We start from the raw sequence: 72089 nt of genomic DNA on the forward strand, positions 1-72089 counted from the left end.
GCGCTGTCCTCTCCCTCCCCCCTGCTCTCCGCTCTCACACACAGGCTCCAGGAAGCTGGTGAGTCATCTGTTTGTCTCATCTCTACAGCACAGAGCGCTGCTGTCTTCTCTGCTGCATGCACACCTTAGTCCTTTTAAGGCAAGGTGCATTGCGTGTTCAGCAGCATTAACCCCTTCTGACCATCATCAGAAAACCTTTTTTGTGCAGTGCTGGGGTAGCTTTTCTCCCTCTAAGGAGAAGCTTTAACCCTTCAGTGCTTTGTAAATTGTTTTGTGGGAACAGGCTGTGATAGCAGGATCTCACTTCCCCGGTTACTGTGCTCTTGAAAGGGGTTATTACTGCTCTTTCCGCGACGCTCGCTACTGAGTAGGGGGCATGTCGGATCAGGGTCCAGGCGGCGCGGACCTCTCTCCCGGCCCGCTTCAGGATTGGTCACGCGTATCTGATATGCCGGGGTTGACGGCATCAGGTTCGTCTCTGGTCAGGGGCCTCAGTGATGTTAAAGCGCTCACTCGCTCCATTGACAGTCTGTCTGACCTCCTGGGTCACTGGGTATCAGCTAAGTCCCTACCGGCGCGGGGCAAGAAGCGCCACAGGCCTGTGGTGGCGCTGTCTCCTCCGCGCAGCGCATCAGAGGCTTCGGATTCACCGACAAGCTCTGCTGGTGAGATCTCCGATTCTGATGAAGAGGATCGGCAGGGTCGCCCGGCTTCGCTTTCAGGCCGCGTGGATGCTCTTATTGGAGCCATGCGGGAAGTGTTACAGCTGTCTGAAGAGGTGACGAGACCGGGCAAGTCGGCCCGTCTGTATCAGGAGTCGCGTCGGGCTCGTTCGACACTGCCGGCGCACGATGAACTTAACGAGGCGGTGGAGAAAGAATGCCTGTGTCCGGATAAACACTTCCAAGGGATGCGGTTTTTTGATGCCCTGTATCCCTGCTCCACAGTGACGATCGCTAATTGGGTCCCCTCTCCTGAAGTGGACGTGCCATTGTCTCAGCTGAGCAAATCTTCTTTGCTTCCGGTTAAAGGGAAGGCGAGTCTACAGGATCCGCTGGACAGAAGGACGGAGTTAGCGGCGAAGTCCATCTACGAGGCCGCGGGTCATGGATTCCGAGCGGCCTTGGGGGCCATATGGGGACAGCCTGTACATCTAGTGCACTAGTTAGGCGTTGGGCCAGATGGTGATGCTGAGCAGTGTCTGCCCCGGCTGGACCAGAATGGGAGATCACAGAATCCACAGATGATTCTGACCCAATTTCATGCCCAGCACATGCCTGAAACCTAACATTATACTGGTGAGGCTTCCCTGAGATGGTTGGATCAGCTGCGGTCGGCATGGCAAGATGGGACTCCGCTGTCTGACGTGGAAAGGTTCTTCCAGCTGTTGGAAGAGGCGGCCCGATATAGCAGAGACGCTGTGCTGGATACTACTTCGGTTCTGTCCAGGGCTCAAGCCTCGGCCGTCACAGTCAGGAGAGCACTGTGGCTCAAACAGTGGACTGGAGACGCAGTATCCAAACAAGGTTTGCTTACTCTGGCGTACAAGGGCGGTCAGCTTTTTGGTTCGGACCTCACGGAGCTGATTGCTAAGGCCAAGGATGTGGCTTTGCCACAGCGGAAAGCAGCAGCATCTACGTCTGACAGGTCAAGTGCCGGTAGTGGTCGTCGGTCCTTTCGACCCAGGGGATGATTCGATCAGCCCTCTTGGAGATCGGGTCGTCCCTCGTCTTCCGGTAAGAAGTCCACCCAGAAATCCCGTACTCCCTGGAAACAGCATTTCCGTCGGGACAAAAGGGAGGTTGACAAAAAGCCCGCTAAGGCGGACTGACGCCAGGATCCCTCTCGAGGGCTCTCGGGTGGGAGGTCGGCTGCTACAATTCCGGTCGGTTTGGGCGTCCCACGTATCGGACGCCTGGGTGATGCGGGTTGTGTCAGCGGGCTATTTCATAGAGTTTCACTCTCTACCCCCGGACAGGTTTCGTCAGTCTCGCATCCCGTCCGTGCCCAAGCTGGCTGCCGCTCTGCTGCGGGAGCTCGACTCTCTTCTGCAGCAGGGTGTAGTGGTTCCGGTTCCGCCGGAGGATCGGGGAAGGGGGTTTTTACTCCAACCTTTTTGTGGTCCCCAAAAAAGGAGGACAAGTTTCGTCCCAGTCTGGACCTCAAGGATTTGAATCTTCATGTCCGAATCCGGAAATTCCGTATGGAGTCTCTTCGCTCCGTCGTGGCGGCCTTGTCGCAGTACGATTTTTTGGTGTCGATCGACATCCGCGACGCCTATTTGCATGTCCCTGTCGGCGGGGCTCACTAGCGCTTTCTGCGTTTCACCGTAGGGCAGGCCCATTACCAATTTGTGGCCCTACCATTCGGGTTGGTCTCGGCGCCCAGGGTTTTTACAAAGGTTCTGGCGCCGCTCATGGCGCTCCTTCGAAAGCAAGGAGTTACGATTCTCCCCTACCTGGACGACCTGTTAATTGTGGCGCCCACAGCGGAGGAGGCAGTGACAGCTCGCGATCTCTCCCTTCAGCACCTGGAGGACTTCGGGTGGCTGGTCAATTAGAAGAAGTCGTCATTGGAGCCGTCGCAGTCAATCCTGTTCTTGGGGATGCATTTCGACACCGTACGGGCAGTGGTGTCCCTCCCTCTGGACAAACAAGTGAACCTTCATCACCACGTCCAGGCTATGAGGTCGGTGAGGGCGATGTCCCTTCGGAAGTGCATGCGCCTTCTGGGTCTGATGGTGGCGGCAATGGAAGCGGTGCCGTTTGCACAATTTCATTCCCGGGATCTCCAAGATCTTATTCTGACCCGTTGGGACCGATCGCCGACTTCGCTGGATCGCTGTGTCGTCATCTCCCGCAGGGTGCGAGAGTCTCTTGGATGGTGGTTACGTCTGGAGGCTCTATCCCTGGGGAAATCCCTTCTTCTCCCACGGTGGTCGGTGATTACCACCGATGCCAGCCTGACTGGCTGGGGGGGGGTTTGGAATGACCTCTGGGTTCAGGGGGTCTGGTCGTCAGAGGAGTCGTCTCTGCCAATCAACATTCTGGAGTTGAGAGCAATATTTCTCTGCCTCCGACATGGACGGTCCCTTTGAGTGGTCTGCCGGTCCGGATTCAGACGGACAATGCGACAGCTGTCGCGTATATCAACCATCAGGGTGGGACGAGGAGTTCCAGACTCATGATGGAGGTCTCTCGGATCCTGGTTTGGGCCGAGTCCAGGGTTCCAGTCATCTCCGCGTTTCACATCCCGGGTGTGCTGAATATCTCGGCGGACTTCCTCAGTCCCGAGCGGGTAGATCCCGGAGAATGGAGTCTTCATCCGGAGGTTTTCACTCTGCTGTGCTCCCGTTGGGGGACTCCCCAAGTGGACTTGATGGCATCCAGGCTGAACGCCAGGATTCCGACATTCATGTCCAGGTACAGGGACCCGGAGGCTGTGGCGGTAGATGCTCTAGTGGCCCCGTGGGACCAGTTCGAGCTGATCTATGTGTTTCCGCCGGTATCCTTACTTCCTCTGATGATCAGGCGGATCAATCTCGAACGAGTATCGTCAATTTTGGTGGCGCCGGATTGGCCGCGGAGGGTGTGGTATTCAACGCTGGTGTCTCTTCTGGCGGCGCCTCTGTTTCCACTGCCTCTTCGCCCGGACCTGTTAACCCAAGGGCCCATTCGTCATCCAGACCTGAAGTCACTTCGTTTGACGGCGTGGCTCTTGAGACCGAAATCTTGACCCGTCGTGGGTTTTCGGCCGAGGTCATTGCCACCTTGCGGGCGGCCAGAGGTCCAGCTACGACTAGGATTTATCACAGAACTTGGGAGGCCTTCTATTCATGGTGTTCTGGATCGTCAAGGAACCCGAGGGTTTTTTCCATTCCCAACTTCTTGGCCTTTCTGCAATGTGGTCTGGTCAAGGGTCTAGCAGTTAGTACCTTGCGGGGTCAGGTCTCTGCACTATTCGGGCTTTTTCGGAAGGCTATTGCCTCACGCAGAGATGTGCGTTCATTTTTTCGCGGGGTTGCACGTCAGTTTACGCCTCGGAGGGCGGTTGTGGTTCTTTGGCGGCTCAATTTAGTTTTGGAGGCTCTTCAGCATGGGCCGTTTGAGCCTATGGATTCAGCTACGCTTTACTTGCTTTCTTGGAAGGTGGCCTTCCTGGTGGCGGTCACCTCTTTAAGAAGGGTTTCGGAGTTGGGGGCACTGTCTAGCTCGCCCCCTTTTCTGGAATTCCACCCGGATCGTGTGGCGCTTCGTACCCGTGGACATTTTTTACCTAAAGTGGTGTCGCGTTTTCCATCTCAATCAGGACATCCTGTTGCCTTCCCTCTGTCCGAAACCAAAGAGTCCGAAGGAGCGGGCCTTGCACTCGTTGGATTTGGTGCGGGCATTGAAGTTCTATCTTTCAATCACGCAAGGGTTTCGAAAATCGGATTCTCTGTTTGTGATTCCTGCTGGTCGTCGCCGTGGTCAGCGGGCTTCCAAGGATACTATAGCTCGGTGGATATGTTCGGCTACCCTGGAGGCGTACCGGCTCAAGGGCGAGCCTTGTCCGGTTAAGGTTCAAGCTCATTCCACGAGAGCTGTTGGTTCGTCGTGGGCTTTTCGTCAGGGGGCTTCGGCAGCGCAGCTCTGCCGGGCGGCTAACTGGTGCTCCGTTCACACTTTTACTAAATTTTATAAAGTGGACGTGAGTGCTTCCGTCAATGCTGCCTTGGGACGCAAGGTCCTGCAGGCGGCGGTGGTTTAGGTTATCTCTTTATTTTTTGTTCGGCGCATGTTGCGCACTTGCCTAAGTTGTTGGGGTGTTGGCGATTCTGCCACTGTTTCCCACCCTTGAGTTTTGGACTGCTTTGGGACGTCCCACTAGTAATGGATCTGTGTCTCCCTTCCTTCCCTTCTGCTGCTGAAAGACGGATTTTGGTAAGACCTTACCTGTAAAATCCTTTTCAGCGAAGGAAGGAAGGGAGACACAGCACCCTCCCATGGCAGAAGTGTATTATGGTTTTTCTAGATGCGGCGCGACTCCCTCCTGATGGCGGTCATCTGGTCTGGGGTTGGCGCACTAGGGCTCTGTTCCAGCATTGCCAGCTCATCGCAGTTGTCAGGTCCAGTAAGTAGTGCCTGGGACTGTGTGTTTTCATGCTGTTATATACATAACCTGTTCTCTCACATTTCTGAATTTTCAGAAGGGGTTGTGTTGTTCCCCTGGTGTTGTCTGCTCTTCCTTAGCTTGTGTACGGACTGGAGAACATGGGAGTAGGAGGAGCCTAAGCTGGAGGGGCCGGTCGTCACTTTTTCTAAATCTGAGGTGAACTATCCTGTGGGGCTCCGCCTGCCCCCACTAGTGATGGATCTGTGTCTCCCTTCCTTCCTTCGCTGAAAAGGATTTTACAGGTAAGGTCTTACCAAAATCCGTCTTTTTCTCGTTTTACCCTATAGCCTATTTACACTCCACTTCTCAGCAGCTCTCGTTTATAATCTTTCAGTGTAAATGCATATTAAGTCTCAGCATTGGCTTACCCTGCCTGTTCTGTAGAGATTCTCAGCAGCCATCTTATTATCATCACAGACAGGATTAAAATAAAAGGTAACATCTTGTTATATAGATAATACAGGATCCACCATTCACAAAAGGTGATGGTCTCAGCTGACCTTCTCCCCCCTCTCTGCACAATGACCTCTGCACAGGTCAGAGAGCATGCCTATAACCCAGTGAACATCCACAGTCTAAAGTGGTCCATATATCCACTGTAAGGCTCATCAGCTCAGGTAATATTGCCGCCTGATCATTTACAGAGAATACAATTAGAAAAATCTTGACAATCAGAAATTAAAAACCTATTGATAAAAAAGAATATAAATGTCTGGTTTTAATAATTACAGAAATTTCTAGCTGATATATTCCTTAACATGATCAACACTCGTATAAGACGTAGATAGTACTCGGACCTCACAAGTGACCGCGGTCAGATAGTATTTAATCTAAATCACAATTAGTCAGGAAGCAGGAAACCACTAGAATAAAATTCCGCAAGTACAACAACCGTGATTGTATATTATCATTAGGCTATATTCAGTAGCTTTACCGAGAATTCTATAATAAAGGCTCAGTGGTCAATGTTCTCGTGTATAAAACCTTCACATAACATAAAAATAAGTAACAATGCAGAACACTGACGTGGTAAATCTAAAGCTTCCTCCTAAAAGGAAAACCCCACGCGGGGAGAGGACCACATCTGAAGACTCGACAATGACACATTATGATGGAATGATCATCTCGGAGCTTCTCCTGCTGAGCCTTCACCTCTTTCCAGGACATCGAGGGAAAAAAGAAAATACCTGACTATTCAAGGAACCATTCCTGAATAATTCTTAGTATTCTGGGATATTTGGCTGCATCCGTTCTTTATGGAAATAAGGATCTACAAAAGCCAAACTGTTGTAAAATGCAGCAAATGTTCTATTGTGTGGTATACTGGGATCTACGGGGGCTTCAAACTCTGGGGTGACCATTATAAAGCAGCACAGAGCCCATTGTATAAACTCTACTGGTATATTTAGCTGTATTAGAACCAAAATATCTAACTGAAGGCCCACCATACATATTAGACTAATGTTGACCTATCCCACCGATATTGACAGATTCAGCTGAAACTCAAATGTGTATGGGGGCCCAGACAACTGATTGTTGGGGAAGTTAAAGGGGTATTCCTATCTCCAAGATCCTATCCCAATATGTAGTAGGTGTAATAATAATATTAGCAAATACCTCCAATTAGAAATGTAGTATAGTCCTTCTGATTAGCAATGTTGCTTACCCCATGTGCAAGGCATTGCAGTAGCTTAGGCATCCATGGTTACGACCACACATAGTTACGCTTAGTGGTCGTAACAATGAATACCTAAGCTACTGCAATGCCCTGCACATGGGGTAAGTGACATAGCTAATCAGAAGAACTATCCTACATTTATAATTGTAGGTATTTGCTAATATTATTACACCTACTACATATTGGGATAGGATTTTGGAGATGAGAATACCTCTAAAGTGTCCGACATGTCCGATTTTGAACTATTGATCCTTCTCTTTCCCTGGAGATAACTTATCACCAAAGATGTAGGACTGCGGTTCTCTTATAGAGAACACAGAGACACTCGGCTGAAGTACTCTTGTGTATGGGACAACGCTTTACTGTTGGAATTGCTGTGGCATATGAGAGGAGACTGACTATGAGCATCACTATCACGGTGAAAATATTTAGGATTTTTAAAGTCCTAATTTTAGGAGGTCCAAGTCCTAAAAAAATATTATTAACCAGGAACAATGTATTATTTAGAAAAAGACTCATCCATCGCCTGATTGGATTGTTTATAGTCATCTCATCTGCCCATGTAAACAGGACGTGCTGCCGACAATAAGCAACCATCTTGGTACACTTTGTATCGGCCCTTTTGAAAAGGCTTTATATGAGCACCGGTGGACTTGTTAGTGGGGCTGTGGCCTGACGCTGATGACTGGCCACACTATCTATCAGCATTCGGTCAGTATTTTTTCTCAGGAGTGGGAGCCAAAACCAGGTGAGGAACAATCAGAGAAATGGTCTAATAGAAACAAGTCACCAATTCTGCATTTATCACCCACTCCAGGTTTTGGCTCCCACTCCTGAGAAAAAATACTGACCGAATACTGATAGTGGGGCCGTGGCCTCAGTCCACAAGTCCACAGTGCATGACCGTGCTCATTCATGTGTATTTGTACATGTGAGATCTGAAATGAACGTGAACGACTGTGACCTGTTTGGTGAGATAAAGGTTACTGACGCACTTGATCTAAACTTAGTCCCGCAGTCCGGCTTCACCAATTTTTTTCCTACAGATCATATTACCTGAACTTATCATGTGTCTTCCCAGGCTGTAAACAGAGAGGAGGCAGTACATTGTAAAGACGAGGCCTACAGCGTCCAAAGCCCAAACCCGAGAAGCCAACAACTAATCTGTCCGGTGTACAAATACATTCCACCCCTCTGTTATCCTGATCAGACAAGGAGCTCACATGGATCATTACAGGACGGGACAGAAGTTCTCTTAAAGTGATCTACACCTCCGACATTAAATGTGACGATACGTTTCTAATGTCTAGACGGAGTGAGCCGTCTTTCTTTTTGACGAAGAAGAAGCCTGCTCCCGCCGGGGAGGTAGATTTCCGGATAAATCCCCGGGCCAGATTCTCCTCAATATATTCAGACATGGACCGGGTCTCAGCAGCGGACAAAGGGTAAATACGCCCACGGGGAGGAGTAGCGCCGGGTATCAGGTCGATTGGGCAATCGTATGGTCTATGAGGGGGTAATGTCTCTGCTTCTCTTTATTAAAGACATCCGCATAAGACCAATAGGGAAACTGTAGGCCGGGTAGATTGGCTGGGGTAGGAGAAGGACGGGCAGGAAGAATGGGAACTAAACAAGTCTTATGGCAGTCCTCTCCCCAGCGAAGGACTTCTCCGGTCTGCCAATCAAGCACGGGTGCATGTTTCTGGAGCCAAGGTAGGCCTTGCAAGAGGGCGTGAGAGAGTCCAGGCAGAACATGGAAGAAGATGCTCTCAGAGTGCAGCATTCCCACCTGCAGAGTTATGGATTCGGTGATGAGTTGAATGGGATGCGGTAAGAGACCCCCATCCACGGAGGCGACAGATAAGGGTACAGCCAGGGGTTTGGTGGGAATGTGGTGGGAATGTGGTATTTCTCTACCAGGGATAGAGAAATGAGATTTCCGGCAGCTCCAGAGTCAAGTTGAGCTAGTTCACAGAAACTGTTCTCCCCGCAGATGATAGAGACCGACAGCATCAGAGATGGAGAGGGTTTACTCTTGTCTAGGACGACCTCTCTGAGCGATCCTAGATACAGGCGTTTCCCGACCTCTCCGGGCAGGAACGGATCCGGTGCTCCTTACTGCCACAGTAGAAGCAGCTCCCCTCGGCACGGCGTAATTCTTGACGGGTTTTGACCATCTTGGTCTGGTCGACCTGCATAGGCTCGGGTGAGTGCGCCTGAGGAGTAACGGAGGAACGGAGGGAGTGACGGGTTTCTGAAAGGTAGGGGCAAGGCGTGGAAACCTCCTCTCACGGGTGACCTCTTTGGTGCACTCCTCGAACCGGATGTCAATCCAGGTGGCGAGTGTTATTAAGTCGTCAAGAGTGGTAGGAATGTCCCGACCGGCGAGTTCATCTTTAATACGGCCGGACAGACCCTCCCAGAAGACGGACACCAGGGCGTCGTTATCCCAGGCAAGCTCCGAAGCAAGGGTACGGAACCGTATGGCATATTGGCCCACGGTGAGACTTCCTTGACGGAGGCGTAGCAGAGATGAGGCGGATGAGGTTCGTCGAAGACTTTCCGGAAAGCCGTGAGAAAGGCTGGCAGGTTGGACACCAGGGAATCTCCTCTCTCCCATAGAGGATTTAGCCAAGCCAGCGCCTCCCCCGTGAGATGGAACATGATGAAGGTTACTTTGGCTCGGTCGGTGGAAAACTGGTGTGCCAAAAGTTCGAAGTGCAGAGTGCACTGGTTAGTGATGCCTGACCGGGATCTCCGCCAAAACGAGGCGGGGCGGAGAGAAGGGGACCGGGAAGGGATGCTATGGTATTGATGGGCAGCGGCGGTGCCGGGGTAGTAAGTGTGCGAGTGGAAGCAGCTCCCGATGAGACAGTCAGTGTGTCCAGGCGAGAGTTAACACTACGCAGGTGACTCAGGATGGACTCCTGTTGGGACCTCTGACGGGAAAGTTCATGACATAGGTCCAAGAGCGAGGGAGCTTGGGTGCCACCGGGTTCCATGGCCCGAGCAAACTGTAACGGGTCTGGGAGGTGGAACCTCTGAGTTACTATACAAAGGGCAGTCCTTGTAAGGAAGCGGGTGGCTCCCAGGGAAGGCGGGTAGGTAGACACCGCAAGTGACAAGGACAGTCTCAGGGTAGAAGAGCAGGTCGGTCACAGCAAGTGACGGGGACAGTCTCTTGACAGGCGGGTGGTCACGGCAAGTGACGGGGACAGTCTCTTGACAGGCGGGTGGTCACGGCAAGTGACAACAGGGTAAGAGTCTCTGGGCAGGTAGGGGGTCACGGCAAGTGACGGCAGAGCCTCCAGGTAGGCTAGCAGGCAGGTAGCAGGTGAGCGAGTAAGAGTCTCTGGACAGGCAGGTAGTCACAGCAAGTGACGGATAAGCCTCCAGGTAGGCTAGCAGGCAGGTAGCAGGTGAGCGCTCCCAGGTGAGCGAGTAAGAGTCTCTGGACAGGCAGGTGGTCACAGCAAGTGACTGCTAAGCCTCCAGGTAGGCTAGCAGGCAGGTAGCAGGAGAGCGCTCCCAGGTGAGCGGGTGAGAGTCTCTGGACAGGCAGGTGGTCACAGCAAGTGACTGCTAAGCCTCCAGGTAGGCTAGCAGGCGGGTAGCAGGTGAGCGCTCCCAGATGAGCGCTCCCAGGTGAGCGGGTAAGAGTCTCTGGACAGGCAGGCAGGTATCTGGCAGGTAGTTCCTGGTCCGCAGGCGGACTGATCCATAGACAGACTGGCAGGTGCTGGTAGGTAGACTGTTGGACCACAGGATTGCAAGCAGGTAGACAGAAATCAGGCAGATATCAGGCAGGTATCAGGCAGGTATCAGGCAACGGAACCTGAGGGCTGAAGCAGAGTTGAAAGGCTTTGCAACAACAGAGCTCGGGCACCTCCATTTTGGAGGAGGTGCCTTATATATGGTGAGGTCCTCCGGCCATTGGCCGGGGACTCCTTAGGACTGCGCGCGCGGCCCCTTTAAGAGAGAGGGAGCGCGCGCGCGCCCTAAGCACATTGACCACGAAGCAGCGTGCGGTGCCAGCAGAGTGGGAGGAAGACGCCGGGCACGGAGCGGAGAGGTGAGGGGAACGGCGTCCCTGCCTAGCAGGAGGCAGGGACGCCGACGCTACAGTCGTCACGTGATTGTAGCAGCCGTCACGTGATTATGGCAGCCGTCATGTGATTGTGGCAGCCGTCACGTGATTGTGGCAGCCGTCACGTGCTGGTATAACACGCTGCAATTAGAAATGGAAATCGGCACAGGAGTCACAATATAAAGTCAGTGCTGGTAGTAACACAAGAATCCAACAAGCCGAGCGTCCACACGTCGTCCAACAGCCCAACATGGATGATGAGAAGCTGTGGGACGTCACATAATCCGCGATATTCAGGCAGAGAACACAAACCGCAATGTGCTGCCACCGACATCTTCATCAGCTCAGGAGGAGGCGACTGTGTAAGAACATCACCGTTTTGTTTTCCCCCCTGAATATCGTGGATTATTAGATGACTGATGTTCTGCTACTTTTTCTTTTTGAAGTTGTCTACACACATAATGGCTGCAGAGGACTGAGAGAAAGTCCACAGGGAACAAAACAGAAGTCGGGAACCGAAGGGGAGACGAGGGCTGAGCCACTTACACAGACAGAAAGCTGAGGAGGACATGTTATTACTTCAGGATCTGCTCCATTCATTCCCTATGTGGCATCCAAGCGCTGAGCTCGGCTTTTTCCAGAGCCCCATAGAGAATGAATGGAGCTGCAGTTGTTCCCTGACTTTCCGTTCCTTCCCGATCAGACGATGGTTCGCAGTGGTCAGACCCCACGATCAGTAAGTCTGTGGATAAGTGATAACTAAAGTTGACAAATCCACAGGCCCGGATGGGATACACCCGCGAGTACTGCAGGAATTAAGTAACGTCATAGATAGACCATTATTTTTAATCTTTAAAGATTCCATAATAACAGAGTCTGTACCACAGGACTGGCGTATAGCAAATGTGGTGCCAATATTCAAAAAGGGGACAAAAACTGAACTTGGAAATTATAGGCCGGTAAGCTTAACCTCTACTGTGGGTAAAATCCTGGAGGGTTTCCTAAGAGATGCTATAATAGAGTATCTGAAGAAGAATAACCTCATGACCCAATATCAACATGGGTTTACAAGGGACCGTTCCTGTCAGACTAATCTGATCAGTTTTTATGAGGAGGCAAGTTCTGGACTGGACCAAGGAAATGCAGTGGATGTTGTGTATATGGACTTTTCAAAAGCTTTTGATACTGTTCCACACAAAAGGTTGATACATAAAATGAGAACAATGGGGATAGGGGAAAATATATGTATGTGGGTTAAGAATTGGCTCAGTGATAGGAAACAAAGGGTGGTTATTAATGGAAAACACTCACACTGGGTCTCAGTTAACAGTGGGGTACCACAGGGGTCAGTATTGGGCCACCTTCTTTTTAACATATTTATTAATGACCTTGTAGGGGGCATACAGAGTAATATTTCAATATTTGCAGATGACACTAAACTCTGCAGGGTAATCAATACAGAGGAGGACAATTTTATATTACAGGAGGATCTATGTAAACTAGAAGCTTGGGCTGATAAATGGCAAATGAGCTTTAATGGGGATAAATGTATAATTATATGCTTAATTGTAAAACACTGGATAAATCTGTCACTGAAAAAGACCTGGGTGTATTGGTGGACGACAAGCTCATGTTTAGTGGCCAGTGTCAGGCAGCTGCTGCAAAGGCAAATAAAATAATGGGATGCGTTAAAAGAGGCATAGATGCTCATGAGGAGAAGATAATTTTACCTCTATACAAGTCATTAGTGCGACCACACTTAGAATACTGTGTACAGTTCTGGTCTCCGGTGTATAAGAAAGACATAGCTGAACTAGAGCGGGTGCAGAGAAGAGCGACCAAGGTTATTAGAGGACTGGGGGGTCTGCAATACCAAGACAGGTTATTACACTTGGGGTTATTTACTGTGGAAAAACGAAGGCTTAGGGGTGATCTTATTACTATGTACAAGTATATGAGGGGACAGTACAAAGACCTTTCTACTGATCTTTCTACTCTGAGGCCTGAGACGGGGACAAGGGGGCATCTTCTACGTCTGGAGGAAAGAAGGTTTAATCATAATCACAGACGGGGATTCTTTACTGTAAGAGCAGTGAGACTATGGAGCTCTCTGCCGCATGATGTTGTAATGAGTGATTCACTGTTAAAATTTAATAAGGGCATGGATGCCTTTCTTGAAAAGTATAATATTACAGGTTACAAAAACTAGATTCCATGATAGGGCGTTGATCCAGGGAACTAGTCTGATTGTCGTATGGAGTCAGGAAGGAATTTTTTCCCCAATGTGGAGCTTAGTGTTGCCACATGGTTTTTTTTGCCTTCCTCTGGATCAACATGTTAGGCTATGGGTTGAACTAGATGGACTTAGTCTTCCTTCAACCTTAAAAACTAGGTTACTATGTATGTAACTTGTTATCTTCAGACATCCCCTCTAAGCAATGGCGCACGCCAGCAGTGAAGGCGGGAGGAGGCGCTGGGTACAGGGAAGACTTTACCTCTGGGGGCCACATATAGGGCATGTGAGGGGTGGACACTTCCCGTATTCACCATTACTGAGCCCCCTCTCTGTACCGCTCTTATCTGAGTGCAGGAGACACAGCAGTCACTAATCAGCCACTCTCCGGCACTTGCAGCTGTCCGAGCTCTGCTGTGCCTGTTGGGGGTGAAGTTCGGGTCCTAGGAGGCAGTGACTATGCAGCCTGCAAAGCAGATCACAGCCCGGGTACCGCGTCTCCGGATAAATCTCCACCTTGTGAGCTGCTTCTTGTGCAGCAGCCCCATGCAAGTCGCTCCGCTCTCCTCAGCCAGCTCCTGCTGAAGACTGAGCTCCTCTGCCCAATCTAGGAGCCCAATAGCCCTGATCACACCAGTGGTAGCCCAGTGCTGCTGGCGGGGGGGCAGGGCTAGATCCAATTTACAGATAGCAAACTAATCAGCCCTAGATATTTCTAATAGCTGCAGAGCAGGCGACATAACTCTGACCGGTGTCCTCATAGACCTCTCCTCAGCCGGGGTCTAATAAGAGCAGTAAGATGGCCGTCATGGGGTCCATTGTTAGATCTCGGCTGCCATAGAAACTCATCGGCACCATGATCGCGCCTCCCTCTCCGGTCTTAAGTGCCTAAATGCTGTGAAAGCCACTGACTGTGTCATATAAGGGGTTAAGCTGCCAGGATCAGGGTTGGCTCCACTGCTGGCGCCTGAGGCAGGAGGGGGACTGTGTTATACTGCCACACGACTGCCGCAAATCTTGTAAGAGCCCTGACTGCACCTGCCTGATGATAATGTGTCCTATAACGCGGGTCCTGGTACCAGACTGCCCTTTACATATTAATCACTAGCTGGGAACCAGTTACTTACAGGTTCTAGTTTCTGATGTGTTTCCAGGACCTGTAGTTATCAACATTTTACCCTTAAGGCCCAGTTATAATATTACTGCAACACTCTCACTACATATGAGCGTCCTGTACCTGTATACCTGCCCTGTGTGTGGCACAAAAGTATATAACAAAATGTGTGTACACAAATACCTATCTCCTGAATGGTATTACTGCTAGATCTCCTGTACATAGAAATATGAGGTTCTTAGCGCACACTTTGAGCAAATTGTGCGAGCCCATCTGCCAACGTCAAGGCGACCTCTTCAGATGGGTCCCTACACTAACACTACACTAACTTACTAACTGGGACCACCATTTTTAATGTTTATTATTACTGTACTAATGCAATCAATTGTACCTGTTATAATTCATTTTTTTAATTAGTTTTATCATTTTTTATTACTCTTGTGTTTATGATAATGGTATTACTAAAATCCCTATACTTAGTGTTTATCCAGAAGAAGGCAAAAACCCCAGGACACCTTCAGCCAATTTGTGTCACAGGGGAAAAATTCCTTCTTGACCCCGAGAAAAGGCGATCAGTCCTAGGACCCTGGATCAAATCTAATAATGTTATTACTAGTTATTAATAATTCTTATTAATATTACACAACTAATTGTACTGCTACTGTAGTTATTAGTATTTTAATTTAGTTTTTTGTACTTTTTATAGATTATATATTATTTATGTCCTGCTATCTTATTACTTTGCTATTCTAACTTTTCTATAACTACTTAAAATAATCAAAACACTATAATTATTTTTATATTCTTACTATTATTAACATCCTGCTATCTTATTACAGTATTATTCTACTTTCCTATCACTACTAATACTACCCTATACCTAGAGTGTTGATCCAGAAGAAGGCAAAAACCCCAGGACACCTTCAGCCAATTTGTGTCACTGGGGAAAAATTCCTTCTTGACCCCGAGAAAAGGCGATCAGTCCTAGGACCCTGGATCACACTGCTATTCTACCTACTACTATTACTACTGTTATTTTATTACTATTTTATTTATTTCTTACTATTATCACTAGTATTATTACTCTTATTACACTAATACTGATACACTACCACTATATTACACTATCCTGCTGTTATTTGGTGGTCTGATACTTATCAGCCGGTATTGCCGTATGTGATGTTATCGGCAGAGAGGTTCCAGCAGGATGGTCCACATGATGTTCCTCTTTCCTCTCAAATACCGGTTGATGTACTGGCGGAAGTTGGTTTGGTTCTCCTTCTTCCTTCTTGCTGTTGGGATCGGTTGTCTTCTTTTCTGGCCTTTGGCCGTCACTTCCCCCCTAGGGATCTTGATGTGGAGTTTCATCTTCTTTGCTTTCTCTTCTTTCTCTTCTTTCTCTTCTTCCTCTTCTTCCTCTTCATCCAGGTAGGCGCACAGTTCTTTTAGTGTCTTCTGTCTTAAATCCATGATGTCCAGCTTTATCTTCTTTGCTGCTTTCTCCTCTTCTTCCTTCTCTTCTTCCTCGTCTTCCTCTTCATCCAGGTACTTGCGCCGTTCTTTTAGTTCCTTGCGCCTTTCTTCCCTCTTCCTTTTCTCCCTGGCTTTATACTCTTCGATGCATCTTCTTTGGGCAATGGGGTTGGTCGGCATAAGGCGCTGGAAGAGAAGAGATGAAGTTAGGAGGCTACAAGGAAGATCCGAATACACAGCTACCTTATAGAAGAGGCCGTAGCGTTGCCCTGAGTCGTCTCACTGACCTCCTTCTTGTAGAGGGGAGAAGGGAGAAACTTCACACAATATGCCAGTCTCCTCAGCTGTTCCTCCGGACTGATGTAATCTGCAGAAAACACAACCAGATATTAGGAGCAATCCTCACCGTACAAAGAGGACGTATGTATGTGAAGACTGTCAGAAGGAGCTCACTGATGGATTCTCAGTTAACTAGTTCTGCAGCCAGCAATAGACAGTACAGCACAGAGGGTACAGGAGGCAAACTGTGCACAATTTTCAATAAAACTCAGAAAAATATTTACCACCAAGTATATGTGTGGCACCCCAGGGGTCTGGTTTCCACAGTGACAGCGATGTTATGTCTGAGAGCAGGTGGGAGGTCTCTTGGTCAGGAATCCTATGCATGCCACACCTCCTGCCCAGTCCTGGGAGGGGAAGAACTTCCCCTATATAAACCTGGGGCTGAGGCAGGGTTAGGGAGTTCAGAGAGAGAGTACAGCCAGGAGGGCTGACAGGGAGCTGTGGCTCCGGCTGGGCCCAGCTCCTGGGCCCTGCCCGAAGTAGAGACAGAGAAGAGAAGCAGCTATGGGAAGAAACATCAGGAGCTCTGTGGGAGCAGTGTTACAAGGAGTCAGGGGCTGGCAGCTGCAGAGCTCGCCCTGACTGAGAAGTATCACCGGACCCGGAGTCCGAGGCTGTGGGGACTAACTCCTATCCAGCAGCAGAAACCGACCGGCAGGGGATTGCAGGTCCTCTGGCCCAGAAACCCGAAGGCACGGTCACACGCGTGGGACCAGCACCGCCGTTGTGGAGCGGAAGCTACTAGAAGGCCCCGAGTCACCGGCCATACGGGTGAGCACCACACGGTACACTCAGGGACGTGGGCTACTTATACCCGCCTCTAGCAAGGTAGCCAGAAGAGTACAGTTAGTTTGGGAGGCCTACAACTCCGCCTGGCCAGGGGAGATCCCATCTGCTCAAGGACTGACCAGGCCCCAATCGCTAGCCAGTACTCCGGGAGGGTCTATCTTTGTCACCAGTAAAGACCCTGAACTACACAGTACCGTCTCCGAGTGGTTCCTGCTACCCCCATCATCCACGTCGGCTGCCCTGAGGCCATACCCCTCCCATTGGGGGTTATACTATCACGCTGCACAATCCTACCACCGGCCTCAGCGGTCTGCCCTGCAGCAGCAGCTCCCTGGCTGCACTCAACGGGTGGCGTAGTAGTCCAACATCAACCGCTGATACAGCGCCACTTAGTCTGACTCCCTGGGCACGGACCGGATCACCGCCACGAGACTACAACCCTCAACAGATCCGGCTCCGGGTAAGCTCCCGCGTGCGCAACGCTGCGCGACACAGGCCCAGGGGCGCGTCAACTTTTGGCGTAGTCGGCAGGATCTCGTGCCCGCAACCACCGGGTACTGCGTGCCTGATAAAGACTGTTCAAACTTACCTGTGGTGAAGATTCCCGCCATCCGGCGCCATCTTCCGCTTCCTTCCCGCCATCTGTGGAGTTTTCCCGCCATCCGGCGCCATCTTCAGCCTTCTTCCCGCCATACGTGGAGTTTTCCCGCCATTGGACGCCATCTTGAGGACGCCGTGCGGGAAGAAGAGGGGCGTGGACTCCGAAAGCGCGCGAGAACTGAAGCCCCGCCTCACGTCCGGACGTTGCGTAAGGTCCTGGAAGGAGCCCAGCAGACGCCGACGTCACAGGAGCGCGACGGAAGGTCCTCAACCCTGACGATCCACTGCGGAGCCGCGGCCTACGGAAGAGGATCATCGCAAGGTAGGCCACGGTCCACTAGGGGGGAGAAGGATGTCGGATACGGAAGGGAGCTTCACCGCTTTAACCCCCGCCAGCGCCACCGCTGTTGCGATCATGCCTTTCACCATGCCCTATATCCCGGGGGCAGCCTGGCTACCCCAGTACTCAGGGGAGTCACATACACTGCATGACTTTAGAGAAAAGCTGGATAGCCTCTTCCAGGTGTACCCCCTCACAGAAGAGCAAAAAGTGAGCATCCTGGTGGCCCAATTAACCGGGGTAGCCCAAAGGGAGGTAAAGTCCTGGCCACCTGGGAGGAGGACTGTCGCAGAGATACTAACCCAGCTAACCGAGGAGGAGCTGCAGTACTACCAATACGAGGAAAGCCAAGAGGACCCGGACGGGTCTGAGGACTACCCTCAGGAGAGAGCACAAAGAGGACATAGCTACTGAAGGGAAGTAGCGTGAATAAAGAGCTGTAAATAGTTACCCGTAAGGGTACAAGGACTGCTGCTAATTAAAATATGGTCCCCGTTGGGATTGGTGAATTGTTCCCCATGTGCCCCTATCTTAAAACAGGCTGAGGACTGTGAGCAGCCATTCCTTATTCCCACTGACTGAGGACTGAGAGCGGTCGTTCTTTCCCTCTACCTGGCCGAGGACTGAGAGCGGCCATATCCTGTAAATAATTATGTGTTTCTAGTAATTTATGGGAGTCTTTGGTGGATTTACCGGGAATCCCTTGTACAATTAGTTGGAGCGTAACCCAGGATGGACTAAAAGACTGATAAGGACTCGGGGCAGGACAGACCCCTACCTGGTTACGTCTCCCTGTTTTGGTGAAATGGACACCTTGCTTTTCTTCAAAGACTGCACCCGGTTACGGACATGCCGTGACCACCTTTATGTGTTTTTCTTATTGTATCATTATTGTTATACCTTGTTATGTTTTTCTAAAAATATGTTTAGTCCCGGAGTACTAAATTTCACTAGGGGGGAATGTGGCACCCCAGGGGTCTGGTTTCCACAGTGACAGCGATGTTATGTCTGAGAGCAGGTGGGAGGTCTCTTGGTCAGGAATCCTATGCATGCCACACCTCCTGCCCAGTCCTGGGAGGGGAAGAACTTCCCCTATATAAACCTGGGGCTGAGGCAGGGTTAGGGAGTTCAGAGGGAGAGTACAGCCAGGAGGGCTGACAGGGAGCTGTGGCTCCGGCTGGGCCCAGCTCCTGGGCCCTGCCCGAAGTAGAGACAGAGAAGAGAAGCAGCTATGGGAAGAAACATCAGGAGCTCTGTGGGAGCAGTGTTACAAGGAGTCAGGGGCTGGCAGCTGCAGAGCTCGCCCTGACTGAGAAGTATCACCGGACCCGGAGTCCGAGGCTGTGGGGACTAACTCCTATCCAGCAGCAGAAACCGACCGGCAGGGGATTGCAGGTCCTCTGGCCCAGAAACCCGAAGGCACGGTCACACGCGTGGGACCAGCACCGCCGTCGTGGAGCGGAAGCTACTAGAAGGCCCCGAGTCACCGGCCATACAGGTGAGCACCACACGGTACACTCAGGTACGTGGGCTACTTATACCCGCCTCTAGCAAGGTAGCCAGAAGAGTATCGTTAGTTTGGGAGGCCTACAACTCCGCCTGGACAGGGGAGATCCCATCTGCTCAAGGACTGACCAGGCCCCAATCGCTAGCCAGTACTCCGGGAGGGTCTATCTTTGTCACCAGTAAAGACCCTGAACTACACAGTACCGTCTCCGAGTGGTTCCTGCTACCCCCATCATCCACGTCGGCTGCCCTGAGGCCATACCCCTCCCGTTGGGGGTTATACTATCACGCTGCACAATCCTACCACCGGCCTCAGCGGTCTGCCCTGCAGCAGCAGCTCCCTGGCTGCACTCAACGGGTGGCGTAGTCGTCCAACATCAACCGCTGATACAGCGCCACTTAGTCTGACTCCCTGGGCACGGACCGGATCACCGCCACGAGACTACAACCCTCAACAGATCCAGCTCCGGGTAAGCTCCCGCGTGCGCCCAGGCCCAGGGGCGCGTCATATGCATTAAAGGAAAGAAAATGTCCCCACAGATGAGTCTGTTTAATGAAAGCCCCAGAAAGCCATGTAACAAGAGTATAGAGAACGGTGAGTGAGTGATGGATACTACCTGCTCCAACGCTGGCAGAATACTCCATCCCCATGGTGTCCGCTGATATCTTCTCTTGTAGAAATGTATCCACAATCTATAAAACCTCAGGAGGCGTCAGCAGAGGGTTTGGTGATGGCTGATATTTCTTTGGTCTTAGAAACATTGGCTATAAATAATTCGGGGGCTCTGCTGGGGAAAGGGCAAATTGGGAAATGTGTAGGATATTTACTGTTCTGTATCTGAGCTTCATTAAAGGGGAATTATCAGATGGAACAAGTCATCCCCTTATCCCTGGGCTCGGTGACGACTGATAGATCAGTGGGGTCCGACCGCGGGAAACTCCAGCAATCACCAAAAAAGGGCAGTGACCCCCATTAGAAGTGATGGCTGGATCCTTCCAGATGGGAGATGTGATGAGTGTGGCGCCCCCCACTGGTGTCTCAGCGTATCATGTGTTGGGGAATAATGACTTCTCCTCTGGTAAATGGGCTGATTCCTGTCAGTTGTGGTCGCTGAGTGCGTGTGATGGGATGTGGCTCCGTCCATTATATTATATCACGTCTTATACCTAGAATCTCTCGCTGATCGCAGGTGTCTGTCTTCACACTCAGATCAGATGGAACAAACTGACCACATAGGAGTTTTTTTTTTTTTTCAAATTCAAACCGAGCAATCCTATTGGCTGAGTATGACTGTCGTTACCATGGTGACAGAATTTTAAAGGGACAGAACATTAATAATGTATAATAGTGTATTTTATTACATATTTCACATAATAGTGGCTGATATATGGACCTGTACAGATAATACACTTATATAACTCCTCATATTTTTCATACAGCAATTTGGTGGTGCTGCAGAGATATTTTGGGCGTAATATAACTTGTGCTGGCAATTGATCATCTATAAAGTAGTCTGGTAATGTATGTAATGGTCCTAAGATTGTGGTTTTATGGTCAATACAAATCTAAATATTAATCAGACGTCACTCCCTGCTATTTGAAGGGTTTTTGTCCCTTTCCCTATGTCAGAGTAGTATCACATATAGCTCGGATACGCTGCAGCCTTCAGAACAATGAGGTCCGTTGTGGCTTTTCCCTGCACATTCGGCCATTATATAAGTGACGGCAGCTGCGTTGTGTCCCTGCACGGCTGATAGCGTCGCTGTGCAGGGATTCAGTATGGTGGAGCTGCGGCTCTTTTCTTTTATGGGTCGATACAAGTCTTGTTCAGACATATAAATATGCCTTGATTACATTGTAGAAAAGAAGGGTGACATTACAGGAGTTCCATCCATTCTCAGTGTAAGATCAGTGGGGTCGGACCCCCGGCACCAGGGAGTATACAGAAGGAGCTTGTGAATGTCTTACTTTAGTGGTCTTGTAAGCTCCTCATCCCACACTTTTCCTGTATAGGACATATAGCTTTTCTGTATACATAACTCTTATGTAAAAACAACATCCTCCATGCACATTTCTGTAGGTTGCCTGATGGTTCAGGTGTATTTACATCATTTTTTTCTACTGCCCGACCTAACAGCGTTAGCTTGCTCTTTTAGCAATCCAATTGTATTGTTTCACATTTGGGGCGATTGTGTCCGCAGCAGGTTTTATTGTGGCTTTATATAATGGGCACTATTTTTATAGGCTTATTTGGATATTAATGCCTTTGTGAATAGATACTTTGCTGCTACCTTGCTCTTTATTATATTGTGGTGGGCAGTCTGTAGTCATATATTGAGATTTTCTGTGACTAGTTGGGCATATATATGTGAGGATTAACCATATCAGTACCTTGCAATGGTTTTGTTATTCATTGGGGCAATTGTTGCTTTTTAGTGTTTTTTTTAACATGTCGTGTATGTTTAGTCTTTAATAAAATTCTATATTTTTGCTATTCCTTGGTGATCCCTGTCATTGCTTCCTTTCTTTCTCCTTGTTTCTTTGCATCTCTATTATGTAGCTGCAGGGTTAGGGACGGCCGGTTCCTTGCAGGAATAGTTATCAGGACGGGTGCGGTTTCTGCTGTAATAACTCATTCATGTGACCCATCAGTCATCACCCGATCAGCCGGGCAATGCTCAGCACAGGCCGCCGTCATCCCACTTCTCTACATCTATTATATAGACACTCCACAACTGCTCCTTCTCTTCAGAATTCAGAAAGATTTTTTTTTTTATTTATTTTTTTTTTATTTCCGCAGCCATGCAGTGACGCTAGGTAGGTGCAGAGCTGAAGGGAAACCCACCTCAGAAGAAAATTCTAGGGTCCTGATCACTAGAGATGAGAGCTTAAAGGGAATCTGTCACTAGGTTTTTGCCATATATTCCGAGAGCAGCATGATGTAGAGACAGAGACCCTGATTCCAGCGATGTGTCACTTTCTGGGCTGCTTGCTGGTGTTTTGATAAAATCTTTGTTTTATCAGTAGGAGGTTGTGACTAGAAGACTAGTAAACCTGCAACCAGGTATCCCTCATTTTTCAGGAGTGGTCCAAATTAAATAAAAAAGCGGTCTATAGGGCGCTAAAAGAATGAACACTAGAAGTGAAAAAAATTTTAGGACTAAAAAATAAATTTAATGAGCCCTTTCCACAAAGCGTTTCGATAGTGAACTATCTTCCTCAGGTGGTACATGGCGCGCTTTTTCTCCCTTTCTTTTTCTCATTTTTCACAAGGTTTGTATAGCAGCCTTCTGCCTATGCACAGTGTACACAGAAAACTGCCAATCAGTGGTGCAGCCGGTTATACGGAGCTCAGCATTCAGAGCACTGCTAGATCTGCAGTAGATAAAACTAAAATTTATCAAAACTGCAGCGAAATAAGGGACACATTTCTGGAATCAGGTTTCTGCCCTTACATCATACAGATGGGATAGCAAAACCTGGTGGCAGATTCCATTTTCGAGCCATCGGATATTACCTTGTGACCTCTCAAAGGGGAACTTGATGTCTAGGATGGTTATTATTTTATGTCATGTGTCTCTTGATGCGGGATAACTTGTATGTAATGTGTTGTATGTTAGGTCTATGAACAGTACAAGTCCTTCAGTACAGGGTTACCTGAGAAGCGTAGCCAGCATGAAGCAGGACTTGTATTATGTTTTGTCAGGGATGATTAATGTCTGAGTGCTTTATGCTGCGTTCTGCAGTCATCTCTCTGCCATCCTCCGTACACCCATCGCCGTCCTGTTCTCACACTTCTTTATTTGGCTTTTTTCTTGTGGTCGTAATATGGAGCATGTTGTATCCATAAAGCGGTCAGATTTGCCGGACCTCATGCTGTTCTGCCGAATCAGACCTAGATCATTATTGGGGGCTGGGGCACCTCCAATTCAAGACGGTAGACAAATCGTGTCTTGTGAGACTGCACGCTCCAGCACCCACAATACTGGAGCATCGGTTAGGTTTACACACATCCACCTGTTGTGTTTTCTTTTGGGACACAGCAGTTTGTAGAATTGTCATCATTAATGTTTTCTTTTTTTTTATCTTTCCAGTATTACTGAAATTCAGAAAGATGTGGAGTACAGACTGCCAATCACCTTTAAGAACTTCACCATCAGCATCAATATGTAAGTGACACGGGGTGCTATTGTCTTAGTTGAGAGATTACGTTGCATTTGTTGGGGTTATTAAATGTGAACCTAATGGGAATTAAAGGGATTGTCCTCTACTTTGATATTGATAACATCAGCATTGGGCATCAATATCAAATCGATGGGGTTCTGACAGCCCCCCAGAGAGGGAGCCGCATGCTCCTATTCACTTGTGAAGATGGCCCCCACTGATTCCATATTAACGACCTATCCAATGGGTAAGTGATCCATATCAAGGTAGTGGGCAACCCCTTAAAGAAAGCAGACCATATTAGGTACTTCTAGAATATCGTTGTCCCATGCTGTTGATAGACCCCACCGCGTGTAATCGGCACCCTACAATGACTTGTCATCCATAGTCATGTCTTGTAGCACTGGAGCCATTAAATGATGTTGCTTGGCGGCTCATGACGTCACTATAGATGATGTGTATTAATGCAAGTTGTTTAATTGCTACTAATAAGAAATCACTTTAAATCAATATGGAGGCTTATAGGGTCCTCTCAGCTTCCTTTTACATATGGAAGTAGTGGTAGAACAGTATCGTCGATTGTCCTTCCCCAGAAAAATTATCCTTTTTTTTTTTGCAGAGCTCCGATGTGCCAGTCAAAAGGAAATGGAGTGTCTGCAGATTGGTGTGGGAGTGCAGAGGGGCGTGTCCGTGCACTTGAAAGGAGCTGTCTAAGTGCAGTGATACGCCCCAGTGCACTTCCAGACGGATTTGCAGATGTTTTCCACACTAGATTTGTCATGATGGACTCATCAGATCTCTTATAACACCATTACGATCATATGTCAAGGTGCTGACGTCCCTTTATGCCTTACGCTACGTGCCACCTAAATGGATTTTCCATTGAGATGAGATGAGGCTGTTGGGTATTTTCCCCGGACCTGTCACGTTTCTGTAGGCTGCAGTCATGTATCCCGCGTCTTGCTCTAATACTTTGTTTTTATTGCAGTTTACTTCCGCCACAATTTCCTCAAGACAAACCTCTCATCACAGTCTTTCCACCGATAAGACATCACCTGGTGGACAAGCAAGGCCCCAATGTCACCTGTCCTTTACTACATAATGTAAGGAGACTTGGGAGATTTTGAGCACTGGACTTAGGAATGTTGTAATTTAACCTTTCAATGACTGAGGTGTTTTTGTTTTTATAAAGTGGATCTGTGTGGTCTCCTGACACATCTGTTTTAGTAATCTTATAAACCCTATAAAATCACAAATGTGCAGAATTTGTGTTTCAGACCACTGTGCAGTGCCTTTGAAGGCTATGTTCACACATTGCGTTTTTTTCAGCGTTTTTTTAATGCAAATTTTCAGCTGTGTTTTACAGTACAAGCAAAGTCTATGAGATTTCAGAAATCTCCTGCTCACACCCTGGTTTTTGTATGATCAGTATTTTGTGATTTGCATTGTTTTTTGCTGAATAGAGCAAGTCACTTCTTTCAGTGTATTTCACCCATTGAAAGTAATGTGTAGTGAAAAAACGCCTAGTGTGAACATAGCCTTACATCTAATTGACAATGGGGTGTTACCTTACTCCTTGTCCATGTCTAATCAGTTTGGACAGTAGGCATAATCACTACGACCAGGGGCCTGGCAGTGGCCAGTTGTCAATGTATCCACACATTTCCAGAAGATTGGCACAACGCAGAGGACCTGGGAAGAAGAGATGCCACGGTATTGTTACTTCATAGGGAATACACCTCTTTATTTTGGTAGATGAGGTCTTTGTCAAACACATCTTCAGCAAAGGAGAAGGAAATGAAAGGATTAATGTATGTGTTAATGACCCGGTTCTGCGTGTGCTCTACGTAAAATGTGGCTGCAGATGGCTGTGCTGCATCGACACCTGAGGTTTGGGAGCCCCCTTACATCTAATGGGTGGGGGTCTTACATTGAGGTCCCCACTTCAGACATTTCTGATATTTCCAGTGAATTTTCCAAGGAAGTTTCAGATAAAAATACCATAAGAAAATGTGGTCAACCTTGTTTTAGTTTTTTTTTTTAATATATAAGATTTTTAGTTATAGTCTTTGTTATGTTCACATAGAAGACCGGTGGGTTTTTTCTTTTTTAGTAACAAAGTATATACAGTGGGGAAAATAAGTATTGGATACACTGACGATTTTGCAAGTTTTCCCACCTACAAAGAATGGAGAGGGCTGTAATTTTTATCGTAGGTACACTTCACCTGTGAGAGACAGAATCTAAAAATAAAAAACAGAAAATAACATATTATAATTTTTACATACTTATTTCATGCAATTATGCAAATTAATTATTTGATACAATAGAAAAACTGATCTTAATATTTGGTACGGAAACCTTTGTTTGCAATTACAGAGGTCAGACGTTTCCTGTAGTTCTTGACCAAGTTTGCAGACACTGCAGCAGGAATTTTGGACCACTCCTCCATACAGATCTTCTCCAGATCTTTCAAGTTTCGGGACTGTTGCTGGGTGCAGTTGTCCTGTCCCCTTTGCAGAAAAGCACCCCCAAAGTATAAGGTTTCCCCCAGCATGCTTCTCAGTTGGGACGGTGTTCTTGGGGTTGTACTCATCCTTCTTCTTTCTCCAAACACGGCAAGTGGAGTTGATACCAAAAAGTCCTATTTTGGTCTCATCTGAGCACATGACCCTCTCCCATGCCTCCTCTGGATCACCCAGATGGTCATTGGCGAACTTCAAACGGGCCTGGACATGTGCTGGCGTGAGCAGGGGACCTTGCGTGCCCTGCAGGAGTTTAATCCATGACGGCATAGTGTGTTACTAATGGTAATGTTTGAGACTGTAGTCTCGGCTCTCTTCAGGTCATTGACCAGGTCCTCCTGTGTAGTTCTGGGCTGATTCCTGACCTTTCTCAGAATCATCCTTATCCCACGGGTCGAGATCTTGCATGGAGCCCCAGACCGAGGAAGATTGACAGTCATCTTGTGTTTCTTCCGTTTTCTAATAATTGTGCCAATGTGACGCCCTGCTGTGCATGGAGTCACAGACCAAAGGTGGGTGCATTTCAGGTTTTCTCCACAAGAGGCCCTCAGAGCATTCACACACCTCCACCCTACCTCAGAACCACCAGAGGGAGCCCTTTAGTGAATATATAAAGGAGGGTGGAGGCAGGAAGAGGGGAAGTTCAGTCAGTTGTCTAAGGAGTGAGTCCAGTCAGGAGTCTCTGCTGAGACACAGAAGGTTAGTGACTCAGCAGGTTTCTGCTGAGAGGAGTTGTTTGGAGTCTGCGGCAAGCAGCTCCGAGAGAGACAGCTAGGAGCGTTGCCGACGCTCTAAAGAGCGGCAGAAGAGGCAGCCAGCTTACTGCCAGTGTGTATAGCCTAGTGAGGGCCCAGAGTAGGCCGAAGGCTAGTGGAACAGTAGCATCGGGGACCGAGGAGCTTCATAAGCTCACCCCAGAAATATACCGGACACCGGCTCCGAGTCTGCAGAGCAGTATACCCTCTGTGGAAAACAACCGGATCTTTCCTGGAAGACTTCAGGTCTCAGGATAGCCCAGGAGCTGACACGTAACAGGACCAGGAGGCACGGAGGCTCCGCCATACCAGGAGCGTGCTCTTCAGCAAAAGGCCCTAACACCAGGTCAGCCGGCGCAACACAAGGACTAAGTTAGGCCTAGTTTGAGACAGGCCATAAACTACACAAGCGGCAAGGATACAGGAGGCCCTATACCTGCTCACTGGGGAGAGACCTGCAGTGCACCCCTCACCCTACAGTGCTCCGGGCGGTACCGCAACTCCACCAGTAAAAAGGTACTGAAGCCAAACGTGAGTGTGTCTCCCATTTTTTCCTTGGACCCGACTGGGTCACTGCCATATAGTGCACCTTACCGAACACCGCTGCCCTGAGGCCTAGCTCCACCTGTGGGGAGCTACCCCATCATAGCTGCCGTAACACCGGCCTCAGTGGACTGCCGCAGCGCTGGTGGTCCACACCAGACACCACAGGTGGCGTCAGGAACTTTCATTTTCCATTTAACCCCTTTTTTTTTTAAGAGAGACCCCAGGGTACGGGCCCGGGAGCCGACCACCGCGACATCCCCCAAGGCCAGGCATTAAGGCCCGGGCGCCGAGTAGTCCCCATCCCCTTGGTGCCACACCAACAGTTGTTGCCTTCTCACCAAGCTGCTTGCATATTGTCCTGTAGCCAATCCCAGCCTGGAGCAGGTCTACAATTTTGTCCCTGGTGTCCTTAGATAGCTCTTTGGTCTTAACCATGGTGGATCGGTTGGAGTGTGATTGATTGAGTGTGTGGACAGGTGTCTTTTATACAGGTAACGAGTTTAAACAGGCACAATAAATACAGGTGAGGAGTGCAGAGTAGGAGGGCTTCTGAAAGAAAAACTAACAGGTCTGTGAGAGCCAGATTTCTTGCTGGTTGGTAGGTGATCAAATACTTATTTCATGCAATGAAATGCGATTTAATTATTTAAAAATCATACAATGTGATTTTTTTTGGATTTTATTTTTAGATTCTGTCTCTCACAGTTGAAGTGTACCTATGATAAAAATGACAGACCTCTCCATTCTTTGTAGGTGGCAAAACTTGCAAAATCGGCAGTGTATCAAATACTTATTTTCCCTACTGCGTGCGTGTATGTATATATATATATATATGTGTGTGTGTGTGTGTGTGTGTATATACAGTACAGACCAAAAGTTTGGACACACCTTCTCATTTAAAGACTTTTTATGTATTTTCATGACTATGAAAATTGTACATTCACACTGAAGGCATCAAAACTATGAATTAACACATGTGGAATTATATACTTAACAAAAAAGTGTGAAACAACTGAAAATATGTCTTATATTCTAGGTTCTTCAAAGTAGCCACCTTTTGCTTTGATGACTGCTTTGCACACTCTTGGCATTCTCTTGATGAGCTTCAAGAGGTAGTCACCGGAAATGGTCTTCCAACAATCTTGAAGGAGTTCCCAGAGATGCTTAGCACTTGCTGGCCCTTTTACCTTCACTCGGCGGTCCAGCTCACCCCAAACCATCTCGATTGGGTTCAGGTTTGGTGACTGTGGAGGCCAGGTCATCTGGCGTAGCACCCCATCACTCGCCTTCTTGGTCAAATAGCCCTTACACAGCCTGGAGGTGTGTTTGGGGTCATTGTCCTTTTGAAAAATAAATGATGGTCCAACTAAACGTAAACCGGATGGAATAGCATGCCGCTGCAAGATGCTGTGGTAGCCATGCTGGTTCAGTATGCCTTCAATTTTGAATAAATCTCCAACAGTGTCACCAGCAAAGCACCCCCACACCATCACTCCTCCTCCTCCATGCTTCACTGTGTGAACCAGGCATGTAGAGTCCATCCGTTCACCTTTTCTGCGTCGCACAAAGACACGGTGGTTGGAACCAAAGATCTCAAATTTGGACTCATCAGACCAAAGCACAGATTTCCACTGGTCTAATGTCCATTCCTTGTGTTCTTTAGCCCAAACAAGTCTCTTCTGCTTTTTGCCTGTCCTTAGCAGTGGTTTCCTAGCAGCTATTTTACCATGAAGGCCTGCTGCACAAAGTCTCCTCTTAACAGTTGTTGAAGAGATGTTTCTGCTGCTAGAACTCTGTGTGGCATTGACCTGGTCTCTAATCTGAGCTGCTGTTAACCTGCGATTTCTGAGGCTGGTGACTCGGATAAACTTATCCTCAGAAGCAGAGGTAACTCTTGGTCTTCCTTTCCTGGGGCAGTCCTCATGTGAGACAGTTTCTTTGTAGCGCTTGATGGTTTTTGCAACTGCACTTGGGGACACTTTCAAAGTTTTCAAAATTTTTCGGACTGACTGACCTTCATTTCTTAACCGGTTCAGGACCGCCCACTGTACATAAACGTCGACGCTGCCTGGGCTCTGTGCAGCGCCGACGTTTAAAAACGGTGGGTGGTCCCGCAGCGCTCTGGACCCCCAGGGTCCTGCTAGCACTGCGGTACCGGTTCAGAGCGATAGCTCTGACATGTGGCATCATGGGGACCTGATTGGATCAGGTCCCCATGATGTTAACCTGTTCCTATCTTCTAGATGCCGCGATCCATAGCGATCGCGGCATTTAAAAGATAGGGACAGCCGGTGGTCGGCGATCGGGACCCCCCACATACCTGTCAGCGACGGGGATCCCGGTGCTGTGACCTCTGACATCATCGAGACCTGATTGGCTCAGGTCTCGATGATGTCAGCGTCACACCAGCCAATCAGAGAGATCACCAGGGAAGTTTGTTTTAGCAACAAACTTTCCCGGGCGATCTGCCTGATAAATGTAGTTTCTCCTCCGATCTCAGTGAGAGAGCAGAGGAGAAACAGTGTGACAGGAACTGTCAGCCTTGCCACTGTGAAAGTAAAAAAAAAATAAAATAAAAAAGAAAGTAAGAGTTAGGGTTAGTGAGTCTGTCAGATCAGTCAGTCCTGTCAGATCAGTCCAGTCAGATCTGTCAGTCAGTCAGTCCTGTCAGATCAGTCCAGTCAGATCTGTCAGTCCTGTCAGATCTGTCAGTCAGTCAGTCCTGTCAGATCTGTCAGTCAGTCAGTCCTGTCAGATCTGTCAGTCAGTCAGTCCTGTCAGATCTGTCAGTCAGTCAGTCCTGTCAGATCTGTCAGTCAGTCCTATCAGATCTGTCAGATCTGTCAGTCAGTCAGTCCTGTCAGATCTGTCAGTCAGTCAGTCCTGTCAGATCTGTCAGTCAGTCAGTCCTGTCAGATCAGTCAGTCAGTCAGTCCTGTCAGATCAGTCAGTCAGTCCTGTCAGATCAGTCAGTCAGTCCTGTCAGATCTGTCAGTCAGTCAGTCCTGTCAGATCTGTCAGTCAGTCAGTCCTGTCAGATCAGTCCAGTCAGTCCTGTCACATCAGTAAGTCAGTCCTGTCAGATCAGTCAGTCAGTCCTGTCAGATCAGTCAGTCAGTCCTGTCAGATCAGTCCGGTCAGTCCAGTCCGGTCCCCTCCTTTCAGTCCGGTCCGTTCAGTCCAGTCAAAAAATATAAAAATAAAATGGCCCGTCAGACTTATACCGCAGAGGAGGTGTATGCCCTGCTGTGTTCTGACACTGATGACAGCGCAATCTCAGATGGAGATGTGGATTTTGAGGGCTTTAGTAGCGGCGACACTGAGAGCTCAGAAATGAGCAGTGATTCTGGTCCATCCTCAAGCCCAAGGACCAGTACAGCAATAGGGGCAAATAGCGCTACTGGAGAAACGTCTCCAAATCAGGGAACACTGCCCAGTACAAGCGCTGTCCCTGCTACTAGTGAATTGGCGCACACCAGTGTACAAGGGGCTTTGCCACGTGATATAGCATTTCCCAGATGGGAGGCTTCGGATTCGGCTGCTCCATTCAGCCCTGATTTCAACGCCATTCCTGGTATAAATGTGGAGGTGGAAGATTTTGGACCAATTCATTTTTTTAATTTGTTTTTTACAGACAGCTTGCTAGAGCATATTGTCGTGCAAACAAATTTATACGCGTCCCAATTCATAAGCCAGAATCCCCGATCTTACTATGCTAGGGCAAATTTATGGACACCAACTAATGTCCCGGAAATAAAAAAAATTTTAGGACTTACATTTGCCATGGGGCTTGTTAAAAAACCGAGCATTCGATCCTACTGGTCCAACCACCCTGTTCAAGCCACCCCTATGTTTTCAGTTATTCTGCCTAGGACCCGTTATGAAATGCTCATGCGGTTTTGGCATTTTAACGACAATAGTCAATGCCTGCCCAGAAATGCCCCAGAACATGACAGGTTATATAAAATTATACCCATCATTGAAAATTTGTCAGAAAAATTCTTAAGCCTCTACACCCCAACACAAAATATTTCTATAGACGAGTCCCTTGTAAAATTCAAAGGAAGACTGCACCTCAAGCAATTTATCCCATCTAAAAGGGCAAGGTTTGGAATAAAGCTCTATAAAATGTGCGAAAGTTCAACCGGATACACATCCACTTTTCGCATATATGAGGGGAAAGATAGCCAACTAAACCCACCAGGATGCCCTACTTATCTGGGGACATCTGGAAAAATTGTTTGGGAGCTGATAAGTCCATTTTTTCAAAAAGGCTACAATCTATATGTGGACAATTATTACACCAGCATACCCCTATTTAAAAGTCTGGTTGAACACAACATCGGGGCTTGTGGGACCATCCGTAAAAACCGTCAGGGGTTTCCACAACCATTGGTCAACCAAAAGTTTCAAAATGGGCAGTCAGGGGCTGTACGCAACGGAGAGCTGCTTGCCCTGAAATATAGGGATAAGAGGGATATTTTTGTCCTCAGCTCGATCCACACAGATGCCACAAGGGCCACTGTAGAACTAGGATCCACCACTCCGAAGCAAAAACCTGTGTCAGTCATTGACTACAACAAACACATGGGGGGTGTGGACCTTGCAGACCAGGTTCTACAGCCATACCAGGTATCAAGAAAGTCCTATACCTGGTATAAAAAGTTGGTTATTTATTTGTTTCAGGTGGCCACATACAATTCTTTTGTGTTGTACAAAAAAGCAGGAAATTCAGATCCTTTTCTTGATTATCCAGAAAAGGTAATTGAAAATCTTGTCTTTCAAAGTGTTAGCCCCGCTCATCCATTAGAATCTGAGGATGTGAAAAGACTCACTGAGCGACATTTTATTGCACTTATTCCAGCAACGGAAACAAGAAGGAACCCCCAGAAAAGATGTCGTGTATGTACTAAGAGAGGAATGAGGCGTGATACCCGCTACTATTGCCCACAATGCCCATCATTGCCAGCCTTATGCGTCACTGACTGCTTTAAAATCTTCCACACAGAACCATGTTTTTAAACTGTAAAAATGTATCCCAATTTGTCATTCAAACATTTGGTTCATTTAGTGAATGACACATTCGAGTAGAGCTCACTTAATTTCCAGGGGGGGTTCTCCAGAATCTAAACCTTCCATTGCGTGCTTGTTTCTGGAAATCATCCATTGAGTTAAAATGGTCACTAAACCCATAGATGAATTCCCAGAGGGGTTTCATTTCCAAAATGGGGTCACTTCAGAGGGGATTCTTTAGCTCTGGTACTCTGAAAAGTGCCAAAACAGCATAATCCCCCCTGAAGTGACCCCATTATAGAAATGACACCTCTGTGGGAATTCATCTATGGGTTTAGTGACCATTTACCTATCTACTTATTTTCCCACCACTAGATTAATTTATACAGAGGAGTAGATTGTAAAATTCGGTCACTTGTTGTGGGTTTCCTCTGTTTAGGCACCTCAGGGGCTCTCCAAATGCAACATGGCGTCCGCTATCCATTCCAGTCAAATTTCCATTCCAAAAGTCAAATGGCGCTCCTTACCTTCCAAGCCATGCCGTGCACCCAAACAGTGGCTTTGCACCACATATGGGGTATCAGCGTGCTCAGGAGAAATTGCACAACACATTTTGGGGTCCATTTTTTCTGGCTGCCCTTGTGAAAATTAAAAATTTGAGGCTAAAGTAGCAGTTTTGTGTTAAAAATGTGTTTTTTTATTTTCACACTTCAACATTATAAAATTCTGTGAAGCCCCTGGGGGTTCAAGGTGCTCACCACACATCTAGATAAGTTCCTTGAGGGGTCTAGTTTCCAAAATGGGGTCACTTGTTGGGGGTTTCCTCTGTTTAGGCACCTCAGGGGCTCTCCAAATGCAACATGGCGTCCGCTATCCATTCCAGTCAAATTTCCATTCCAAAAGTCAAATGGCGCTCCTTACCTTCCAAGCCATGCCGTGCACCCAAACAGTGGCTTTGCACCACATATGGGGTATCAGCGTGCTCAGGAGAAATTGCACAACACATTTTGGGGTCCATTTTTTCTGGCTGCCCTTGTGAAAATTAAAAATTTGAGGCTAAAGTAGCAGTTTTGTGTTAAAAATGTGTTTTTTTATTTTCACACTTCAACATTATAAAATTCTGTGAAGCCCCTGGGGGTTCAAGGTGCTCACCACACATCTAGATAAGTTCCTTGAGGGGTCTAGTTTCCAAAATGGGGTCACTTGTTGGGGGTTTCCTCTGTTTAGGCACCTCAGGGGCTCTCCAAATGCAACATGGCGTCCGCTATCCATTCCAGTCAAATTTCCATTCCAAAAGTCAAATGGCGCTCCTTACCTTCCAAGCCATGCCGTGCACCCAAACAGTGGCTTTGCACCACATATGGGGTATCAGCGTGCTCAGGAGAAATTACACAACACATTTTGGGGTCCATTTTTTCTGGCTGCCCTTGTGAAAATTAAAAATTTGAGGCTAAAGTAGCAGTTTTGTGTTAAAAATTTGTTTTTTTATTTTCACACTTCAACATTATAAAATTCTGTGAAGCCCCTGGGGGTTCAAGGTGCTCACCACACATCTAGATAAGTTCCTTGAGGGCTCTAGTTTCCAAAATGGGGTCACTTGTTGGGGGTTTCCTCTGTTTAGGCACCTCAGGGGCTCTCCAAATGCAACATGGCGTCCGCTATCCATTCCAGTCAAATTTCCATTCCAAAAGTCAAATGGCGCTCCTTATGTGGCACCCTGAGGACTCGGCTGCTACAGGGGTATTGCACCTCGACCCAGAGGTGTGGTATTCCACTCCCGGGTAAGGATGGAGTGTGGAACTGAGCTCAGTAGGCTGCATGCACTACATACATCCCATTTCCGGGGGACAGAACTACGGTACTCCCACCAAGTATATGTGCAGGTACGACAGCGTCTGTCCCTGGCTGGAGTGGGAGGGGGGTGGAACATCCCAGTAGTGTAGGGGCAGATAGGGGGGGTACTCTGGGTAAAGCTAGGAGCTCATTGGGTGCTAGTCACCTGGGCTCACACATAGAGGGAGTATATAAGGTGGGCACCATCTAGAGACAGGGTCTTTTTAGTCTTTTAGCCTGAGGAGCAGAGGAGCTCAGCCAGGAGGGCTGACAGGGAGCTGTGGCTCCGGCTGGGCCCAGCTCCAGAGCCAAGCCTGCAGAAGAGAGAGGAGTAAGAAGGACCCAGAGAGAAAGACAGAAGGAACCCTAAGAACCCAGAATCAGACCAAAAAGGGTGAAGGGTTGGCGGACACGGGTACCGGAACCCGAACTGGTGGAGGCCACTTATCCTCAGCCAGGAACCGGAGGTCGTGGTCAAGATTTGCCACGACCCTCACCAAATCCACCAGAAAGGCACACCAAGCATAGGGTCAGGGAACCCAGAGGAGGTTTGACCACTAAGAGACCCGAGGGAGCCGGCCAAAGGTGGATCCCTGGTGGGAATGGCCAGAGACAGAGAGGGAGAAGGGAGCTCAGGACCACGCTCCAGAACTGCCTGGGGGTTAGCCGAGTCCAGGACCTGGTGGACGCAGCACGGCTCGGGTGGTCACTCAAGGCCAGAGTGACTGAGAGAACACCTGTAAGTAAAACCCCTGAAACTGCACCTCAAGTCTCTGACTCTCCTTTCTACAACATAACTACACCCATCATCCACACCTGCTGCCCTGAGGCCATACCCCTCCCGTTGGGGGTTATACCATCACTGCTGCACATATACCACCGGCCTCAGCGGACTGCTCTGCAGCGGCGGCTTCAAAGCCGCACTCAACGGGTGGCGTAGTCGATCAAATTAACATCTACTGCCATAGACTGCCACTTAGTTTGACACCCTGGGCACGGACCGGGTCACCGCCACAAGGACTACTACCCCCATCGAGATCCGGCTCCGGGTATCCCTTGCACATGGCCCAGGGGGCGCGTCACTTACCTTCCAAGCCATGCGGTGCGCCCAAACAGTGGCTTTGCACCACATATGGGGTATCAGCGTGCTCAGGAGAAATTGCACAACACATTTTGGGGTCCATTTTTTCTGGCTGCCCTTGTGAAAATTAAAAATTTGAGGCTAAAGTAGCAGTTTTGTGTTAAAAATGTGTTTTTTTATTTTCACACTTCAACATTATAAAATTCTGTGAAGCCCCTGGGGGTTCAAGGTGCTCACCACACATCTAGATAAGTTCCTTGAGGGGTCTAGTTTCCAAAATGGGGTCACTTGTTGGGGGTTTCCTCTGTTTAGGCACCTCAGGGGCTCTCCAAATGCAACATGGCGTCCGCTATCCATTCCAGTCAAATTTCCATTCCAAAAGTCAAATGGCGCTCCTTACCTTCCAAGCCATGCCGTGCACCCAAACAGTGGCTTTGCACCACATATGGGGTATCAGCGTGCTCAGGAGAAATTACACATCACATTTTGGGGTCCATTTTTTCTGGCTGCCCTTGTGAAAATTAAAAATTTGAGGTTAAAGTAGCAGTTTTGTGAAAAAAAGTTAAATGTTCATTGTTTTCTTCCACATTCCAAAAATTCCTGTGAAGCACCTGAAGGGTTAATAAACTTCTTGAATGTGGTTTTGAGCACCTTGAGGGGTGCAGTTTTTAGAATGGTATCACTTTTGGGTATTTTCTGTCATAAAGGCTCCTCAAAGTCACTTCAAATAAGATGTGGTCCCTAAAAAAATGTTTTTGCAAATTTTGTTGTAAAAATGAGAAATCGCTGGTCAACTTTTAACCCTTATAGCTTCCTAACAAAAAAAAATTTTGGTTCCAAAATTGTGCTGATGTGAAGTAGACATGTGGGAAATGTTATTTATTAACTATTTTGTGTGACATATTTCTCTGATTTAAGGGCATGAAAATTCAAAGTTTGAAAATTGCAAAATTTTCAAAATTTTCGCCAAATTTCCGATTTTTTCACAATCAAACGCAAGTGATATCAAAGAAATTTTACCACTATCATGAAGTACAATATGTCACAAAAAAACAATCTCAGAATCAGGGGAATACGTTGAAGCGTTCCAGAGTAATTACCTCATAAAGTGACAGTGGTCAGAATTGAAAAAATTGGCCCGGTCACGAAGGCAAAAACAGGCTCTGGTGCGAAGTGGTTAAAGTAATGATGGCCACTCGTTTTTCTTTACTTAGCTGCTTTTTTCTTGCCATAATACAAATTCTAACAGTCTATTCAGTAGGGCTATCAGCTGTGTATCCACCAGACTTCTGCACAACACAACTGATGGTCCCAACCCCATTTATAAGGCAAGAAATCCCACTTATTAAACCTGACTGGGCACACCTGTGAAGTGAAAACCATTTCTGGTGACTACCTCTTGAAGCTCATCAAGAGAATGCCAAGAGTGTGCAAAGCAGCCATCAAAGCAAAAGGTGGCTACTTTGAAGAACCTAGAATATAAGACATATTTTCAGTTGTTTCACACTTTTTTGTCAAGTATATAATTCCACATGTGTTAATTCATAGTTTTGATGCCTTCAGTGTGAATGTACAATTTTCTTAGTCATGAAAATACAGATAAATCTTTAAATGAGAAGGTGTGTCCACCTTTTGGTCTGTACTGTATATATACACTGCTCAAAAAAATAAAGGGAACACTTAAACAACAGAATATAACTCCAAGTAGATCAAACTGTCCACTTAGAAAACGACACTGATTGACAATCAATTTCACATGCTGTTGTGCAAATGGAATAGACAATAGATGGAAATCATTGGCAATTATCAAGACACCCTCAAAGGAGTGATTCTGCAGGTGGGGACCACATCTCAGTACCAATGCTTTCTGGCAGATGTTTTGGTCACTTTTGAATGTTGGTTATGCTTTCACACTCGTGGTAGCATGAGACGGACTCTACAACCCACAGAAGTTGCTCAGGTAGTGCAGCTCATCCAGGATGGCACATCAGTGCGAGCAGTGGCAAGAAGGTTTGCTGTGTCTGTCAGCGTAGTGTCCAGAGGCTGGAGGTGCTACCAGGAGACAGGCCAGTACACCAGGAGACAAGGAGGGGGCCGTAGGAGGGCAACAACCCAGCAGCAGTACCGCTACCTCCGCCTTTGTGCAAGGAGGAACAGGGGGAGCACTGACAGAGCCCTGCAAAATGACCTCCAGCAGGCCACAAATGTTCATGTGTCTGCACAAACGGTTAGAAACCGACTCCATGAGGGTGGTATGAAGGCCCGACGTCCACAGATGGGGGTTGTGATCACATCCCAACATTGTGCAGGACGCTTGGCATTTGCCACAGAACACCAGGATTGGCAAAGTCGCCACTGGCGCCCTGTGCTCTTCACAGATGAAAGCAGGTTCACACTGAGCACATGTGACAGACATGACAGAGTCTGGAGAGGCCGCGGAGAGCGATCTGCTGCCTGCAACATCCTTCAGCATGACCGGTTTGGCAGTGGGTCAGTAATGGTGTGGAGTGGCATTTCTTTGGAGGGCCGCACAGCCTTCCATGTGCTCGCCAGAAGTAGCCTGACTGCCATTAGATACCGAGACGAGATCCTCAGACCCCTTGTGAGACCATATGCTGGTGCGGTTGGTCCTGGGTTCCTCCTAATGTAGGACAATGCCAGACCTCATGTGGCTGGAGTGTGTCAGCAGTTCCTGCAAGATGAAGGCATTGAAGCTATGGACTGTCCCGCCCGTTCCCCAGACCTGAATCCGATTGAGCACATCTGGGACATCATGTCTTGCTCCATCCACCAACGTCACGTTGCACCACAGACTGTCCAGGAGTTGGCGGATGCTTTAGTCCAGGCCTGGGAGGAGATCGCACAGGAGACCATCCGCAACCTCATCAGGAGCATGCCCAGGCGTTGTAGGGAGGTCATACAGGCACGTGGAGGCCGCACACAATACTGAACCTCATTTTGACTTGTTTTAAGGACATTACATCAAAGTTGGATCAGCCTGTAGTGTGTTTTACCACTTTAATTTTGGGGGTGGCTCCAAATCCAGGCCTCCATTAGTTAATAAATGTGATTTCCATTGATGATTTTTATGTGATTTTGTTGTCAGCACATTCAGCTTTGTACAGAACAAAGTATTCAATGAGAATATTTCATTCATTCAGATCTAGGATGTGTTATTTGAGTGTTCCCTTTATTTTTTTGAGCAGTGTATGTATATGTGTGTGTATATATATAATTTTTTTTTATTTTTTTTAATACATATTTCACTTTGGAGCTGACATAAGTCATGGACATGGGCTCTGTATCATGATATGTCTCAAATTTAGCAAATCTAGATCATGAAAGTAACTCTGTGACCTGCCATGTTGTCACCCTGAGTAATATGCTATAGGTATCATTACTGAGTCATATAGTGATGAAGTGATTGACAGTTGCTCCTGCTTTCTATCGAGCGTCTCTCCTGCTCTCTCTCTCGAGCGTCTCTCCTGCTCTCTCTCTCGAGCATCTCTCCTGCTCTCTCTCTCGAGCGTCTCTCCTGCTCTCTCTCTCGAGCGTCTCTCCTGCTCTCTCTCTCTAGCTTCTCTCCTGCTCTCTCTCTCTCGAGCGTCTCTCCTGCTCTGTCTCTCTCGAGCGTCTCTCCTGCTCTCTCTCTCAAGCATCTCTCCTGCTCTCTCTCTCTCGAGCGTCTCTCCTGCTCTCTCTCTCGAGCATCTCTCCTGCTCTCTCTCTCGAGCGTCTCTCCTGCTCTCTCTCTCGAGCGTCTCTCCTGCTCTCTCTCTCGAGCGTCTCTCCTGCTCTCTCTCAAGCGTCTCTCCTGCTCTCTCTCTCGAGCGTCTCTCCTGCTCTCTCTCTCGAGCTTCTCTCCTGCTCTCTCTCTCGAGCGTCTCTCTCTCTCTAGCGTCTCTCCTGCTCTCTCTCTCTCGAGCGTCTCTCCTGCTCTCTCTCTCAAGCTTCTCTCCTGCTCTCTCTCTCGAGCGTCTCTCCTGCTCTCTCTCGAGCGCCTCTCCTGCTCTCTCTCTCGAGCTTCTCTCCTGCTCTCTCTCTCGAACATCTCTCTCTCTCTAGCGTCTCTCCTGCTCTCTCTCTCTCGAGCGTCTCTCCTGCTCTCTCTCTCGAGCGTCTCTCCTGCTCTCTCTCTCTCGAGCGTCTCTCCTGCTCTCTCTCTCTCGAGCATCTCTCCTGCTCTCTCTCTCTCGAGCGTCTCTCCTGCTCTCTCTCGAGCGTCTCTCCTGCTCTCTCTCTCTCGAGCGTCTCTTCTGCTCTCTCTCTCTCGAGCGTCTCTCCTGCTCTCTCTCTCGAGCGTCTCTCTCTCTCTCTCTCGAGCGTCTCTCCTGCTCTCTCTCTCGAGCGTCTCTCCTGCTCTCTCTCTCGAGCATCTCTCCTGCTCTCTCTCTCGAGCATCTCTCCTGCTCTCTCTCTCGAGCGTCTCTCCTGCTCTCTCTCTCTCGAGCGTCTATCCTGCTCTCTCTCTCTCGAGCGTCTCTCCTGCTCTCTCTCGAGCGTCTCTCCTGCTCTCTCTCTCTCGAGCTCCTCTCCTGCTCTCTCTCTAGAGCGTCTCTCCTGCTTTCTCTCTCTCGAGCATCTCTCCTGCTCTCTCGAGCGTCTCTCCTGCTCTCTCTCGAGCGTCTCTCCTGCTCTCTCTCTCTCGAGCGTCTCTTCTGCTCTCTCTCTCTCGAGCGTCTTTCCTGCTCTCTCTCTCTCGAGCGTCTCTCCTGCTCTCTCTCTCTCGAGCGTCTCTCCTGCTCTCTCTCTCGAGCGTCTCTCCTGCTCTCTCTCTCGAGCATCTCTCCTGCTCTCTCTCTCAAGCTTCTCTCCTGCTCTCTCTCTCTCGAGCGTCTCTCCTGCTCTCTCTCTCGAGCGTCTCTCCTGCTCTCTCTCTCGAGCGTCTCTCCTGCTCTCTCTCTCTCGAGCGTCTCTCCTGCTCTCTCTCGAGCGTCTCTCCTGCTCTCTCTCTCGAGCGTCTCTCCTGCTCTCTCTCTCGAACGTCTCTCCTGCTCTCTCTCTCTCGAGCGTCTCTCCTGATCTTGAGCGTCTCTCCTGCTCTCTCTCTCGAGCGTCTCTCCTGCTCTCTCTCGAGCGTCTCTCCTGCTCTCTCTCGAGCGTCTCTCCTGCTCTCTCTCTCTCTCGAGCGTCTCTCCTGATCTTGAGCGTCTCTCCTGCTCTCTCTCTCTCTCGAGCGTCTCTCCTGCTGTCTCTCTCGAGCGTCTTTCCTGCTCTCTCTCGAGCGTCTCTCCTGCTCTCTCTCGAGCGTCTCTCCTGCTCTCTCTCTCGAGCGTCTCTCCTGCTCTCTCTCTCTCTCGAGCGTCTCTCCTGATCTTGAGCGTCTCTCCTGCTCTCTCTCGAACGTCTCTCCTGCTCTCTCTCTCTCGAGCGTCTCTCCTGCTCTCTCTCGAGCGTCTCTCCTGCTCTCTCTCTCTCTCGAGCGTCTCTCCTGATCTTGAGCGTCTCTCCTGCTCTCTCTCTCTCTCGAGCGTCTCTCCTGCTGTCTCTCTCTCGAGCGTCTCTCCTGCTCTCTCTCGAGCGTCTCTCCTGCTCTCTCTCTCGAGCGTCTCTCCTGCTTTCTCTCTCTCTCGAGCGTCTCTCCTGATCTTGAGCGTCTCTCCTGCTCTCTCTCTCTCTCGAGCGTCTCTCCTGCTCTCTCTCGAGCGTCTCTCCTGCTCTCTCTCTCGAGCGTCTCTCCTGCTCTCTCTCTCTCTCGAGCGTCTCTCCTGATCTTGAGCGTCTCTCCTGCTCTCTCTCTCGAGCGTCTCTCCTGCTCTCTCTCTCGAGCGTCTCTCCTGCTCTCTCTCTCTCGAGCGTCTCTCCTGCTCTCTCTCTCGAGCGTCTCTCCTGCTCTCTCTCTCGAGCGTCTCTCCTGCTCTCTCTCTCTCAAGCGTCTCTCCTGATCTTGAGCGTCTCTCCTGCTCTCTCTCTCGAGCGTCGCTCCTGCTCTCTCTCTCTCGAGCGTCTCTCCTGCTCTCTCTCGAGCGTCTCTCCTGCTCTCTCTCGAGCGTCTCTCCTGCTCTCTCTCTCTCGAGCGTCTCTCCTGCTCTCTCTCTCGAGCGTCTCTCCTGATCTCTCTCTCGAGCGTCTCTCCTGCTCTCTCTCTCTCTCGAGCGTCTCTCCTGCTCTCTCTCTCTCTCTCGAGCGTCTCTCCTGCTCTTTCTCGAGCGTCTCTCCTGCTCTCTCTCGAGCGTCTCTCCTGCTCTCTCTCTCTCTCGCGTCTCTCCTGCTCTCTCTCTCTCGAGCGTCTCTCCTGATCTCTCTCTCGAGCGTCTCTCCTGCTCTCTCTCTCTCTCGAGCGTCTCTCCTGCTCTCTCTCTCTCGAGCGTCTCTCCTGCTCTCTCTCGAGCGTCTCTCCTGCTCTCTCGAGCGTCTCTCCTGCTCTCTCTCTCTCGAGCGTCTCTCCTGATCTTGAGCGTCTCTCTTGCTCTCTCTCTCTCTCGAGCGTCTCTCCTGCTCTCTCTCTCTCGAGGGTCTTTCTAGCGTCTCTCCTGCTCTCTCCAGCCCTTGTCTGCTTGATCGCTGATACTGCCATACTTTGTGGTCTGTATACACTGTGTTCCAAATTATTATGCAAATAATATTTTCCCAAATTTTCCCAAATTACCTATATGAATTGCAGTCATTGTAATTTTCCAGTCAAATAACTATTAGAGCACAATTGAAAGGTTTTTGTACAAACTGCCTATGATAACAGTATATTCAAAAAAAAAAAAAAAAAACTCAAACTGCACTCAAAATGCATGTTCCAAATTATTATGCACAGCAGAGTTTTCAACCTTTTCATTTTAATAAAGAACAAAAAATGGTCATTTTTGAAATTATAAGCATTAGCAGGTTATTACAAACTGAAATCAAACAGTTTTCACCTCAAAACTTTATTCTAGGTGATGTTACATTTGCACATAGGACCCCTTGTTCGAAAGGAGCTTCTGAACTCTCTCGTCCATTGAATTTGTCAGGTTTTGGATGGTTTCTGCTTCAATTGTTTTGCATGAGGACAGAATACTCTCCCAGAGCTGTTGCTTAGATGTGAGCTGCCTCCCGCCATCATAGACACTCCTTTTGATGATGCTCCAGAGGTTCTCAATGGGGTTGAGGTCAGGGGAGCATGGGGGCCACACCATAAGTTTGTCCCCTTTTATGCCCATAGCAGCCAGAGATGCAGATGTGTTATGTGCAGCATGAGATGGTGCATTATCATGCATGAAAATGATCTTGCTGTGAAATACACGGTTCTTCTTCTTGAACCATGGAAGGAAGTGCTGTTTGAGAAACTCAACATACATTATGGAGTTCATCTTTACCCCTTCAGGGATCCTAAAAGGGCCGACAATCCCTCTCCCCATGATTCCAGCCCAAAACATTACTCCACCTCCTCCTTGTTAGCGCCGTAGCCGTGTTTGCATGGGGTGTCCATCAACCAGCCATCCTCCACTCCATCCATCTGGACCATCGAGATCGTTTCATGCATGATAATGCCCCGTCTCATGCTGCACATAACACATCTGCATCTCTGCTGTGCATAATAATTTGGAACATGCATTTTGAGTGCAGTTTGAGTTTTTTATTTTTTTAAAAATATCCTGTTATCATAGGCAGTTTGTACAAAAACCTTTCCATTGTACTCTAATAGTTATTTGACTGGAAAATTACAATGACTGCAATTCATATAGGTAATTTGGGAAAATCTGAGAAAATATTATTTGCATAATAATTTGGAACACAGTGTAAAGCCAGGAATCTCTGATCATGTTAGGTGTTATTATGGCATTAGCCACATGATTCTTTCTGATGAGAGTTTACAGCTGTTAACATCTTAACAATTTTCTCCTTTTTTAGTTTACTATGCACTCAGATCTTGGGAAAATAGTCCAGAATTTACTAGAAGAGTTTTGGAAAAGCCCTCCAACCCTGGCCCCAACCTCTGGCTCTTTCCCCTAGTAAGTAATTATATTGTCCTGAGATCTCAGATCCTTCCATTGTTATGGTGGAATATCATCTAAGTTTAAAGGGTTATTCCAATATTCTTAAAGTGGTGAAATTGCAAAATTCTTGTAAAATCAAGCAATTTAGTAATTTACTTGTTATTAAAAATCCTTTCCATTCTCAACAATGGAAGTATATTTAATTTTATTCTTTTCTGCTTCTGCGGTGGCAAAATACAAGTCCTTCCCAGTAGAGCTTGTAAGTACTGCCCGAAGCTGGCTGGATGGCTGGAGCGCACTGCCGGCTTCAGTGCCGCTGCTTCCCAGATGCTGCAAAGGCAAAATGATCTCTGCTTGCAGCACCAGAGAGCGCATAGTTCGGACAAGCCGCACAACACATGCCGCTGCACCAAGCTGTCAATCAAGCAGGAGCGCACTGCTCCCCATAAATCGAGAAGCGAGGAGGCTGGGGAGCGGTGCACTTCTACTTGATAAGATGGCACATCCGCTTTTAGCACTTATTTCTGGTCATCTGAACGATTGTTTACCCTCACATTGCGGCTGAATTTGTGGTTCCATGTAGCAAATGACAGTAAGTTCTAATTTTGACTACAGGTTTCTTTGTAGAGTTGTACCTTAACTTGTACCTGAACATTTCTTTTTCTCTCCTTTAGACTTTTAACATTATCAAAATTCAGACTTTACAAATTATGGGTCCCCTCCTTTCCATATTGTTTGATGGGAATACCCACTGTACACCAATGATGAGAGTTTTGTACCGAGTGGTTGGGGTCTAAGGGCTAGCGTTTCTCCTTGTGGAGAATGCCAAGCCAAGCCTGGCATGTCAGAGTGAGGAGACGTATAAGCCGTGCATGCTCCTCTGGGCAATTAAATATGCAAATTGTCTCTTCAGAGAGGAAGAGGATTAGAACTTTAGCGCCACCTTTTGGAAGTAATCCTAAAAGTCAATATCGACCCTTTAACGAGCCTTGCCATATGACTTAGGATAAAAGCCAAACCAGATTCTCAATTTGCAGACACGGTGTGTCGGGGAAACTCTGCATGATGCCGCTGCACATGAGACTATGTTCACACGTCAGTAATCATCCATTAGAGCGTTCTAACATGATTACTGGATGTGTGAACATAGTCCGTATCCAGCAGCAATCTGATAACAGAACAGTTGTGCAGGCCCAACTTTTTTTTATGTGGCAAAAAAAACAAACTTATTTCAATTTGATCCATTTTGTAACATTGAACCCTATGGAAAACTGATTTGTTAATTAGCCATCCATTTTTTTTTTCATTTGGCAAAAGGTTAATTGTTCTATTTACTGGATCAGTTTCAAAAGGAAGAAAACAGATGGCTAATAAACGGATCCGTTTTCCATAGACGTCAGTGTTAAGAAAATGGACCGAGTTGAAATTAGTTTCTTTTCAGGTGGACAAAAAAGTTGTGTCAATTATTTTTTTTTTGTGTGTGAATGGATCGCTGCTGGATCCATCCTAACTGATGATTACTGCACATGTGAACATAGGCCAACGCTATGGGAGCTGTGGAAATGGCGGTGTGTTCACAATCATTTACACTTCAGAGACCAAAGAAGTCTTCAGTTGTAGTGACAAGTTGGAGTCACAGTGATGTCAATTTATCTCCATCACTCAACAGAAATCTGTGGCGGTGAATAGAAGAGACTTGGAGTACAAAGCTGGTGCGATGGGGCGGTCATTTTCAAGACTGCTTAAGCTGTAGCGTTATTGGCAGCACATCATCGCCCTGTGTGATCAGATCGTGTGCTGCTGAGATTCTATCATATTAACCATCGTTCTGTGCGGACAGAAGTGCGGCTCGCCTGTCTACACATCTCCAGAAGTGACTGCCTATGGATATGATGCTGCTGATGGGCAGAATGGGTATAATGACTAAACCCAGCATTACAGGGTGCTATATACCATCCAGACGGCTCCTCTTACTTCTCTTGTACATTTTCTGTCCGTGGATGTGCTGTATGTTGCTGCTGCCGGTAAGCAGGGCCCGGACAGTTCTCTCCCATTGTGCACCTTGCATGGCGGCTACACTAGCAGTAGAGGAGAGGTGATAATCTGGCAGCCCATGTGGAGTACGGGCTACATTGTGTCCTCATGAAGCCTGTCAGTAACCTTATCTGCACATTAACATCTCTGGTATACTAATAGGATTGCAGGGTAACTGTGTGTTAATACGTGTGTATCTGTCCGTACACAGTATGTTCAGAGCTGCAGAATTACAGCACATAATAGGCTGATCTATCTGCTGGCATGTTGGCGACACAGCATCTACCTACAGATATTGTATGTCCTATTTCATTACGATGGTGCTTGGGAGAATACTAATCTAATGAGGGAAACCCTTTCTTGTCTTTCCGCCTGTACAGCAATCCCGCAGGGAGGCCTCCGCACCCTCTTTCTGGCTTTTCTTTGTTTCCACCTTTCCCTACACAAGATAACAATAGATCAGTGCCAGTATCTGAACCTGTTCCTTCCACATACAACTCTGCCAAAACTGCCGCCCCCGCATACGGCCTAATTACAGATCTGCCGGTGCCTGTCCCCCCGTCTGAAGTAAGTGCGCAGCCGTGATCAGAAAAAGCCAAAAAATGTCAATTAAACTTTAATAGGTGGGCAGGGAAGATGTTTCTGTAAAGGGGTTGTCTGGTCTAAAACGACAAGTCTGCAGTCACTGTGTATGACTGCAGACTTGTGAATCCTCACATAGAGCACACTGCACACAGTGAGGATTCTGTGGTGTCCACACCGGGAAAGGCGGTCAGGTGGCCACAAGTATACAATATGCGTACTTCCGGCCACAATCTGGCTACACTGTTTCCAGCGCGCTCAATGCAAGTGTATTGTGCGAGGCCTTGAACTGTAGTTGGATTCTGGCTGGGAGTATGCATAGCGCGTACTTGCAGACAGCAGTGCACACTATGTGAGAATTCACAAGTCTGCAGTCAGTGTCATGTCGGATCAGAAAACCCCTTTAAGAGCTTGTCTAATCTTGTTTCATCAGGAGCACACTGCTCCTCTGTCTTGCTGGCTACCTCCTTGCTGGGGCAGTGCTCTCCTGAAGATGGACAGTTTCAACCAGCGGCATGGTCGCGCCGCTGGTCTGAACTATGCACTTTCCTCTGCTGTCGGCAGAGACCGCTTTGACTTTGCAGCGTCGGAGGAGCACAGAGGTACTGAATCCAGGGATCCGGCCAACTTCAGAGCTGCACTTGCAAGCTGTATAGCAAACTGCTTTCCTTGCCTAGGAGACTGGCCACCACTGATAGACAGCAGCAGTGGCCGGTAACCTAGGCACCGAACATTTCTGTTTCTGTAGTCTCTCACCAGTACCTGTATATATTTCTTAGGTGGGTGTGAACGGCTTTACATATAAGATGCCTGATCTCCCTGAAACGTTTCCTGAGTTGTCAGATTTGAGGTTTGTATTTTTACAACTAAAATAAAAATAAAAAAAAGTTAAATTTTTATTTGTCAAAAAAAAAAATTCTGAATTCTATATTAGTTCTAATGATAAAATGACATCCATCCTAGTATTCCCCAGGGCCACCCCTATAGATAAGTCTGTGGGGGCTTATTCTGCACACTAGCTTCTCTGTACCCTGTTGTAACATTTCCATGAAAGTCTTGGACGCACGTTTCTCTTTTTTTCTACTTCAGCGTGTCACAGCTCACCGATATGATGGAGCAAGAGGATGTTCTTCTGGAGCAGTTTGTAAATCTTCCACAACTAAAACAGATTATATCTGATAAAGAGGAGCTGGTGAAAAATACCGAGGAGCTGGCAAGTAAGATTTGGTGGATGGTAGTTGAATACGGTTTTGAGGAATGAAGAGTTTTTCTGGTTCTTGGGAAAAAAAAATATAGATAGATAGATAGATATATATACAGTACAGACCAAAAGTTTGGACACACCTTCTCATTTAAAGATTTTTCTGTATTTTCATGACTTTGAAAATTGTACATTCACACTGAAGGCATCAAAACTATGAATTAACACATATGGAATTATATACTTAACAAAAAAGTGTGAAACAACTGAAAATATGTCTTATATTCTAGGTTCTTCAAAGTAGCCACCTTTTGCTTTGAATACTGCTTTGCACACTCTTGGCATTCGTCTTTGTGCGACGCAGAAAAGGTCACCAGATCTGAACCCAATCGAGATGGTTTGGGGTGAGCTGGACTACAGAGTGAAGGCAAAAGGGCCAACAAGTGCTAAGCATCTCTGGGAACTCCTTCAGGATTGTTGGAAGACCATTTCCGGTGACTACCTCTTGAAGCTCATCAAGAGAATGGCAAGAGTGTGCAAAGCAGTCATCAAAGCAAAAGGTGGCTACTTTGAAGAACCTAGAATATAAGACATATTTTCAGTTGTGTGACACTTTTTTGTTAAGTATATAATTCCACATGTGTTAATTCATAGTTTTGATGCCTTCAGTGTGAATGTACAATATTCATAGTCATGAAAATACAGAAAAATCTTTAAATGAGAATGTGTGTCCAAACTTTTGGTCTGTACTGTATATATATATATATATATATATATATATATATATATATATATATATATATATATATGTATATGTATATATATATGTATATATATATGTGCGTCTCATAAAATTAGAATATCATCAAAAAGTTAATTAATTTCAGTTCTTCAATACAAAAAGTGAAACTCATATATTATATAGAGTCATTACAAACAGAGTGATCTATTTCATGTGGTTGTTTCTGCTAATGTTGATGATTATGACTTACAGCCAATGAAAACACAACAGTCATTGTCTCAGTAAATTAGAATTAAGAAAAAAACACCTGCAAAGGCTTTTTACGTGTTTAAAAAGGCCCCTTAATCTATTTCAGTAGGCTCCACAGTCATGGGGAAGACTGCTGACTTGACAGATGTCCAGAAGGCAGTCATTGAAACACTCCCCAAGGTCCCAAAGTTCCAATTTTAATTTGGGAATCAAGGTCCCAGAGTCTGGAGGAAGAGTGCAGAGGCACATAATCCAAGCTGCTTGAGGTCTAGTGTGAAGTTTCCACAATCAGTGATGGTTTGGGGAGCCATGTCATCTGCTGGTGTAGGTCCACTGTGTTTTATCAAGACCAAAGTCAGCGCAGCCATGTACCAGGAAATTTTAGAGCACTTCATGCTTCCCTCTCACGACAAGCTTTTTGGAGATGGAAATGTCATTCTCCAGCAAGAATTGGCACCTGTCCACACGGCCAAAAGTACCAATACCTGGTTTACACACAACAGTATCACTGTGCTTGATTGGCAGCAAACTCGCCTGACCATAACCTCATAGAGAATCTATTATAGAGAATCTATGGGGTATTGTCAAGAGGAAGATGAGAGGCACCAGACCCAACAATGCAGAGGAGCTGAAGGCTGCTATCAAAGCCACCTGGGCTTCCATAACACCTCAGCAGGGCCACAGGCTGATCGCCTCCATGCCACGCCGCATTGATGCAGTAATTGATGCAAAAGGAGCCCGACCAAGTATTGAGTGCATTTACTGAACATACATTTCAGTAGCCCAACATTTCGGATTTTAAAATAATTTTTTAAGCTGTTATAAAATATTCTAATTTACTGAGATAATGACTTTGTGTTTTCATTGGCTGTAAGTCATAATCATCAACATTAACAGAAATAAACACTTGAAATAGATCACTCTGTGTGTAATGACTCTATATAATATATGAGTTTCACTTTTTGTATTGAAGAACTGAAATAAATTAACTTTTTGATGATATTCTAATTTTGTGAGAAGCACCTGTATATCTACACTGACCACAAAAAGTTAGGGATATGTGGCTTTCTGGTGAAATGTATGGAAAATGTAAAAAGTTCCCTCTACAGTAATATATTATAATACAAGTAGGGGGGCATTTAAGTAGAAGCATGTAACGGTGATTTCCTCATCTCAAACCATTTATTGAAACAAATGCCAACAACAGTGGTGGGTATACCCCAACAAAAAATGTCAATGTCTCAATAAGTTGTCATGTGGCCTTGAGCAGCATCAATTACAGCTCGACAATGAATTCTCCTGCTGTTCACAAGTGGAGTTATTGTCTGCTGAGGCATGGCATCCCACTCTTCTTGGAGGGTGCAGGGCTGTGGAGTCTGAGTCGGTGTCTATTTTGGTGGAGTCGGTATAAAATGGACCCACTCCGACTCCTAAAATATATAATAAATTGGGTACAGCAGTACAATACAGGATGTGCTGTAAATGTTTCCATAAGAATTTGTGAAAGTTATGAAATGTCCTATAAATGTCTGTTCTGTTCCTGATCTAAGGATCTCGGCTTTTAGTTCAGATGAATCTGTGCTGCACTTTATGTACACGCTCAGTAGTGACCAGGGCTGTGGAGTCAGAGTCGGGAGTCGGAAGTTTGGCTTACTGACACCACAGCCCTGGAAAGGGCGGTTCTCAGGTCATTGAGGTTCTGGGGTACAGAGTTACGAGCCTCTACACAGCGACTCAGCTGATCCCATAGGTTTTCTATGGGATTCAGATCTGGAGAAAATGCAGGCCACTCCATTTGAGGTTCCCCTGTCTCCAGCAGCCATTCCCTAATGATGCAACCTCAATGAGCTGGAGCCTTGTGATCCATGAAGATGAAATTAGGCCTGTGTTGTGAATGCAGAGGGACAATGACAGGATTAATGTTGTTATTCAAGTAGTAGGGGCTGTTTAATACCAATTCTAATTGAACCCCAAATTTTATTGGGCGATACATGGATCAAACACCTGATGTGAATTTTGCCATTAAGCTCCTTGTTAGAGAACAGCAAGTTGTGCAAAAAGTACTGAAACATTGAACAGTTGGACATGTGCATTCAAAAGTTTAGAGAAGGTCACATTAAGCTCACCTGAAAAGGTTAGAGGGCATTTTAGGTTCATCCTGAAATTTCACCCAAAAGCCAAATATTCCTAACTTTTTGTGGGTAGTGTATATACACACACATACATATACATGGTGGTAAAAATAGTATTTGATACACTGCCGATTTTGCAAGTTTTCCCACCTACATAGAATGGAGAGGTCTGTAATTTTTATCGTATATCCACTTCAACTGTGAGATACAGAATCTAAAAATAAAAACCAGAAAACCACATTGTTTGATTTTCAAATTAGTATTTGATTTCCTACCAACCAGCAAGAATTCTGGCTCTTACAGACCTGTTAGTGTTTCTTTAAGAAGCCCTCCTACTCTGCACTCATTACCTTTTATTAATTGCACCATATAAACCTGTATAAAAGACACCTGTCCACATGCTAAATCAATCACCCTCCAACCTCTCCACCATGGCCAAGATCAAAGAGCTGTCTAAGGACACCAGGGACAAAATTGTAGACCTGCACAAGGCTGGCATGGGCTACAAGGCAGTAGACAAGGAGCTTGGTGAGAAGTCAACAACTGTTGGCACAATTATTAGAAAATGGAAGAAACACAAGATGACTGTCAATTCTCCTCGGTGTAAGGCTCCATGCAAGATCTCGCCTTGTGGGGTAAGCATGATTCTGAGAAAGGTCAGGAATCAGCCCATCACTACACAGGAAGACCTGGTCAATAACCTGAAGAGAGCTGGGACCACAGTCTCAAACAACAGCACATGTCCAGCCCCATTTCAAGTTTGCCAATGACCATCTGGCATTGGAGAAGGTCTTGTGGTCAGATGAGACCAAAATAGAACTTTTTGGTATCAACTCCACTCGCCGTGAGAAAGAAGGAGGATGAGTACAACCCCAAGAATACTGTCCCAACCGTGAAGCATGGTGGGGAAAATGTCATACTTTGGGGGTGCTTGTCTGCAAAGGGGACAGGATGACTGCACCATATCGAAGGGAGGATGGATGGGGTCATGTATCGCGAGATTTTGTCCAACAACTTCTATCCCTCAGTAAGAGCATTGAAGATGGGACGTGCCAGGGTCTTCCACCATGACAATGACCCGAAACACATAGCCAAGGAAACTAAGGAGTGTCTCTGTTAGAAGCATTTCAAGGTCCTGGAGTAGCCTAACCAGTCTCCAGACCTGAACCCAGTAGAAAATCTTTAGAGGGAGCTGAAACTCCAATGTTGCCCAGCGACAGCCCCGAAACCTGAAAGATCTGGAGAAGATCTGTATGGAGGAGTGGGCCAAAGTCCCTGCTGCGGTGTGTGCAAACTTGGTCAAGAACTACAGGAAACTTCTGACCTCTGTAATTGCAAACAAAGGTTTCTGTACCAAATATTACGTTCTGTTTTTCTATTGTATCACATACTTATTTCAATCAATAAAATGCTAATTAATTATGTAAAAATCATACAATGTGATTTTCTGGATTCTTCTTCTGTCTCTCACAGTTGAAGTATACCTACGATAAAAAAAAAAATACAGACCTCTCCATTCTTTGTAGGTGGGAAAACTTGCAAAATCGGCAGTGTATCAAATACTTATTTTCCCCACTGGATATACACAGCGGGTGAAATACTCACACTTCACCAATTTTCTAAGTAACTATGTTACTAAAGGTGCTATAGGCATGAAATTCTCCCCAGATATCAGTAACAGACCATCCAATCCACATAGGCAAAGAAATCAAACAATAGATGTCCATAAATTAAGTTATGTGTAATAATGAGAAATTACACGGGGAAAAAGTATTGACTATGCTTACTGAAATGTATTTAATACTTCGTACACAAGCCTTTGTTGGTGATGACAGCTTCAAGATTCATCCTGTACGGAGAAACTAGTCGCATGCATTGCTCAGGTGTGATTTTGTCCCATTCTTCCACACAAACACGCTACAAATCTTGAAGATCCCTTGGGCTCCTTCTATGAACTCTGAGCTTCAGTTCCTTCTATAAATATTCAGGTCAGGTGATTGGGTGGGCCATTTTAGCAGCTTTAATTATCTCTCTCTGAAAACAGTTGAGCGTTTCCTTGGCTGTGTGTTTGGGATCATTGTCTTGCTGAAATGTCCACCCTTGTTTCATCATCATCCTGGTAGATTGCAGCCGATTTTTATCAAGAATGTCTCGTACATTTATCCATTCCTCCTTCCTTCATTAATATGAAGATTTCCGTATGCTGAAAAACAGCCCAACACCATGATGTTCCCACCTCCAAACTTCACTGTTAGTATGGTGTTTTGGGGGTGATATGCAGTGTCTTTTGGCCTCCAAACATGGTGTGTATTATGACATCCAAAGAGTTCAATTTTGGTCTCATCTGACCAGACTATATTCTCCCAGTATTTCACAGGCTTGTCTAAATATTGTTGAGCAAACGTTAAACACGCGTCAACATGCTTTTTGTTCAGCAATGGAGTCTTGCGTGCTAAGCGTGCATACAGACCATGGAGGTTGAGTGCATCACTTATAGTTTTCTTTGAAACAATTGCTGATTCCTGGTCTTTCTGTAACTCTCCACAGGTGGTCCTTGGTCATGGACAACTCTTTTGATAATTAATTTCACTCCTCTGTTTGAAATCTTGCGGGGCCGGTTTATTATGAAATTATGTTCTTTACATTTCTGGATTATGGCCCCAGCAGTGCTCACTGGAGCCTTCAGTAATTTAGAAATTCTTCTGTAACCAATACCGTCAGTATGCTTTGCAACAATTAGGATGCGGAGGTCTTGAGACCGCTCACTGGTTTTACCCATCATGAGATGTTTCTTGTGTGGCATCTTGCTAACGAGACACCTTTTTATAGGCCATCAGTTGAACCACCTAATATTATTTTTCACTAAGTGGCAGGATGGGTTTCTAATTACTGATAGATTTCAGCTGGTGTCATGACTTTCCATGGCTTTTTGCCTCTCTCTCTCTTCATGTGTTCAGTACCTTTTTCCTGTGTCATTTCTCATTATTACACATAATTCATGGACATCTATGATTTGATTTCTTTGCCTGTGTGGACTGGATGGGTTGTTACCGACATCTGGTGAGAATTTCATGTCAATAGCACCTTTAGTAATATATTTACTTAGACAATTGGTGACATGTTCAATACTTATTTCATCCTCTGTATGCACTGTAAGGGGGCCATGCAAGAATTGGCTGAATATTGAAATATTAGTATATGTATGATGTCGCTACTAGTGATGAGCGATTGTGCTTGTTTAACCCTTAAACGAGCACGCTCGGTTACTCGCCAAGTACTTTCGGCGTGCTGTGCATATCGGTTGCAGCCGCAGCAGCTGCATGTGTCGCGGCTGTTACACAGCTGTGACACATGCAGAGACTGGCTAACAAACAGGCAATCCCTGCATGTGTCACAGCTGTGTAACAGCCGCGATACATGCAGCCGCCCCGGCTGCAACGGAAATGCTGAACACGACAAAACTACTCAGCGAGTACCCGAGTGTGCTCGTTTAAAGGGTTAAACGAGCACGCTCGCTCATCACTAGTCGCTACATGTTCCCAGATTGCCACTATAGTCCTATACCATGTTTTCAGCATCATCTCGCCCAGTTTTCCATATAATACACATTTTTATATCAGCTGATCTTTTCTACTAGACAGACGATAGGTCCAATTGTCCAGACTTGTATTTAATCCTGATGATTAGTACTGTGAGGTTATAGCATGTGAATGGTACATGACCAGATGCTTTCACAGCAGCCAACCAGAGCTTGGCTTTCATTTTTTAGGAACAGTTTGAGGAATGAAAGCTGCATTATGATTGGCTGCAATGGACGATCTGTAAATGAGCCCCATTTGCTGGGGAAACCTACTGCCGCTAGTAAAATAGGTGAGTCCCTGTGCCATATGGGATGAGGTGTAACGTCCTGCTCCTTCCCCCCTCGCAGAGCTGCAGTCTCAGCGCACTACAGGCCAGGTTAAAAGTCGCTGCCCACCAAGCTGAAGAGGATTCTGACAATTTTGCCGAAAATTTCCTTGAGGGAAAAACAGAAATAGGTGATTTTTTAACTCTGTTCATGGAAAAGAGAAGAGTAAGTGCTGTGGTATTGGTTTAATAGTGGTGCACCTTATACTGGGGAATTGCATGAATAGCAGTTCCCTAAGATATGTCTGTATACAGGGAATTGCTGCCATTAATGCTTCAGTATCTGGGCTGGTCAGCCTTGGATCCATAGAGCGAATGTTATCTGCGGTCTGGATCTGGTGGAGCAGCGGACACGGCTTGTACCGATGAGCGGGAAGCCATGGCCTCCACATTGTATGTCCTCCTAGAGAGGAAAGAAGAGGTTAATCCAGCTCCCCTGCTGATTGTGCATACTCCCCCCAGCAGGGCAAAATGGCTACAAGAGGGGTGCACCCAGCACCAGGGCCGAAGAAAATCATTGTAAAAACCATTTATTGAAAAAAATGTTACAAAGAATTCATCTAATAAAAAAAGCATTTCTCCGAGGCATGCACGACTGCCGCGCTTCACACCATGTGTTCTCCTAGTATGTTCTAGCTCTCCAGCGCTAGGTGGGGGGAAATAATGAAGGTATAGGGTATCCGGTGCCTCTCCACATCAGCACAATGGTGATGTCAGAAGCCTCGGGGTTAATGCGGCTGAGAAAGTTCCTCCACCCAAGAGAGGAGGCGATGGATCACCTAGTAGAAAACATAGAGGCGTCATGGCTTCTCACATTAAAGATCAGAGAACCCGATGGCATGCATGCTGGAACTGATTTAATGGATATTAACTAAATAAAGAATTGATTGGAGAAACAAATGTCTATATATTCAGTTCAGAGAGCTAATGATCTGTCTACATCATATCCTATACCTCCATTATGTAACCACGACCTAGCGCTGGAGAACTACGCCATACTAGGATTAAGAGCGCAGAGTCTGAAGTGCGTCAGTTTTAAAAACTTTTCAATAAATGGTTGTTTTTACAATGATTTTCTTCCGATCTGGTGCTGGATACAGCCCTCTTGTATTGTATGTCCTCCTGTGTTATCTCAGTATGACTGGCAGTCACTGATGCACCTATAGTGCACCTATACAACGACTGCACGAAGAAGCCTAGGAAAGACAAAGAGAGTGACTGACACTGGCTCCATGGCCCAAGGTGGCATTGTAATTGCTCTCTAGATCATATTGTGCATCTGTGCAGAGCCGAGTCCTGTCATGTTTCACTTATGTCTCTAGAAGCCATTCACATCACTGACGATTTGTCTCCTATCTCTCAGTGCTGCCACAGTAGAGAAGCTGCAACAGTCCATATCCCTGCACAGCCAGGACCATGCACCGCTATAGGTACGATAATATACCGCCATGTTGTCTGCATATTCATATACACCATCCATACTGTGCACCGCTATAGGTACGATAATATACCGCCATGTTGTCTGCATGTTCATATACACCATCCATACTATGCACCGCTATAGGTACGATAATATACCGCCATGTTGTCTGCATGTTCATATACACCATCCATACTATGCACCACTATAGGTACGATAATATACCGCCATGTTGTCTGCATGTTTATATACACCATCCATACTATGCACCACTATAGGTACGATAATATACCGCCATGTTGTCTGCATGTTCATATACACCATCCATACTATGCACCGCTATAGGTACGATAATATACCGCCATGTTGTCTGCATGTTCATATACACCATCCATACTATGCACCGCTATAGGTACGATAATATAACGCCATGTTGTCTGCATGTTCATATACACCATCCATACTATGCACCGCTATAGGTACGATAATATACCGCCATGTTGTCTGCATGTTCATATACACCATCCATACTGTGCACCGCTATGGGTACGATAATATACCGCCATGTTGTCTGCATGTTCATATACACCATCCATACTATGCACCGCTATAGGTACGATAATATACCGCCATGTTGTCTGCATGTTCATATACACCATCCATACTATGCACCGCTATAGGTACGATAATATACCGCCATGTTGTCTGCATGTTCATATACACCATCCATACTATGCACCACTATAGGTACGATAATATACCGCCATGTTGTCTGCATGTTTATATACACCATCCATACTATGCACCACTATAGGTACGATAATATACCGCCATGTTGTCTGCATGTTCATATACACCATCCATACTATGCACCGCTATAGGTACGATAATATACCGCCATGTTGTCTGCATGTTCATATACACCATCCATACTATGCACCGCTATAGGTACGATAATATAACGCCATGTTGTCTGCATGTTCATATACACCATCCATACTATGCACCGCTATAGGTACGATAATATACCGCCATGTTGTCTGCATGTTCATATACACCATCCATACTGTGCACCGCTATAGGTACGATAATATACCGCCATGTTGTCTGCATGTTCATATACACCATCCATACTATGCACCGCTATAGGTACGATAATATACCGCCATGTTGTCTGCATGTTCATATACACCATCCATACTATGCACCGCTATAGGTACGATAATATACCGCCATGTTGTCTGCATGTTCATATACACCATCCATACTATGCACCGCTATAGGTACGATAATATACCGCCATGTTGTCTGCATGTTCATATACACCATCCATACTATGCACCGCTATAGGTACGATAATATACCGCCATCTTGTCTGCATGTTCATATACACCATCCATACTATGCACCACTATAGGTATAATAATATACCGCCATGTTGTCTGCATGTTCATATACACCATCCATCCCATGCACCGCTATAGGTACGATAATATACCGCCATGTTGTCTGCATGTTCATATACACCATCCATACTATGCACCGCTATAGGTACGATAATATACCGCCATGTTGTCTGCATGTTCATATACACCATCCATACTATGCACCGCTATAGGTACGATAATATACCGCCATGTTGTCTGCATGTTTATATACACCATCCATACTATGCACCGCTATAGGTACGATAATATACCGCCATCTTGTCTGCATGTTCATATACACCATCCATACTATGCACCACTATAGGTATAATAATATACCGCCATGTTGTCTGCATGATCATATACACCATCCATCCCATGCACCGCTATAGGTACGATAATATACCGCCATGTTGTCTGCATGTTCATATACACCATCCATACTATGCACCGCTATAGGTACGATAATATACCGCCATGTTGTCTGCATGTTCATATACACCATCCATACTATGCACCACTATAGGTACGATAATATACCGCCATGTTGTCTGCATGTTCATATACACCATCCATACTATGCACCACTATAGGTACGATAATATACCGCCATGTTGTCTCCATGTTCATATACACCATCCATACTATGCACCGCTATAGGTACGATAATATACCGCCATGTTGTCTGCATGTTCATATACACCATCCATACTATGCACCGCTATAGGTACGATAATATACCGCCATGTTGTCTGCATGTTCATATACACCATCCATACTATGCACCGCTATAGGTACGATAATATACCGCCATCTTGTCTGCATGTTCATATACACCATCCATACTATGCACCACTATAGGTATAATAATATACCGCCATGTTGTCTGCATGATCATATACACCATCCATCCCATGCACCGCTATAGGTACGATAATATACCGCCATGTTGTCTGCATGTTCATATACACCATCCATACTATGCACCGCTATAGGTACGATAATATACCGCCATGTTGTCTGCATGTTTATATACACCATCCATACTATGCACCGCTATAGGTACGATAATATACCGCCATGTTGTCTGCATGTTCATATACACCATGCATACTATGCACCGCTATAGGTACGATAATATACCGCCATGTTGTCTGCATGTTCATATACACCATCCATACCATGCACCGCTATAGGTACGATAATATACCGCCATGGTGTCTGCATGTTCATATACACCATCCATACCATGCACCGCTATAGGTACGATAATATACCGCCATGTTGTCTGCATGTTTATATACACCATCCATATTATGCACCGCTATAGGTATAATAATATACCGCCATCTTGTCTGCATGTATATATACACCATCCATACTATGCACCGCTATAGGTACGATAATATACCGCCATGTTCTCTGCATGTTTATATACACCATCCATACTATGCACCACTATATGTATGATAATATACCGCCATGTTGTCTGCATGTTCATATACACCATCCATACTATGCACCGCTATAGGTACGATAATATACCGCCATGTTGTCTGCATGTTCATATACACCATCCATACTATGCACCGCTATAGGTACGATAATATACCGCCATGTTGTCTGCATGTTCATATACACCATGCATACTATGCACCGCTATAGGTACGATAATATACCGCCATGTTGTCTGCATGTTCATATACACCATCCATACCATGCACCGCTATAGGTACGATAATATACCGCCATGGTGTCTGCATGTTCATATACACCATCCATACCATGCACCGCTATAGGTACGATAATATACCGCCATGTTGTCTGCATGTTTATATACACCATCCATATTATGCACCGCTATAGGTATAATAATATACCGCCATCTTGTCTGCATGTATATATACACCATCCATACTATGCACCGCTATAGGTACGATAATATACCGCCATGTTCTCTGCATGTTTATATACACCATCCATACTATGCACCACTATATGTATGATAATATACCGCCATGTTGTCTGCATGTTCATATACACCATCCATACTATGCACCGCTATAGGTACGATAATATACCGCCATGTTGTCTGCATGTTCATATACACCATCCATACTATGCACCGCTATAGGTACGATAATATACTGCCATGTTGTCTGCATGTTTATATACACCATCCATACCATGCACCGCTATAGGTACGATAATATACCGCCATGTTGTCTGCATGTTTATATACACCATCCATACTATGCACCACTATAGGTACGATAATATACCGCTATGTTGTCTGCATGTTCATATACACCATCCATACTATGCACCGCTATAGGTACGATAATATACCGCTATGTTGTCTGCATGTTCATATACACCATCCATACTATGCACCGCTATAGGTACGATAATATACCGCCATGTTGTCTGCATGTTCATATACACCATCCATACTATGCACCGCTATAGGTACGATAATATACCGCCATGTTGTCTGCATGTTCATATACACCATCCATACTATGCACCACTATAGGTACGATAATATACCGCCATGTTGTCTGCATCTTCATATACACCATCCATACTATGCACCACTATAGCTACAATAATATACCGCCATGTTGTCTGCATGTTCATATACACCATCCATACTATGCACTGCTATAGGTGCGATAATATACCGCCATGTTGTCTGCATGTTTATATACACCATCCATACTATGCACCGCTATAGGTACGATAATATACCGCCATGTTGTCTGCATGTTTATATACACCATCCATACTATGCACCGCTATAGGTACGATAATATACCGCCATGTTGTCTGCATGTTCATATACACCATCCATACTATGCACCGCTATAGCTACGATAATATACTGCCATGTTGTCTGCATGTTCATATACACCATCCATACCACGCACCGCTATAGGTACGATAATATACCGCCATGTTGTCTGCATGTTCATATACACCATCCATACTATGCACCACTATAGGTACGATAATATACCGCCATGTTGTCTGCATGTTCATTTACACCATCCATACTATGCACCACTATAGGTACGATAATATACCACCATGTTGTCTGCATGTTCATATACACCATCCATACTATGCACCGCTATAGGTACGATAATATACCACCATGTTGTCTGCATGTTTATATACACCATCCATACTATGCACCACTATAGGTACGATAATATACCGCCATGTTGTCTGCATGTTCATATACACCATCCATACTATGCACCACTATAGGTACGATAATATACCGCCATGTTGTCTGCATGTTCATATACACCATCCATACTATGCACCGCTATAGGTACGATAATATACCACCATGTTGTCTGCATGTTTATATACACCATCCATACCATGCACCGCTATAGGTATAATAATATACCGCCATGTTGTCTGCATGTTCATATACACCATCCATACTATGCACCGCTATAGGTACGATAATATACCGCCATGTTGTCTGCATGTTCATATACACGATCCATACCATGCCACGCTATAGGTATAATAATATATCGCCATGTTGTCTGCATGTTCATATACACCATCCATACTATGCACCGCTATAGGTATAATAATATACCGCCATGTTGTCTGCATGTTCATATACACCATCCATACCATGCACCGCTATAGGTATAATAATATACCGCCATGTTGTCTGCATGTTCATATACACCATCCATACCATGCACCGCTATAGGTATAATAATATACCGCCATGTTGTCTGCATGTTCATATACACCATCCATACTATGCACCGCTATAGGTATAATAATATACCGCCATGTTGTCTGCATGTTCATATACACCATCCATACCATGCACCGCTATAGGTATAATAATATACCGCCATGTTGTCTGCATGTTCATATACACCATCCATACTATGCACCGCTATAGGTACGATAATATACCGCCATGTTGTCTGCATGTTCATATACACCATCCATACTATGCACCACTATAGGTATAATAATATACCGCCATGTTGTCTGCATGTTCATATACACCATCCATACTATGCACCACTATAGGTACGATAATATACCGCCATGTTGTCTGCATGTTCATATACACCATCCATACTATGCACCACTATAGGTATAATAATATACCGCCATGTTGTCTGCATGTTCATATACACCATCCATACTATGCACCGCTATAGGTACGATAATATACCGCCATGTTGTCTGCATGTTCATATATACCATCCATACTATGCACCGCTATAGGTACGATAATATACCGCCATGTTGTCTGCATGTTTATATACACCATCCATACTATGCACCGCTATAGGTATAATAATATACCGCCATGTTGTCTGCATGTTCATATACACCATCCATACCATGCACCACTATAGGTACTATAATATACCGCCATGTTGTCTGCATGTTCATATACACCATCCATACTATGCACCACTATAGGTACGATAATATACCGCCATGTTGTCTGCATGTTTATATACACCATCCATACTATGCACCACTATAGGTATAATAATATACCGCCATGTTGTCTGCATGTTCATATACACCATCCATACTATGCACCGCTATAGGTACGATAATATACCGCCATGTTGTCTGCATGTTCATATACACCATCCATACTATGCACCGCTATAGGTACGATAATATACCGCCATGTTGTCTGCATGTTCATATACACCATCCATACCATGCACCGCTATAGGTACGATAATATACCGCCATGTTCTCTGCATGTTTATATACACCATCCATACTATGCACCACTATAGGTACGATAATATACCGCCATGTTGTCTGCATGTTCATATACACCATCCATACTATGCACCTCTATAGGTACGATAATATACCGCTATGTTGTCTGCATGTTCATATACACCATCCATACTATGCACCGCTATAGGTACGATAATATACCGCCATGTTGTCTGCATGTTCATATACACCATCCATACTATGCACCGCTATAGGTACGATAATATACCGCCATGTTGTCTGCATGTTCATATACACCATCCATACTATGCACCGCTATAGGTACGATAATATACCGCCATGTTGTCTGCACGTTCATATACACCATCCATACCATACCATGCACCGCTATAGGTACGATAATATACTGCCATGTTGTCTGCATGTTTATATACACCATCCATACTATGCACCGCTATAGGTACGATAATATATCGCCATGTTGTCTGCATGTTTATATACACCATCCATACCATACACCGCTATAGGTACGATAATATACCGCCATGTTGTCTGCATGTTCATATACACCATCCATACTATGCACCACTATAGGTACGATAATATACCGCCATGTTGTCTGCATGTTCATATACACCATCCATACCACGCACCGCTATAGGTACGATAATATACCGCCATGTTGTCTGCATGTTCATATACACCATCCATACTATGCACCGCTATAGGTACGATAATATACCGCCATGTTGTCTGCATGTTCATATACACCATCCATACTATGCACCGCTATAGCTACAATAATATACCGCCATGTTGTCTGCATGTTCATATACACCATCCATACTATGCACCGCTATAGGTATAATATACCGCCATGTTGTCTGCATGTTTATATACACCATCCATACCATGCACCGCTATAGGTATAATAATATAAGATAAGATAAGATAAGATAAGATAAGATAAGATATACTTTATTTTATCCCGGAGGAAATTGCGGTATCACAGCAGCAGAACACAGATCTCGAACATGACACATATAATAACAAAACATTTGGAATGCTTTAGACATTGCTTTTCAGACATTTGTTAAACACCCCCATAGCTGTTGGAACAAACGATCTCCTGTATTTTTCCTTTTTACACCTTAGTTGTATTAGGCGATTGCTGAATGTGCTCTTCTGTTTCGCAAACAGTTCATAAAGCGGGTGTGTGTTGTTGCCCATTATAGCTCTGCACTTCTTCTTAATCCTATCCTCTACCACCTCTTCAAAAGTCCCAAGCTGTAGGCCCACCGTCGCGCTAGCCTTCTTTATAAGTTTGTTGAGCTTGTTGGCGTCAGCAACACGCACACTGTTACCCCAGCAAATTATTGCCGCAAAGGTGGCACTAGCCACAATGGATTGGTAGAACACCTCAAGCATTTTGCCACACACATTAAAAGACCTTAACTTCCTTAGGAAGTACAATCTACTCATCCCCTTCTTGTAGACCTTCTCCATGTGGCACTTCCAGTCTAGCTTGCTATCCAGGTAAACCCCCAAATATTTGAAACTGTCCACCATCTCCACATCCTGACCGTCAATGGTAACAGGTAGGCATACCTTCTTGCACCTTCCATAGCTCATCACCAACTCCCTGGTTTTCTTAACATTTAGTTCTAGATGGTTAGCCTGGCACCATACTACAAAGTCCGCAACCACCCTTCTATATTCCTCTTCGTCCTGGTCCTTCCCAATACCGCCAACTATCACAGAGTCATCCGAGTACTTCTGGAGGTGACAACGGTCTGATTTATACTGAAAGTCAGCTGTGTACAATGTAAAGAGGAATGGCGACAGCACTGTTCCCTGCGGGGCTCCGACACTGCTCAGTACACTATCTGATGTAGCCGTCCCCCACCTAACAAACTGTGGCCTATCCGACAGGTAGTCAATTATCCAATTCACAAGTCCCTCATCCACCGCCATTTTAATCAACTTTCCTCGCAGTAAGAGTGGCTGTAATGTGTTGAACGCACTAGAGAAATCAAAGAACAAAGCACGCACTGTGGTTCCATCATTGTCCAAAAAGGAATGTACTGTTTGTAGCAGAGACGCTACAGCATCGTCCACACCCAGTCCCTGCCGGTACGCAAACTGAAGAGCATCAGTATGCGCCATCACCCTCGGACACAAGTGAGCAAGTACTATTCTCTCCAAGGACTTCATCGCATGCGATGTTAAGGCCACCGGTCTATAGTCCCCCGGGGAAGCCGGGAAGGTAGTCTTGGGAATCGGCACCAGGCAGGAAGTCTTCCATAGCACTGGTACTCTCTTTGATTGTAAGCTCTGGTTAAAGAGATGCTGGAAGACAGTACATAACTCATTTGCACACACTCTGAGGACACGTGGACTGAGACCGTCAGGCCCTGCTGCTTTGCCAATGGCCAGCTTACTAAACTGGTCCCTCACGTCATTTTTGGAGACCGAGAAATGATCTATTTCACCCCCTGTTAATTTAGCTAGTTGTTCCCCGGCCTCCTCCCCCTTCCCTGCTGCTACCGCACCTTTATTGCTGAATCTATTGAAGAACTGATTCATTTCATTAGCCATTGTAAGTCCACCACCCCCCTGCTCCGACCTTGCCTTAAACCCAGTCACTAGCTTCATTCCAGCCCACACCTCTCTGGAGCTTTTTTGTGCAAATTGATTTTCTAATTTAACTCTGAATGCCTCACGGGCAATCTTAATTTTCCCCTTTAGGTCTCGCTGTATAATTTTCAATGCCTCCTTGTCCTTCCTTTTAAAAGCCAGTTTTTTCATGTTTAGTAAATGTTTCAACTCTTTTGTAATCCATGGCTTATTGTTTGCATAACACCGAATCTCTTGAACAGGTACTACAATGTCCATACAGAAGTTGATGTAATCAGTAACTCTGCCAGTAATCTCATTAACATTACATTTCTCTTTCATGGTACACAACACCTCCCAGTCTGTACAGTCAAAGCAGTCTTGTAACGCCTCCTCTGCTGCTGGACACCACTTCCTTATCTTTTTAATTGTCACTGGTTGTTTGCGGACGTCTGGTTGGTAAGCAGGAGACAATAGTATGAGGTTGTGGTCAGATTTCCCCAGGGGGGGTAATGCAGCCGATGAATAAGCATTCTTAACATTAGCAAAGAGGAGATCCAGTGTGATGTTGTCCCGTGTAGGACATTTGACATATTGATAGAACTTTGGTATTGCAGATGAGATCTTTACTCGATTGAAATCCCCAGAAATTACAGTTAGAGAGTTTGGGTGTTTAGTCTGAAGCCGGGCCATCACCCCTGACAACACATCCCCAGCAGCCTCTGGGTTCGCCATGTACCGCCATGTTGTCTGCATGTTCATATACACCATCCATACTATGCACCGCTATAGGTATAATAATATACCGCCATGTTGTCTGCATGTTTATATACACCATCCATACTATGCACCGCTAAAGGTACGATAATATACCGCCATGTTGTCTGCATGTTCATATACACCATCCATACTATGCACCGCTATATGTACGATAATATACCGCCATGTTGTCTGCATGTTCATATACACCATCCATACCACGCACCGCTATAGGTACGATAATATACCGCCATGTTGTCTGCATGTTCATATACACCATCCATACTATGCACCACTATAGGTACGATAATATACCGCCATGTTGTCTGCATGTTCATATACACCATCCATACTATGCACCACTATAGGTACGATAATATACCGCCATGTTGTCTGCATGTTCATATACACCATCCATACTATGCACCGCTATAGGTATAATAATATACCGCCATGTTGTCTGCATGTTCATATACACCATCCATACTATGCACCGCTATAGGTATAATAATATACCGCCATGTTGTCTGCATGTTTATATACACCATCCATACTATGCACCGCTATAGGTATAATAATATACCGCCATGTTGTCTGCATGTTCATATACACCATCCATACTATGCACCGCTATAGGTATAATAATATACCGCCATGTTGTCTGCATGTTCATATACACCATCCATACTATGCACCGCTATAGGTACGATAATATACCGCCATGTTGTCTGCATGTTCATATACACCATCCATACTATGCACCGCTATAGGTACGATAATATACCGCCATGTTGTCTGCATGTTTATATACACCATCCATGCTATGCACCGCTATAGGTATAATAATATGCCGCCATGTTGTCTGCATGTTCATATACACCATCCATACTATGCACCACTATAGGTACGATAATATACCGCCATGTTGTCTGCATGTTCATATACACCATCCATACTATGCACCACTATAGGTATGATAATATACCGCCATGTTGTCTGCATGTTCATATACACCATCCATTCTATGCACCGCTATAGGTATAATAATATACCGCCATGTTGTCTGCATGTTCATATACACCATCCATACTATGCACCACTATAGGTACGATAATATACCGCCATGTTGTCTGCATGTTCATATACATCATCCATACTATGCACCACTATAGGTACGATAATATACCGCCATGTTGTCTGCATGTTTATATACACCATCCATTCTATGCACCGCTATAGGTATAATAATATACCGCCATGTTGTCTGTGACGCGCCCCTGGGCCTGTGTCGCGCAGCGTTGCGCACGCGAGAGCTTACCCGGAGCCGGATCTGTTGAGGGTTGTAGTCTCGTGGCGGTGATCCGGTCCGTGCCCAGGGAGTCAGACTAAGTGGCGCTGTATCAGCGGTAGATGTTGGACGACTACGCCACCCGTTGAATGCAGCTATGGAGCTGCCGCTGCAGGGCAGACCGCTGAGGCCGGTGGTAGGATTGTGCAGCGTGATAGTATAACCCCCAACGGGAGGGGTATGGCCTCAGGGCAGCCGACGTGGATGATGGGGGTAGCAGGAACCACTCGGAGACGGTACGGTGTAGTTCAGGGTCTTTACTGGTGACAAAGATAGACCCTCCCGGAGTACTGGCTAGTGATTGGGGCCTGGTCAGTCCTTGAGCAGATGGGATCTCACCTGGCCAGGCGGAGTTGTAGGCCTCCCAAACTAACTGTACTCTTCTGGCTACCTTGCTAGAGGCGGGTATAAGTAGCCCACGTCCCTGAGTGTACCGTGTGGTGCTCACCCGTATGGCCGGTGACTCGGGGCCTTCTAGTAGCTTCCGCTCCACGACGGCGGTGCTGGTCCCATGCGTGTGACCGTGCCTTCGGGTTTCTTGGCCAGAGGACCTGGAATCCCCTGCCTGACGGATTCTGCTGCTGGGTAGGAGTTAGTCCCCACAGCCTCGGACTCCGGGTCCGGTAAGAAATCTTCTCAGTCAGGCCGAGCTCTGCAGCTGCCAGCCCCTGACTCCTTGTAACACTGCTCCCACAGAGCTCCTGTTGTTTCTTCCCATAGCTGCTTCTCTTCTCTGTCTCTACTTCTGGCATGGCCCAGGAGCTGGGCCCAGCCGGAGCCACAGCTCCCTGTCAGCCCTCCTGGCTGAACTCTCCCTCTGAACTCTCTAACCCTGCCTCAGCCCCAGGTTTATATAGGGGAAGTTCTTCCCCTCCCAGGACTGGGCAGGAGGTGTGGCATGCATAGGATTCCTGACCAAGAGACCTCCCACCTGCTCTCAGACATAACATTGCTGTTACTGTGGAAACCAGACCCCTGGGGTGCCACATTCCCCCCTAGTGAAATTTAGTACTCCGGGACTAAACATATTTTTAAACATAACAAGGTATAAACAATAATAGTATAATAAAGAAAAAAAAACACATTAGGATGGTCACGGCATGTCCGCAACCGGGTGCAGTCTTTGAAGAAAACAAAGGTGTCCATTTCACCAAAACAGGGAGACGTAACCAGGTAGGGGTCTGTCTTGCCCCGAGTCCTTAACAGTCTTTAGTCCGTCCTGGGTTACGCTCCAACTATGTACAAAGGATTCCCGGTAAATCCACCAAAGACTCCCATAAATTACTAGAAACACATAATTATTTACAGGATATGGCCGCTCTCAGTCCTCGGCCAGTGGGGATAAGGAATGGCTGCTCACAGTCCTCAGCCTGGTTTAAGATAGGGGCACATGGGGAACAATTCACTAATCCCAACGGGGACCATATTTTAATTAGCAGCAGTCCTTGTACCCTTACGGGTAACTATTTACAGCTCTTTATTCACGCTACTTCCCTTCAGTAGCTATGTCCTCTTTGTGCTCCCTCCTGAGGGTAGTCCTCAGACCCGTCCGGGTCCTCTTGGCTTTCCTCGTATTGGTAGTACTGCAACTCCTCCTCGGTTAGCTGGGTTAGTATCTCTGCGACAGTCCTCCTCCCAGGTGGCCAGGACTTTACCTCCCTTTGGGCTTCCCCGGTTAATTGGGCCACCAGGATGCTCACTTTTTGCTCCTCTGTGAGGGGGTACACCTGGAAGAGGCTATCCAGCTTTTCTCTAAAGTCATGCAGGGTATGTGACTCCCCTGAGTACTGGGGTAGCCAGGCTGCCCCCGGGATATAGGGCATGGTGAAAGGCATGACCGCAACAGCGGTGGCGCTGGCGGGGGTTGAAGCGGTGAAGCTCTCCTCCGTATCCGGCATCCTTCTCCCCCCTAGTGGACCGTGGCCTACCTTGCGATGATCCTCTTCCGTAGGCCGCGGCTCCGCAGTGGATCGTCAGGGTTGAGGACCTTCCGTCGCGCTCCTGTGACGTCGGCGTCTGCTGGGCTCCTTCCAGGACCTTACGCAACGTCCGGACGTGAGGCGGGGCTTCAGTTCTCGCGTGCTTTCGGAGTCCACGCCCCTCTTCTTCCCGCGCGGCGTCCTCAAGATGGCGTCCAATGGCGGGAAAACTCCACGTATGGCGGGAAGAAGGCTGAAGATGGCGCCGGATGGCGGGAAAACTCCACCGATGGTGGGAAGGAAGCGGAAGATGGCGCCGGATGGCGGGAATCTTCACCACAGGTAAGTTTGAACAGTCTTTTTCAGGCACGCAGTACCCGGTGGTTGCGGGCACGAAATCCTGCCGACTACGCCAAAAGTTGACGCGCCCCTGGGCCTGTGTCGCGCAGCGTTGCGCACGCGAGACCTTACCCGGAGCCGGATCTGTTGAGGGTTGTAGTCTCGTGGCGGTGATCCGGTCCGTGCCCAGGGAGTCAGACTAAGTGGAGATGATGGACGACTACGCCACCCGTTGAATGCAGGAACCACTCGGAGACGGTACGGTGTAGTTCAGGGTCTTTACTGGTGACAAAGATAGACCCTCCCGGAGTACTGGCTAGCGATTGGGGCCTGGTCAGTCCTTGAGCAGATGGGATCTCCCCTGGCCAGGCGGAGTTGTAGGCCTCCCAAACTAACTGTACTCTTCTGGCTACCTTGCTAGAGGCGGGTATAAGTAGCCCACGTCCCTGAGTGTACCGTGTGGTGCTCACCCGTATGGCCGGTGACTCGGGGCCTTCTAGTAGCTTCCGCTCCACAACGGCGGTGCTGGTCCCATGCGTGTGACCGTGCCTTCGGGTTTCTTGGCCAGAGGACCTGGAATCCCCTGCCTGACGGATTCTGCTGCTGGGTAGGAGTTAGTCCCCACAGCCTCGGACTCCGGGTCCGGTAAGAAATCTTCTCAGTCAGGGCGAGCTCTGCAGCTGCCAGCCCCTGACTCCTTGTAACACTGCTCCCACAGAGCTCCTGTTGTTTCTTCCCATAGCTGCTTCTCTTCTCTGTCTCTACTTCTGGCATGGCCCAGGAGCTGGGCCCAGCCGGAGCCACAGCTCCCTGTGAGCCCTCCGGGCTGAACTCTCCCTCTGAACTCTCTAACCCTGCCTCAGCCCCAGGTTTATATAGGGGAAGTTCTTCCCCTCCCAGGACTGGGCAGGAGGTGTGGCATGCATAGGATTCCTGACCAAGAGACCTCCCACCTGCTCTCAGACATAACATTGCTGTTACTGTGGAAACCAGACCCCTGGGGTGCCACATCTGCATGTTCATATACACCATCCATACTATGCACCGCTATAGGTATAATAATATACCGCCATGTTGTCTGCATGTTCATATACACCATCCATACTATGCACCGCTATAGGTATAATAATATACCGCCATGTTGTCTGCATGTTCATATACACCATTCATACTATGCACCGCTATAGGTACGATAATATACCGCCATGTTGTCTGCATGTTCATATATACCATCTATACTATGCACCGCTATAGGTACGATAATATACCGCCATGTTGTCTGCATGTTTATATACACCATCCATACTATGCACCGCTATAGGTACGATAATATACAGCCATCTTGTCTGCATGTTTATATACACCATCCATACCATACCATGCACCGCTATAGTTACGATAATATACCGCCATGTTATCTGCATGTTCATATACACCATCCATACTGTGCACCGCTGTAGGTACGATAATATACCGCCATGTTGTCTGCATGTTCATATACACCATCCATACTATGCACCACTATAGGTACGATAATATACCGCCATGTTGTCTGCATGTTCATATACACCATCCATACTATGCACAACTATAGGTACGATAATATACCGCCATGTTGTCTGCATGTTCATATACACCATCCATTCTATGCACTGCTATAGGTACAATAATATACCGCCATGTTGTCTGCATGTTCATATACACCATCCATTCTATGCACCGCTATAGGTATAATAATATACCGCCATGTTGTCTGCATGTTCATATACACCATCCATACTATGCACCGCTATAGGTATAATAATATACCGCCATGTTGTCTGCATGTTCATATACACCATCCATACTATGCACCACTATAGGTACGATAATATACCGCCATGTTGTCTGCATGTTCATATACACCATCCATACTATGCACCGCTATAGGTATAATAATATACCGCCATGTTGTCTGCATGTTTATATACACCATCCATACCACGCACCGCTATAGGTATAATAATATACCGCCATGTTGTCTGCATGTTTATATGCACCGCTATAGGTATAATAATATACCGCCATGTTGTCTGCATGTTTATATACACCATCCATACTATGCACCGCTATAGGTACGATAATATACAGCCATCTTGTCTGCATGTTTATATACACCATCCATACCATACCATGCACCGATATAGTTACGATAATATACCGCCATGTTATCTGCATGTTCATATACACCATCCATACTGTGCACCGCTATAGGTACGATAATATACCGCCATGTTGTCTGCATGCTCATATACACCATCCATACTATTCACCACTATAGGTACGATAATATACCGCCATGTTGTCTGCATGTTCATATACACCATCCATACTATGCACAACTATAGGTACGATAATATACCGCCATGTTGTCTGCATGTTCATATACACCATCCATTCTATGCACCGCTATAGGTATAATAATATACCGCCATGTTGTCTGCATGTTCATATACACCATCCATTCTATGCACCGCTATAGGTATAATAATATACCGCCATGTTGTTTACATGTTCATATACACCATCCATACTATGCACCGCTATAGGTATAATAATATACCGCCATGTTGTCTGCATGTTTATATACACCATCCATACCACGCACCGCTATAGGTATAATAATATACCGCCATGTTGTCTGCATGTTTATATGCACCGCTATAGGTATAATAATATACCGCCATGTTGTCTGCATGTTTATATACACCATCCATACTATGCACCACTATAGGTATAATAATATACCGCCATGTTGTCTGCATGTTCATATACACCATCCATACTATGCACCACTATAGGCACGATAATATACCGCCATGTTGTCTGCATGTTCATATACACCATCCATACTATGCACCGCTATAGGTATAATAAAATACCGCCATGTTGTCTGCATGTTCATATACACCATCCATACTATGCACCACTATAGGTACGATAATATACCGCCATCTTGTCTGCATGTTTATATACACCATCCATACTATGCACCGCTATAGGTACGATAATATACCGCCATGTTGTCTGCATGTTTATATACACCATCCATACCATACCATGCACCGCTATAGCTACGATAATATACCGCCATCTTGTCTGCATGTTTATATACACCATCGATATCATGCACCCGCTATAGGTACGATAATATACCGCCATGTTGTCTGCATGTTTATATACACCATCCATACCATACTATGCACCGCTATAGGTACGATAATATACCGCCATCTTGTCTGCATGTTTATATACACCATCCATACCATATCATGCACCCGCTATAGCTACGATAATATACCGCCATCTTGTCTGCATATTTATATACACCATCCATACCATACCATGCACCGCTATAGGTACGATAATATACCGCCATCGTGTCTGCATGTTTATATACACCATCCATATCATGCACCGCTATAGGTACGATAATATACCGCCATGTTGTCTGCATGTTTATATACACCA

General features: G+C 46.5%; 1 pseudogene; it reads left to right on the plus strand.

Annotated features, from left to right (window-relative positions):
- Positions 1 to 2683: 2683 nt before the first annotated feature.
- Positions 2684 to 55420, plus strand: LOC141191673 (vacuolar protein sorting-associated protein 37A-like; annotated as a pseudogene).
- Positions 55421 to 72089: the final 16669 nt, after the last annotated feature.

Source organism: Phyllobates terribilis, unplaced genomic scaffold (assembly GCF_046119375.1).
Source record: "Phyllobates terribilis strain yellow unplaced genomic scaffold, ASM4611937v1 Scaffold_49__1_contigs__length_9717188, whole genome shotgun sequence".
NCBI classification, from domain to species: domain Eukaryota; kingdom Metazoa; phylum Chordata; class Amphibia; order Anura; family Dendrobatidae; genus Phyllobates; species Phyllobates terribilis.